This window comes from Cryptomeria japonica, chromosome 10 (assembly GCF_030272615.1).
Source record: "Cryptomeria japonica chromosome 10, Sugi_1.0, whole genome shotgun sequence".
Taxonomy (NCBI): Eukaryota; Viridiplantae; Streptophyta; class Pinopsida; order Cupressales; family Cupressaceae; genus Cryptomeria; species Cryptomeria japonica.
Window position 1 is genome coordinate 49,725,412 of NC_081414.1, and position 72,089 is coordinate 49,797,500.

Sequence of the window (72,089 nt, forward strand, 5' to 3'; positions counted from 1 at the left end):
CAGAAGAACCAATGTATTTTAACTTGTACATGAGTATTTAAACTTGTCTAATGCCTATTTGGGCTCTCAAATGGTACATGGGTATTTAAACTTGTCTAATTGCAGAAAACCCATTTTATTTATAATCAAATGGTGCAAATTTGGGCTCTCAAAATTTGCAAATCAGCCCCATGGGGACGTTTATATATAAAACTTGGCATCTAATATGAATGATCAAGCTCATTACTATTTATATACACAAAATTTTGCATCTAAATATGCACATTACAACTAATTATTGTTTTTATATACAATATTTAGCATCTAAATGTGCACATTACATCTCATTAATTTTTTTATATACAAAATTTGACATCTACATATGCACATTATAGCTCATATGCACATTACAACTCATATGCACATTACAACTCATATGCATATTACAACTCATATACATGTAGAGCACCTCCAAAAAAGAGAAGTTACAACATTTCACAAAATATATATATAAAATTATCAAAATTATTCTACCATATTGTAAAATTATTCTTCTAGATGGCCCAAAATCAATCAAGTGAGCCTTCTGGATCAACTCTAACCCTTAGTGTCTCAAGTAGTGCCTCGTGGTAAGATTCATGAACTTTCCACAAATTATTGTTATGAGGTCTACCATGATATTTAATCAATTGAATATTTGTTGCAACAAGAAGCTTTGAGTAATGAAGAATATGTCTATGTGTCTCAAAGTCCTCAAACAACCGGGCATTAGAATTTTTGACAGGGTACCTGCATTTTATAGAAGGATAAGTTAATGGAAAAATTAATACAACGACTGATAAATAAGTGAGTTTAAGAGGTCTCAATGTAACTCGACACAACAACGGTACCTTCTAAGCCATGTCCCTATCACAACAATGGATCCTATTGGGTACTCAATACCCTCTCCATCAATGACTGTTGAAGTCAATTTCTTTTTGGCCTCAATACAATGACACAAAAAGTAATATGTTCCTTCTTCATTGTTCTCATCCACAATAACTGCATAGACATGACTTGCATTTAATATAAGGATATAACTTGTTAATACCAAAATCAACATAAAGAACTAATAAATTGAGCTTAAAATTGATTTTACCCAAGTAATAAATTGCAACCCTTTACCTAGTTCAACTAGGTCTGATACATGGTCAAAATCTACTGATGCTTCAATCTGGTTCATTAGTAGTGCTCTAGGAATTTGATATATATCTAGGGTTTGCAAATGTCTACAAGACCATTGGTCAACCCACTCTTTTGATTCACATTCATCCCACACAAAATACATACACGAAGAGAAAAAGCATGCAATTTGTCTAGTATAAATAACTAGTGATGTTGCATTTGAACTTCTAAATGAATGCATGTCAGTTGATCCTATAAGTGTACAACAATCTAGATAGTTTTCAGTGTTATATTCATGTATTAACCAAAAATATCTAGAAACCATAGACTTACCTGCATTACCTGGCCCCATCGTAGAGTTACACCATTACACAATTGTTTCTGCATCTATTAACACTGCACCACCTTCATACTTCAATTCCTCTCTAGTAAAAGCTCTTTTCACACATGCTCTCGCACCATCATGTTCTCCCTTTACATGCCCTACCTCAGTGAAATTCCAAAAATGTTGCACACCACTTTTCACATGCATCCTAACACCACTTTTCACATGCATCCTAATCAACTAGTAGAACATCCTTGCATTCTTGAATTGTGTAGTGCAATTGTCCGACCATATTAAGTGTTGGTTGTATCTTATATTTCTTTCCCTTAAAATATCATAGAAGACTGTAAAGAATCCTTGCACAAACTCCGAGGAATGAGTATGATCATCGTTGATATAGAAGTGATATTCTCTTATAACCTTTTTATCCTCCTTGGTGCTATGATGTGCATGCATGAATGCTATGTGGAACCCCCTTCCAGAAGTTAGGGTTGGGAGCTCGGGTCAAAAATTGTAACTTTTGTAGAGTAGTAATACATAGGTTGTACTTCATTTTGCGACTTTCGTGTATAATTCTTAGCAAAATCAATGACAGAGACAATAGTGCCGAGGGGGAAAGTGTCCTTACACAACTTGAATTGCTCTGAATCTAACCACCTAGCTCTATGTGTGTGACCTATGTACTCATACACTAGTTTCTCTTGAAACATCTTCATAAAATCAGCTACGCATATATCCCTTTTCACTAACTCACACCTCTTTAATTATTTTCCATCTTTAACACCATATGTGACTGACTTGTATTTTCTAATACAAACTAGTTCCTTACCAATTTCATGTGTGCTATCCAGATGTAGGCATTAGTGCAAATATTGCAAACCACCACATGTAGGACAAAAACCTCTCAAACACATCATCTTATAGTAAATGCAACCGTCATCTCATCTACATAGTACATTTGAAATAAATTCTCTCGGTGACTTAGGAGGTTCTTGTAGACCACATTCCTGCAAAACATCATTAGTATGCAAAGTACAACATATATAGTGATAAACATCATAATGCATGAAAAATTCAACATGGACCCTACAACAACATGTAGTACGTGCATGACTAATCTTAACATAAAATGGTTTTGTCATCTCTAAAAATATGACTAGTTTTAATCCGAGGAAAGCTTTGAAGAAACCTTTCACAAAATTGTGTTTGAGTCATATCTAAATAGTGTTTTGGACGTGGCTCATGATTTATAATTCCAATTCACCTTCTAACAACATCTCTTTGGTTGGGTGAAACCCTTGTGTTGTCATGCCAATATTTCTCAATTAATATTCTTAGTGCATCAACAACAACTTTTTCCTCTTTCATTAACATCAAATTCAAATGGTATATCTATTGGCATTTGCATGAAGATTGCATTAATGATATGTTATGTTGTCATTGATATCAATTAACCGGTAATGATATTGTTGATATTGTTGTAATATTGTTTTGTAATCGGTAGGAAGAGCTAAGTGAAAGAAACTGTAATCGGTATGTAAGTTTGTGGAGTGAACCGATATTGCTATGCATTGGAGAGTTGAATTGATGAATACTAAGAGGGGGGGGGGTGAATTAGTATGCCAAAAATCTCTGTACTTAAACACTTACATAGTCTGAATATAAACCGGTAAAACAGTCTAACAGACAGACCGGTTATCACACATGCAAACCAAAATGCGAATAAAGCATTCACCCACAAAAGCAATACAACCATAACACAAGATATTTGATGTGGAAACCCAACTAGGAAAAACCACGGTGAGATGGAACTCACAAGTCACTATCTGCAGAATAGAAACCAGACCCATTAAGGTCTTACAATGTTCTTCACCAAAACAGATCTTGTTAGGAATCTCAATCTCTGTTAGGAGATAAGTCCGATTAAAGACTACCTTGTTAGAGGATTTTAGATTCACAGAAGTGAACCACCTTGTTAGAGGATTTTACAAAGGCTTTGAGGCCTACCCGGTTAAGGGCTACAGACTTGTCAAAGATGTGAGTAATCAACAAGTGTTTGATCTATCTTATAGCACAGACTGCTTGGTTAGATCCAGTATAGCTCACTGCTAATACATTCTAGCATTACTTCAGTCTTCTCTTTCTCTTTCTGTTTACACCTCGATCTTCTCAGATAAGATCGCTCTTACAACAACTCAACTACCACCTTAAACCCTAGCCACAACATAAACCCTTTCAACAACAGTTACAACAACTCAAAACCCTAGACATGATGTCCTTTTAAAGGAATCTGATTTCATGTCAGTCCAATAGGATTACATTACAATTTCCTAGGTTCAATGAATCTAGACATACTCAGTAACACGACACAAAAAGCACCGTCAGTGTGTCGGCACCGTCAATCAATCGGTGGGTTTGGTAACTCATCACAAAATGCTGGTTGGTAACTCATCACAGAGTATTACCGGTTCATACAAAATACTAGTTGCCGGTTTGGCAAAAATGAAGACCGGTAAGAATGTGTTATGCCGCTTTGCTCCCTTGTACCGGTTGAGATCTACGAACCGCTTGGGGTTGTTATGCCACTTCAGACCGAGAAACACATTCTGCAAAATCATTAGTCTAAAGACTAGAATACAACATACCGGTTGGAACAAATACCGGTTGAGCTCTATCTCATACATATAAAGGGGATCTTAATACAAGTGTGTGTCCATCAATGACAATCACAACATAAACATCAAAAATGCCAACAATCTCCCCCTTTGGCATTGATGGCAACACTTAGGAAAATAAAATTTTGACATCTAAGTGCTTTACAACAAAAACTTGCCATTAACAAAATTGCTCCCCCTAAGCATATACACTATCCCTTAATCAACACAATGTATAGCAATTTTGCGTGCATAGCATAATCATTGAGACATCAGAGCATATAGCATATATCAAAATTTCAAAAACAGATACATCTCCCTATTTGTCTTCAAAATAGATAGAGTACTTCTCCCCCTGTATCAGAAGATCAAAATTTTAAAACCAAAAATAGATACTTCTCCCCCTTTGCCAACAATGACAAAGTACCGCTGAACAACCCTATTTCCATTTGATATATATAAAAAAAGTTTATGACAACAATGCATAATATTTGTCAAAAACCGATTTATAGTCTTGCAAAAATTGTTTCATGGATAGAGACCAGGACTCAAGTAAGGAGGTGGCCACTTCTTTTTCTGTTTGCATCTGGTATACCTGTTCCTCCATGGCATCAACTGTGCTTAACTCCTGTGTGACTGTCAAGGCATCCAGGCTCAAATAACACTTCTAAAGAATTTGCAGACATGGAAGTAAAACTAGTTGTAGGTCCTGCAAATCTTTAGATCATGTACTGATCTCTTGCTCTATTTTGGCTGACTGGATCTGGAACCGGTGAACGATTTGCCCATATGTTGCAAAGGAATCATAAGGTGTCTTAAATGTGCCCAAGTAGGACTGTAAGTCCGTTTGTAGCTTTTTCTTCTTGGCTAGCACATCATCGCAGAACAGATGAGGTTGACAGATTTTGCTTAGTAGCAAGTTTCCCTCATCCAAGGCATTCCTTATGTCCTTTTGGTCTTTCAACAGTTCAGTCCTAAGCTCATTCATCCTTTTCACCAGAGCAATTTTAAGAGCCTTTTGGTGCTCTTTTTTGACGTTTGCCTCAGCTGCTTCTTCTAGACTCTGCACCTGATCATCCACTACAGTACATAGTAGTTTGAGTTGTGCTAGTGATGATTCAGTGTCAGGAAGATTGGTACTAGGGATTAAACTAGTAAGGGTGTCTACAACTGCCTGAATTATGTCCTGTTCCTTTTTCCTGCGAATGATCTCAAGGCACTCTTGAGCAACCTTGATGCTTTGCATAAGCTTCAACTCACTTGCAGATTGGAGATCGATAGGATTGGAGATATCAGCTGGTTTGGCTTGACTCCCGGTTGCCTTCAGAGTCTCCATCTGAGTGCTCTCCATTGCTTTTGCTGCCTTGTCTACTTCTGCCTTCTTCCTTTTCTCTGCTTCTTTCTTTTGTTCCTTATCTTGCTCTTCTTCTTTTTCCTGTCTTCTTCTTTCCTCTTCTCCTCTTCTTTCTCTTTTTCTTCCTTCTTCTTCTTTTCTTCCTCTTCCATTTTTTTCTTCTCTTCCTCTTCCTTATTCTTCTTTTCTTGCTCTTCCTTCTTCTTCTTTTCTTCCTCTTCCTTCTTCTTCTTTTCTTCTTCTTTTCTTCCTCTTCCTTCTTCTTCTTTTCTTCCTCTTCTTTCTTCCTCTTCTTTCTTCCTCTTCTTTCTTCCTCTTTTCTTCCCTATCCTTTTCTTCTTTCTTCTTCCTTTCCTCTTCTTGCTTCTTCTCCTCTTCATCTTTTCATTTCTCCTTTTCCTCTTTTCTCTTTCTCTCATCTTCATCCCTCTTCTTCTTCTTCGCTTCCTGTTCTTGAGCTACTTCCTGTGTGTCCTTAGCTTTCTCACCACCCTGTTTGGCTTGTTGCCCCTGTTCTGTTCCCTCAAAAGGTATGTCCTGAGTGATATCTTCTACATCTAGGGCATCAACATCAATAGTGTCATTGGTTCTTCAACCAGGTTTCCTTCCTCATCAAAAACTTCATCTAGTTTGGATACAGCCAGTTCTTTTTTCGCTTGGAGGTTGGCCATTTTTGCTTTGTTAGATTTGATAGCATAATCCATATGCTGATGAGTATCTTTTTCAACATCATCAATTCTCACCTCCAACAACCAGAGTCTTCTTCTCCTTGTGAAGAAGAGACCTTTATTTTGATCGAGGACATCAAATAATTTTGAATTTGAGAGGTCGGGAAAGTACCGTGCAAAGACTTTCTCCCTAATCTCATGTTCTTTTTTAATGGCAATGCCCCATTTATTATCTAATGCTTTAAATAAAGAATTCGGTGTTTGAGATTTAATCTCTGATGGTGACTGATCATTTTTACACAAATAAATGATGATTTCCTGTAATACTTCTTCCTTCTCCTCATCACTAAAATCATCACAATAATCTACTAAATCATGAAGTAATTTTCTCCTAATATTCTTAAATATCCTTTGAAAATGTGTCAAAGGTTTGTATGAGGAGATGTCAATATTTACCAGTGCGAATGCTGTCGATTCATTCTTCTTCATTTTCTTTGTCTGTCTAGCCTTCTTTGGCTTTTCATCAGACTCGGTCTCTTCAAAGTCCGGTTCATTTGTCTTCGTCTTCCTTTTTCTTTCAAAGACTTTTGCCGGTGTCTCCTCTAGTTTCTTATTTGCTGGTGACCGCTTGGTCACTCTTGGAGTTGTAGTGGTAGCTGGTGCCGATGCTGTAGGCACTGCTTTGGCTTTCTTTGCTGCCGGTTCTTTTCCTTTCTTAACCGATGGTTCTTCAGCCGGTGCAATCCTCTCCAAGTAGGTTCCGGTCCTTTTAGCCTTTGGATCAAGAGGTGAGGCAATAAGGGTTGAGGCATACCCTTCCAGCATATCATACATAACTTCATAGCCCATTGCCTCCACTTCCTCCATTGTGGGCTCAACAGTCTCCATTAAGCATTTGTCCACCTGAATGGTGAAACAGATGTCATCTTCATATTTCTTAACTATATCACCTGATATCCTTACCCTTTGACTAATCTTTCTTCTGAACTCATCAAAATATTTGTTCAGTACTTTAGGGTAACCAGCTCCAATGGCTTGTATACTTTCCTTGATCTGCTTGGTTACTGGTTGGTCAGGAGATCACTGGACATCTCCTACTCCAGGAAAGTAGCCTTGGAAATAGAAGAACAACCCTATCAGTAGTTGTCCAAACTTAAACCTTAGTGCATTGTCCTGTTTGATCACCTTTAGATTCAACAGGAGTTGCCTCTGCATACCGATGCATAAGTCAAAAGATGCATCCTCCTTAATCATCTAGTAAGCGACATTTACCACTGCAGCAGATACAAAATTAATCCTGCTGGCTGAAAATGTTTTGTAGCCTATCACCATGCAGGCGTATTTCACCAGATCATCCTTGATAGGATTAACTGTCATACCTCGTGAGTCACTTGTTGAACCGGTGAGCTTGGCCATTTCGGTTTTGCTTACCATTCTAAGGGCCGACACTTCCCCTGTGTTGCAAAAACCGGTGACTACATGAATTTCTTGAGGCGTGATATCATGCGTTCTCTCCAGGTACATCTTGTCACCATGGACTCTTCTCAAAATGATTTTGATGTGATCCTCCGTAAAATCTTCTAGAAAGTATACTGCATTATGGAGTTTCTTCTTCTCTAAGATACTAAACTCCGGTTTGATCTTTTTGTCCTTGCCACAAAATAAACCTAACTGGGTGTGAATAGCTAAAGACCCTAGGTCTTCTATTTTGCAATCAATAGAATCAGAAATTCCTTCTTCAACTATGACTCCAGCCGGAACTTGTGATAAGGCATTATATTTGGACTTCCTCTGAATAAAACCTTCTGACTCAATGGATGTATTGGAACTGGTATGAGATGTGGAAGCCATTGTTGAGTATTTTCAAGAACACAAAAAATACCTTTACAACGTGAATTTAGGGCTTCCTGATTCTGCTTCACTCCACTCTCCGTCAGTTGCTAAATCATTGCTTTATGTTCTTCACGACCACTTGCAAACTGGATTTGAATCTCCTTCAAGTTTTATCAATTTCTTGAAATCTTCGCTCAAATCGCCTTTTCTTTGCTCTGCACTTGAAAAAATTTCCTTCGCTCAAAAACAAATAGTGAGAAATGATTTGAAATATGCTTTTATACATGTCTCTCACCTACCGCCATTAATGCTCCTCTATTAGGGCGATAACCCTAATTTGCCTCCTTTACCATTTCCGGTCTTCTGCCAAGCGACAGGTATTACGTACTGGTTAAGGTCTTTTACCGGTGTAATTGGGGGTTCACAATCATTTCGCCATTAGCTCCCCCTAAGCCTCTTTGAAGCTTAGTTTACCAGTTCCGATATTTCCACACTAGGTGCAGAAACTGGTTCCTCTTCCAACATCGTTGGTTTCTTCCTCCAGGTTTTGTTCATGTTCGCTTGAACTTTTTCAACATCAACTTCTCCTTTCTGAGTGACCGGTATATCATCAGATATATTCTTTCTGCTTCTGCATAATCTTGCAATGTGACTCGGTTTGTTGCAGTGATAGCAAACCAATCTAGGTGCTCTCCAAGGTCCATTATTCATATTTCCATTCTTCCTTCTACGTGTAGCTGCAGTGTGTCCATGTCCATGAAAAATCCAACAATTTGCTCTCCATTCGGTTGCCGGTTGATAACCATTGTTACTTGACTAATAATTGTAGGCATTGAACTAGTTAGGGTTCCGGTTTACAAAAGATTCCGGACCAGCTCCTTGGATCATCTGAGGATATCTTCCGGTGTTGTTCATGACAGACCAGCATTCAGATGCTCTATGCCCAAACTTGTTGCATGCATAATAATGACCATTGAACTTATTGGATCTAGGTACATTGTTGATAAAATATGGAAAATTATTGTAGGCTTTGCTCCTACATACATTGGCAGTGTGTCCTTCTCTAAGATAGTTAAAGCAAATAGGTTTGAATTTTTGCTTACCTTTTCCTTTGAGTGTCGGTTGCTTCTTTGATGCTTCAGCGTTTGTTCCTGAGGATTCTCCTTCCTCATGTCCAGAGAAACCAAGACCATTGGTATTCTTTACCGGTGTAGATGACTCAAGATTTTGCTCTAGCTTGATAGTACTTTTGCTCAACTTAGCAAGTATTTCCTTTGACTCAGAGAGTTCTTTGGAAATAGTAGTATTTGTCTCCATTAGACTTTCATTTTCAGAGATGGCTATGTTCAGTTCACCTTGCATGTCTTCCTTTTCCATCCCGCTCTCATGAAGGCTAGCAGTCAGTGCACTAATCTCTTGTTTCAACTTGGAGATCTCATGATCTCTATCCTTTACCCGATCTTCAACTTTCCTACGGTTTTCAAGCTCTTGACTAAACTGGATAGTCAATCCTTCCAACTCCTTTCTCAGATTGGAGTTTGAATCGTTCAGCTTATTCACTTCTACAATCATGGCTTCCATATTAGCTTCATCTTTAGAACTACTTTCAGATAGCTCCATCAACTTTTTCTGCATGTTCTCTCCTTTTTGCTTGAGATGCCTTGTATTTGACCATAAGATCATCATAGGCTTGCTCAGACTTAGTGAGCCATTGAGTAAGTTCCCTCAAAGTGTATTCCCCCATATCTCTTTCCAAGTGGTTAAACTTATAGAAAGGTAGGCTCTGATACCAATTGATGAATACTAAGAGGGGGGGTGAATTAGTATTCCAAAAATCTCTGTACTTAAACACTTACACAGTCTGAATATAAACTGGTAAAACAATCTAATAGACAGACTGGTTATCACACATGCAAACCAAAATGTGAATAAAGCATTCACCCACAAAAGCAATACAACCATAATACAAGATATTTGATGTGGAAACCCAACTGGGAAAAACCACGGTGAGATGGAACTCACAAGTCACTATCTGCAGAATAGAAACCAGACCGGTTAAGGTCAGACCGGTTAAGGTCTTACAATTTTCTTCACCAGAATAGATCCTGTTAGGAATCTCAATCTCTGTTAGGAGATAAGTCCGATTAAAGACTACCTTGTTAGAGGATTTTAGATTCATAGAAGTGAACCACCTTGTTAGAGGATTTTACAAAGGCTTTGAGGCCTACCCGGTTAAGGGCTACAAACTTGTCAAAGATGTGAGTAATCAACAAGTGTTTGATCTATCTTATAGCACAGACTACTTGGTTAGATCCAGTATAGCTCACTGCTAATGCATTCCAGCAATACTTCAGTCTTCTCTTTCTCTTTCTGTTTACACCTCGATCTTCTCAGATAAGATCGCTCTTACAACAACTCAACTACCACCTTAAACCCTAGCCACAACATAAACCTTTTCAGCAACAGTTACAACAACTCAAAACCCTAGACATGATGTCCTTTTACAGGAATATGATTTCATGTCGGTCCAATAGGATTACATTACAATTTCCTAGGTTCAATGAATCTAGACATACTTAGTAACATGACACAAAAAGCACCGTCAGTGTGTCGGCACTGTCAATCAATCGATGGGTTTGGTAACTCATCACAGAGTATTACCGATTCATACAAAATACCAGTTGCCGATTTGGAAAAAATGAAGACCGATAAGAATGTGTTATGCCACTTTGCTCCCTTGTACCAGTTGAGATCTACAAACCGCTTGGGGTCGTTATGCCGCTTCAGACTGGGAAACACATTTTGCAAAATCATTAGTCTAAAGACTAGAATACAACATACCGGTTGGAAAAAATACTGGTTGAGCTCTAGCTCATACATATAAAGGGGATCTTAATACAAGTGTGTGTCCATTAATGACAATCACAACATAAACATAAAAAATGCCAACATGAACTGGTAACCGGTAAACCCTACCTGTTGTTTTGATAAACCCTAACCGATTAAGTTTGGTGAATTGGTTATATTGGTTTACAATTTTATGATGAGCGGTAATGATTATGACATTTATGATTATTGTATGAAGACAATTTCAAGTGATTTTGGCACATTGGTGTAACAGTTTTTGTCTAGGGAATGAGCAAGTATACTGCATATAATGAAAAGCGTGTGATGAGTTACTGAGATCAATGAAGCGGTGATCAAGGAGTGGTTGAGGTTTTCTTGATTGATGTGTAGAGATTTCCATGTAATCTAAGGGTCATACTTGAACCGACTTATTTGTAATCTCTATGATAATTATATTTTTGTTGTGTTACTGACCTAATTGATTTGTTTATAAGGTCGATCAGTTGTTTAGTTTCAGCGTTGGCAAAGATTAGTTGAGTGTGTGGTTGCCAAACTGGATGATGTATCTATAGTTTGAGTAAAGGAAGATAGGAGCATGAAAAGGATCTAATCAAGCAAGTGTAGTGCTATTCAAACAGATCAGCAAACTCTTGTTGTTTTCTAACAATTACAATAGAATTGAAATCCCCTAACCGGGTAAGCTCTAACAAGTTTGGTGTGGTTCAAATCCTCTAGCAAGGTAATCCATTAGCTTGGATTTTCAAATCCTCTACCGAGGTTACTCCTTATAGGGTATTGCTTCTAACAAGGCATTGTACTCAATCCCTTAACCAGGTGGTTAGTAACATGATCTGTTCTTAATAGGACTTTTGCAAATCTTTAACAAACTAGGTTCCTAATAGGGTGAACTTCAGAAGAGTTTAGATAGTTATCTTGTGAGTCTCATCTCACCGTGGTTTTTCCCATTTGGGTTTCCACGCCAAAAAATATTGTGTCAAGTGGTGAATGTTTTTGTGGTTATGTTCTTATGGTTGATTTGCTTAACTACTTAATACACTTTGATAAGTCATGATAACTAGAAGCATTGAGAAATTAAGTTTTACTGACATATGAAAAAACATTTGGATGTTTATGAGTTTGAAGTTGTTTATTGATAATTTGTTGTAATAGTCAACCAGTTTATCTTATGAGTTTTTATCTTGACAGTGATATTGCATTGATAGTTTACTTTGAGAGACTGATTTTGAGATTGGTGAAGTTAGTATCAATTTTTCTATCTACTGATTCACTCCCCCCTTCTCAATAGTTGACCGAATACTTATTCTTTCATCATACCATCAATTGGTATCAGAGCATCTCAGGTCCTCTAAGGTCTAAGCCTAACAACTTGAGGTAAAGATCTTGCAGATCATGATGAAGAAGGAAGATCTGAAGTTTAATAGAGAAAACTATAGGATATGGAGTGACATAATGAAAATTTATATCAAGAGTTTGGGAAGCCAGTACTGGGGCCATGTTAATACTCAATATGTTGCACCTAATAGGATTTTGACTGATGATCAGAAGAAAGAGCAAAAAGAAAACCATCAAGCATTAGAGGCATTATCAGTTCTGCCTGATGCAGAATATGTAGATGTTCATGGTCTAGAGACTGGATATGTGGTATGGGAAAAACTTGAAGAGATTTATAGTGGTGATGAAGATGTTAAGATTGCTAAAGAAGAGAGTCTAAGAGGAAAGTTTGATGACATGCAGATAGTTGAAGGTGAGAATATCCAGAAGTATGGTCAAAGGATAAAAGAGATAGTCGGTGAAATTAAGAGTGCAGGAGGTAAAGTGGAAGATGCCACAGTGATCAGTAAGGTACTGAGAACCCTACTACCGGTCTATGTTATCCGAGTTGCAGCCATTTAGGAGCTAAAGTCTATTGACAAAACTAAGGTAACCCTTGACTCCATCATTGGCAAGCTTACTGCTTTTGAATTAAATGGTTATGCTGGTAGTGTACAAAAATTTGAGTCTATATTTAGAAATTTTATTTCTAACCCATCTATGAGGAAAAGTAGAGATGCCAGTCACAATTATGAATCCAGATCTAGTAGAGAAATTGATGATGAAGAAATTTTAGTTGAGCTTGAAGCATTGTTGGCCAAGCGCTTGCCTAGAGGCACTGGAAAATTTAGAGGTAAATTACCTTTGAAATGTTTTGCATGCAACAAGATTGGACACATAGCTGCTAACTGTCCTAATGGTGATAATGAGGACAAATGAGAGAGATTCAAGAAGTATAAGGGTAAAGGCAAAATAGATTGTCTTATTGTTGTTGATGGTGGTATCACCGATGAAGAATCTGATGGTGATGCTAATGAAGATATTGTGTTTGTAGCCATTAAAGAAGAGATATCAAACTAGAAGGCATTAGTATCTAGGATGGATAACTCTGATGATTGGATCATTGATAGTGGTTGTTCACATCACATGACCGGTGATTGAAACAAATTTCTTTCTTTGAAGGAGTTTGATGGCGGAGTTGTAAGATTTGGAAATGACTCACCCTACATGGTTAAAGGTAAGGGAACTATTTCTCTTAATGGAAAGAACAGTGCAGATGATGTCTACTGGGTGGAAGGTTTAAAGCACAATCTTTTGAGTGTAGCACAAGTCAATGACAGAGGATACCCATTGGAGTTTAAAAATGGTATGTGCAAAATCTATGACAACAAAGGTGAACTGATTGCAACTAGGAAGAAAACTAAAGGTAACCTGTTTCACCTTAATCCTAAAGTCAACAACTGTTTAATTGCAAAAATAGATGATAGTTGGCTTTGGCTTGGGAGATTTTATCATATAAAATTTGATAGCATTGTTAAAGTGAGTAAGTCCAAGACAGTGAGAGGTTTGCCTCAGTTGGACAAACCGTTAATGCTCTATGTAAGGAATGTCAGTCAGGAAAGATGACATCCTCAACTTTCAAGAGCAAATCTTTTCCAGCAGAACATTTGTTAGATTTGGTTCATACAAATCTTTGTGGACTAATAAGGATAAAAAGTATTCAAGGTGATAAATATTTTATGATCTTCACTTATGATTGCTCAAGGATGATGTGGGTCACATTCTTGAAGGATAAGACTGAAGCATTTAGTAAGTTCAAGGCATTCAGGGCCTTAGCTGAGGAGGACAACGGTAAGAAGATAAAGTGTTTGAGGACATATCAAGGCGGTGAATTTACTTCTAGGAATTCACTAGGTATTGTGAAGAAAATGGTATCAAACGACAACTTTTTGCATCGAGGACACCGCAACAGAATGGTATCATAGAAAGAAACAACCGGTCAGTTGTTGAAGATGCTAGGATGATGTTGATACAAGGAGGTGTAGCGAAATTTTTTCGGAGAGAAGCTGTCAGCACAACTGTCTACACTATGAATCAGATTTTGGTAAAAAGAGGTAAGGACAAGACTCCTTATGAATACTGGTATGGAAGATCACCTGATGTTAGTTATTTCAAGATATTTGGTAGAAAATGTTTTATTAAGAGAGGTGATTATGTTAGCAAATTTGAGGCTAAAAGTGATGAAGTTATATTTCTTGGTTATTCCACCAAGAGTAAGGCCTACAAGTATTTTAAAAACCAGACACAAAGAATTATTGAGAGTGTTGATGTTCGAGTGGATGAATATCCTAAAGTCTCAGAGGAGACAAGTTTGGAGAAAAAGGATGAAGATCCTTGCATTTTGTTTTTTGAACTAGAAATTGTGAAATCTGAAACCGGTAAAGCAAATAGTGATGTACCAGTTCAATCAAAACAAATAAATTTAGAAGAAGATGATGATAATGAAGAAGCTGAACCTGAAGATAATGATCATGTTATTCCAAGATATGTGAAACTCAATCGCAATCCTGAATAGATTATTGGGGATAAGGATGATGGAGTACTAACCAGAAGAAGAATCAGAGAGAATTCCTACATGATCTCCACTATTTAACCAAGAATTGCTAAGGAAGCATTTGGTGATGATCATTGGTTTAAAACTATGGAGGAGGAATTAGATCAAATTGAGAAAAACACATGGACCCTAGTACCCCGACCAGTAAATAAAAATGTAATAGGTACTAAGTGGGTATTCAGGAACAAGTTGAATGAAGATGGTGTTGTAGTTCGCAACAAAGCTAGGTTGGTTTGCAAATATTATACACAAGAGGAAGGCAAAGACTATGGTGAGAATTTTGCACCAGTGGTAAGACTGGAAGGTGTCCGAACTTTACTTGCATTTGCAACACATAAGAAACTCAAGGTATACCAAATGGATGCTTAGTCAACATTGAGTAGCCAGATGGTTATGCTTTGACTGATGAGAAATACATGGTATGCAGATTGCATAAGGCTTTATATGGATTAAAGCAGGCACTAAGAGAATGGTATGAAAGGCTTCCTATACATCTAATGAAGATAGGCTTTTTGAGAACCAGTGAAGATAGCAACACATATCTCAAATTTGAAGGAGATAAAATACCAGTCAGTGAAGTATTTGTAGATGATATCATATTTGGAGGTAATGATGACATGAGCAATGATTTTGCAGATGAAATGAAAATTGAGTTTGAAATGTCTATGGTGGGAGAAATAAAAAATTTCATAGGCTTGCAAAAACAACAAATGAAGAATGGTATTTTCATCACACAGTCTAAGTATGTGAAAGAGATCTTGAAGACATTTGGCATGAGTGACTGTAAACCAGTTGGGACACTAATGGTTACAGGTTATAAGTTTCTAAGGAAGATGAATCCAGGTCTATTGATGAGAGGGAATACAGGTCAATGATTGGAAAATTGCACTACGTTGTTCACAACAGACCGGATATAGCTCATGCAGTTGGCATAGTTTCTAGATTCCAGAAGAATCCTAAGGAAACACATCTGATAGCAACCAAGAGGATCTTTAGATACTTGAAAGGTACTGTTGACTATGGATTATGGTATCCATATGGATGAAACTTTGACTTGAAGGTGTACACAGATGTAGATTGGGAAAGAAATGTTGATGACCGAAAAAGCACAACCGGTGGAGCATTTTTTCTTGGAGGAAGAATTGTTTCATGGAGTAGTAAGAAGCAGAGTTGTACTTCACAATCTACTACTGAAGCTGAGTATGTTGTAGATTACATGAATTTTACTCAAGCTATCTGGATGAGGCACATTTTGGAAGGTTTTAAGATGAAGATTTCAAAACCTATACAAATTTTATGTGATAATACAAGTGCCATAAATATTTCCAAGAACCCTATTTTGCATGCACAAACCAAGCATATTGAATTGAATTATCATTTCTTAAGGGAAAAAGTGTAGAGTAAAGATGTGATCTTGGAGCATGTTTTTTACCAAGGAGCAGCTTGCAGATATCTTTACTAAACCTTTGCCTAAGACTACTTTTGAGTATCTTAGAAGTCAGCTAGGGGTTGTACCCCTTCATGAGGTCAGTTGAGCATGATGTACATTACATCAATCCCGGAGCTACTTGCAGAATTTTACAGAAGGATTGGTGTAGAAGTGGAAGTTATTCCATAGGGGGAGCATCAAGTTGTAGGTTGTTGATGCTGCAAAGTGAAATTTGACATTACATGTTTTACTTTCAATTTGGCATTGCTGTCAAAGGGGGAGAAGAACTACGTGATTATGGGGAGAAGAACCAGCGACAAGATGAAGGCATGGAGAGCATGGTGAATACTTGGTAATGTAAACCCAGATTCCTATTAACAATCACAATAGCAATCAATGGTATTGATATTTCTATTGTCATCAATACCAAAGGGGTAGATTGTTGGCATTTGCATGAAGATTGCATTAATGATATATTATGTTGTCATTGATGTCAATTAACTGGTAATAATATTGTTGATATTGTTGTAATATTGTTTTGTAATTGGTAGGAAGAGCTAAGTGAAGGAAACTGTAACTGATATGTATGTTTGTGGAGTGAACCAGTATTGCTATGTATTGGAGAGTTGAATCGGTAACCGGTAAACCCTACTTGTTGTTTTGATAAACCCTAACCGTGTAAGTTTTGTGAATTGGTTATATTGGTTTACAATCTAATGACGAGCAGTAATGATTATGACATGTATGATTATTGTATGAAGACAATTTCAAGTGATTTTGGCACGTTGGTGTAACGGTTTTTGTCTAGGGAATGAGAAAGTATACTGCATATAATACAAAGCACGTGACTGAGATCGATGAAGTGGTGATCAAGGAGCGGTTGAGTTTTCCTTGATTGATGTGCAGAGATTGCTATGTAATCTAACGATCATACTTGAACTGACTTGTTTGTAATCTCTATGAGAATTATATTTTTGTTGTGTTATCGACCTAATTGATTTGTTTATAAGGCTGATGAGTTGAGGGTGTGGTTGCCGAACTAAATGATGTATCTATAGTTTGAGTAAAGGCAAATAGGAGCATGAAAAGGATCTGATCAAGCAAGTGTAGTGTTATTCAAACAGATCAACAAAATCCTATTGTTTCCTAACAATTACAGTGGAATTGAAATCCTCTAATCGAGTAAGCTCTAACAAGCTTGGTGTTATTCAAATCCTCTAACAAGGTGATCCATTAGCTTGTATTTTAAAATATTCTACCGAGGTTACTCCTTACAGGGTATTTCTTCTAACAAGGCATTGTAGTCAATCCCTTAACCAGATGGTCCCTAACAGGATCTGTTCTTAACAGGACTTTTGTAAAGCTTTAACAAGATAGGCTCCTAACAGGGCGAACTTTAGAAGAGTTCAGATAGTTATCTTGTGAGTCTCGTCTCACCGTGGTTTTTCCCATTTGGGTTTCCACGTCAAAAAATATTGTGTCAAGTGGTGAATTCTTTTGTGGTTATGTTCTTATGGTTGATTTCTTAACTACTTAATACACTTTGATAAGTCATGATAACTGGAAGCATTGAGAAATGAAGTTTAACTGACATATGAAAAAGCATTTGGATGTTTATGAGTTTGAAGTCATTTACTGATAATTTGTTGTAACAGTCAACTGGTTTATCTTATGAGTTTTTATCTTGGCAATGATATTGCATTGATAGTTTACTTTGAGAGATTGATTTTGAGATTCATGAAGTTAGTATCAGTTTTTCTATCTACTGATTCACCTCCCCCCTCTTAGTAGTTGACCGGATACTTATTCTTTCATCATACCATCAATATCTTCTTCAATTTCATTAACATGTGCATTCATCGCATCATTTTAAAATGGTGTATGTTCATTGCATTCATTAGGTGTATTCATCATATGCATTTGAATTGGTGTATGTTGATCATTTTGATTTGGTGCATTCATTATATCAATTTCAATTATTGAATGTTCATCACTTTCATTAGGTTCATTCGATGACGTACCTTCACGTATTCTCCTCATACGCTCCCTTTGTCTTTCCTTTGCTGCCTCTCTTGTTCTTTCCCATTGTTGATATTGATTGTCCTACACATGACATTATGATGACAATCCACAATCAAATAGTAAAAAACCAACAAATGATCATCATTTTGTTATAATCTAAAGTAAAATGTTAAAATAACTTTAAAAACAATCCAAAATACAAAACAAATCAATCATTTCAAAGCAAAATTGATAAAAATATATATACAAACCTAACTGTTATTGTCCCAGAAAATCATGTGCAACAACAATGGGGCCTTCAAACAACTTGCAATGTCATTGGGACTAAAATATGAATATTTTCTCATTAACCGTACGGGTTATGCATAACCCATATAGGTTATGTATAACTAAGAACCAAAGAGGAAGTGGGGAGAGAGAGAGAGAGAGAGAGAGAGAGAGAGAGAGAGAGAGAGAGAGAGAGAGAGAGAGAGAGATGGAGGGAGAGAGAGAGAGAGAGAGAGAGAGAGAGAGAGAGAGAGAGAGAGAGAGAGAGAGAGAGAGAGTAGGATAAGGAGAGGGGGTCAGAGAGAGTAGGGAGAGGGGGAGGGAGAGGGAGAGAGAGTTAGAGAGAGAGTAGGGGGTAGGAAGAGAGGGATAGAATATGATACCGAGAGGGGGAGGGAGAGAGAGCTAGAGATAGAGAGAAGGGGATAGGAATAGAGGGAGAGAGATAGGGAAATAAAGAGAAGGGAGAAGGGTTGAGAATAGGATTAGAGAGAGAGAGAGAGAGAGAGAGAGAGAGAGAGAGAGAGAGAGAGAGAGAGATGGAAAGAAAGAGAAGGGAGAGAGGGTGAGAATAGGATTAGAGAGAGAGGGGGGATAAGAAGAGGGAGAGAATAGGATAAGGAGAGGGGGTGAGAGAGAGTAGGGAGAGGGAGAGGGAGAGGGAGTTAGAGAGAGAGTATACGCTAGGAAGAGAGGGATATAATAGGATAAGGAGTTGGCGAGGGAAAGAGAGTTAGAGATAGAGAGAGAAGGGGATAGGAAGAGAGAGAGAGAGAGAGAGAGAGAGAGAGAGAGAGAGAGAGAGAGAGAGAGAGAGCGAGAGAGAGAGACATAAGGTAGAGAGAGAAAAAGAAGGAGAAGAGGGTGACAAACTCGATATAGAGAGAAGTGTGAGGGGGAGAGAGATGAGATATAACTCAAGGAGGATAATTAGGTGCTCAGAATAGACAGAGACGGTGATGAGGGAAGGAAGACGAGAGAGAGAAAAAGAAGAGAGACATGCATGTATACAAACATATATACATATATCTATATAAATATATGTATATATAAATATAGATATGCATACATAAACACATAATATATGTTTGTCTATACATTTGTACTAAATGCTAAGTTTACAAGCATACATTTTGATGTCTTCATAACCCGTGCGGGTTTTGTGAAACTCAAAATGATGGTTTTGGTTCTACTTAACCCGTACGGCTTATGTAGAACTATGAATGGTAATTTTTGTTTTTCAAAACCCGAGCGGGTTATATTGCACATCAAAACCTGTGCGGGTTTTGGCTTGGTAAGAGGGTTGGAAAACAACCCTAAGGCTTGCAAGCCCATTTTCCCTCCATTTTTATCCCTTTACATGTTTTTTCATCTTCCAACATGATTTCTTGACTTCTTCATCATCAGGTTTACAAATCATCAAGTGGGTATCTTTAAAATTACCACCATAATCTCACACGTCTTCTCAACTTTCTGACCATATAAATTTTTCTATTTTTGGACAACATTAGCATAGTAAACTTTAATTTTCTTTACCAATGCCTTGATAGTCCTCACAGACACATGTCTACCATTTTTTAAAAAACTTTTGATATACTTGACCAAATTCAAAATAAATTAGATATTATTGTTCTACACTAGATTCTATACACTTTTAAAAAAAGAAGTTTGCATTTTCGATTATTTTGGTGCAAGTTATGCCCAACGCATGAACAGGTACAAAATTTTCAGGATGCGGTCACTTCAAAAAAAATAAAATAATATTCAATGGATAATTACAAAAAATAATACAAATTCTATATCTCACTCTTACCTATCATCCTACCAAAGGGCTTTGCAAAATACTAAATATAACTATATTTTTTGTGCAACACACGAAAAACAGCTATGTTATGTTTTTCTGAAAAAATTAGGAACAATTTTTCATGCGCGAGAGGTTTGACCCTCTTAATATTATCCAATTTTAAAAAACATTAGTAGTTTAGAAACTATATTCATAGTAATACTATTATTATTCTTTTCTCAACTCCTAGTTTTGAGTGCATGACCTTCAAATATCTCTTTGAAATTCAAGTTTACCTGTTTTCAGAAAAAAAAAAAAGAAAAAAAAAGAAAAAGGAAAAGTGGCCACTTATACCCCCCTTTTTGTTCACCATCTTGGTGCACTTACCCTTACTCGAGGTTTACATCATGTGATGCATCTTCAATTTTTTTATGATACATTACTACTAGGGGAGGCTTCTCTTCGAGAAGCCAAAGTGATGAAGGAGACCATTGATAATTATAGTTCCTTGTCTAGCCAATGTATAAATTGGAGGAAATGTGATATCTATTTCTTCAACACTTAAAGTAAAACACAAAGGGATATTTTTTGAATTCCTAATATGAAGATGGGTGTCCTTCCTGGGATATATCTCGGTACCCCTTTGTTTGGTGTGGCTTATAGAGTGAAGCTTTGGAAAGAGTTGGTGGGTTGTTGTCTACAAAGAATGGATGGGTGGAAGAGCAGATGGCCTATTTTTGCGGGGAGGATTTTGATGCTTAAATCGGTGATTTTTGCTATTCCTATCTTCTCAATGATACATGTCTCAAAATCCCATAGAAAATCCTGAAAGTAATTGAGGAAAAGAAAGGAAATTCTTTTGGAATAGGGATAAGGATCAAGATAAGATCCGTCTATTGGCATGGGATAAAATATGTAGGGCAAAGAAGGATGGGGGAGATAGTCTTAAAAATCGGCAGATTATGAATTAAGCTATAGGTGCCAAGATAGTTTGGAGTATTTATTCCAATCCAAATCAACTTTGGGTCGGGATATTAAAAGCCAACTATTTAGATAGCCAAAAGAGGCACAATATTTTTACTATACAGAATCGTCCAAAGGGTTCGACTATTTGGAACTTTATTGTCTCATGTAGAATAATTGTTATTGAACATATTACATAGCAAGTGGGAATTGGACTATCTTCTATGTTTTGGGTGGATTCTTGGGAAGGATTTAGAGTATTGGAGGAGGATTGGAGACTTGACGAAGCTAAACATGTTTTGAGCTAAATGTGGGGAGGGAAATTAAGAGATTATATGGAACATTTAAATATGTTGATGGTAAATTGGAATGGGGATGGAAATCGTTGAACAATGTGGAGATAAATGAGGAGTGAAATAGGTTATTTTCAGAAATTTTTAAGCGAAGGAAAATTATTCTCACAAGGACAAATGACAAGATGGTTTTGTGTGGAGAAAAAGAGGGAAGTACTCGGTTAAGATTGGCTACCAAATTTTTGAAAGGGTTGAGGAAGAGACTAGGTAGCCTTCTCGCTTATGCTAGGGGAAAGATGGAAAAGAATGGGATTTATGGGTCGTTCGAAATGTATTATGTGTGATAAGGAGGAGGAGATTGTTGACCATCTTCTTCTGCATTGTGAGAGTGCAACTAAATGCTGGAGAATGGTCTCATAGAAATTTGGGTGGCACGAGCCCTTTTTCGAAGACGTTGAAATAGCTATTCATTGGATAGCCCCTTGATCGAAGGAAATCAATGTTCTCATGCATTTAGCTGATATTTCCATCAATTGTAATATGAAAAATATGGAAGGAAAGAAACATGTGAATCTTTCAAGATAACAAGATGATGATTGAAAGGCTTTGTGGTAGGATATATCATCTGATTGAGTAAATGGTTAGGGCTATTGCATATATGTGTAGCAAAGGAAATGTGCCTTTTTCTAAGGAGAATAGTCTTATTCAACAAAAGTGGTTGGGGATTAAGCTTCAACCCATTAATGGGCATTGTCGGGTTCATCTGGAAGATAAGTTGGCGTTGAGGGTAACATGGACCATACCTCAAGAAGGGTGGTATAAAATAAATTTAGATGGCGCTTCCAAGGGTAATCATGGGCCATTTGGGGTTGGGTATGTGGTTAGAGATTGGAAGGGGAATATTTTAGTGATGGGGGCCGAAAGAATTCCATATGGAACAAATAATGTTCATACGGTGCAAACTGCATTATTGGTAATCAATCTTGGTGCAAAGTTGGGGCTATCGAAAATACACTTTGAAGGTGATTCCTCTATCATTGTTAGTGCAATCAAAATAGGAGAGTTACAATCTTGGCATTTGAATAAATACATAGTGGAAATAAAATAGTATCTGATAGAGGTTAAAGATTGTCAAGTATCTCATGTGTGACATGAGGTTAATGAGGTGGTTGGCACCTTGCCCTTCAATGATGAGGACTAGGTATATCTACTTGTATATTTTGATGAGACATTACAAGTCAAAGTAGGAGTGTAAAATTAATTATTCTTTAATTACTGAAGATGGATGTGATTGTAAGGGTTCATGGCTAAGAGATATAAGGTGGCAGAGGACACCAATTTATGGTAGAAAGGTGACAGGTGGATGTGTGTGGAAAAAATGGAGATGACATTCACTCTCCAAATGATAAGGAAGCAAATTGCTTTTTTTGGGAATATTTCCTCGAAGAGAATTAGAGGGTTGTCTAAATTTGGTGAAGATGGATTTCCGCATGAAATTGAAACTCTATTGGATGTGGATTTTTTGTCTTCCACACATAGGTATCATGTGAATGTAGACATTGTTACTATGGTGACTACTTGGAGTCTGAACTTGGGTAAGAAGGAGGAGGTTGTTAATTGGTCCATGCATTCATTCTTTGAGGATGAACAACTTTTAGGGTTTCCATCGGTAATGGAATGCGTAGTGTCGAGAGGCAGGTTTCGACCTATAGGAAGGGGTTGTGGATGAGATGATGGATGAATTATGGGAACTCTTCACCTTTAATCACTAGCCTATTGGTTTCAACAAGGATGCAAGAAGGGTTGAAGAGGTGACTAGCTGGAATGCCTTGAAGTCCTTTCTACATGGAAAAGTGGTAGAGAGGACTGCAGGAAGTGAAGAATAGAGGCAACAGTTGGTAAAGATGAAGAGTCAATTAAAGTTGAAAGATGTGGTGAAGACATCCAAGCCTGCAAATGAGGGAGGTGGATGCAAAGGCAATGAGTGAGGTATTGTCCTGTAATTGTGGGAAGGTTTTTGTCTATATTTCTTACATCTTTGGCTTATGATACAATAGCTTATCTCCAAAAAAACATTGTTCTTTTCATGTATTTTTTGTCTGAACCGATGATATGGGTCTGGGTGGGGCTCATATATTCTAGTTGGCTTGTGTGTTGGGGTCTTGGTGTTGCCATTTTTATGGTATGATTGGGGGATCTTAGGCTTCCATTTTTTAACAAGGGCTATATTATATGCGGATTTGTACTTCTGTATAATGTTGGTGTTTTGGTGTTTGTGTATGGGCTTATCCGGGTTGGGGTTGTGATGGATCATAGTAGGGCATTGGGTCTTTTTTGGGGTGTTGCATACAGGTGAATTTATTTATTTTTTATAAAGTTATAGCTAATTACTATTCTCCCTTTCCTTATTTTTTTGTTTCAAAAAAAATGTTAATATGAGTGATTGTAATTATCAAGTATTTTGTTCCCATTCAATTTTTTATTGGCTTTCATTTTTTAAAATTTACATTCATTTTGAAATGTGTTTAAATAGCTAGTATTAGTGATCTATGATTGGTGATTTGTGGTCAAATATTTAGAGTTCAAATCAAATTAGTATTAGAGTATGTTTTAAAGTTTATTGATGGTTTAAAGTGTGCATTTAGTAGGATTATAGTGGTATATTTATCACAATTCTGGTGACAATAAAAAATTGAGAGAATTTGATTTTGAAAATTGTAGTTAGAATTAGTAACAAAGAAAGTTTCGAACATATGTTGATGGAAAAAATATGGATGATGAAAATGATATATTCAAGAAATTAGAGGTAGACACCGCTATAATTTCCTATCATATGAGAATTTGGTAATGTTTCCCTTTTAAAAGAAAGCGATTAGAATAATAATAAATTAAAATATAAATAAATGAAATATAAAATTAAATTTTAATTTAATTAAAAGTCAAGAGGCATGTGAAGAACCACAACCATTGAAAGAAAATATATATGTAAGAGACACCCAACAAGGAGAAGTAAACATCATTGGAAGAATACATTTTATATTTATTCATCACTCCTTGTGGAGTACATTTACATCATTGGAAGAATAAATTCTATATTTATTTATTGTTCCTTGTAGAGTACATATCAATATTCGAATAACATGAGGATTAAATTACTTGATTTTAGGCTAGTTGTAGGATTTTGCCAAGATCAAGGGCACAATGAAAAGCATAAAAAGAGACAATAGAATGACAAGAACAAACTGTATTCTCATCAATATGCAAATGATCAACTGGATTAACCAATACAATGAATATAGGCCTGCTTATCTAGGCAAGGCCATATGGATGTATGAGCACACAAATATGACATGTGGCTCAATGAGAAACAAGGGTAGGTAAGAAATACTAGGGGTAGGTAGGAGAAATAATATAATATTCCACAAGAGGTGGATGACCCACCGAATGTGGAGTGTAACAGCAAAATAAAACCACAAAAGGTGGAATTTCTCCTACAAGCTCTATCCCTATGTGCACACTTCCCTAAGTGTCTCAAATCCAAACTACGAAGAGATGCATTATTCTAAGTTAACTTAAGTGTAATAATATCCAAAATGAATATTTATTTACACCAACACCCCCCCTTAAGTGCAACTTAGGGGAATGAAGACTCAAGTCAACAATGCAAGATGGGTCCCGGCTACTAGGCCATGATAGGTACCCATGTACAATATGCAAATGCAAGCAAAACTATGCAATGCAATCTCTCACAAATGGAGAAAGGGAGAAAACCCTGTGGGAAAAAACTCCCCCCCAAAAGAGAGATGAATTTACACAAGACTCTCAAAGAAGAAGGACAAAACCTCAAAGAGGAAAAAGTCCCCCCCATAAGAGAGGAAGAAGAAGTTAGCTGACCCCTCCTAATGACACATCCCGCACCCCCAAGAGAGCTCACAACTGCTGGAACTTACCCTCGGTGAAAGGTTTGGTGAATATGTCAGCAACCTGCTCTGCTGTAGGATAATACTGCAAATCAATGACCTGCTCCTGAATGAGCTCTCGGATATAGTGCATATGAATCTCGAAGTGCTTGGTCCGCTGGTGCTGGACCGGGTTCTTCGAGATCGCAATAGCACTCTGATTGTCGCAATGTAGAACTGTCGGTCGTGGAGTGGTGAATCCAAACTCTGTGAGAATCTGCTGGAGCCAAATGGTCTCAGTCGTTGCGTTAATAGCACCTCGATACTCAGCCTCAGTCGAAGAGAGAGCAATAGCATGTTGCTTCTTGCTCTGCCAACAAATGGGGCCCGAACCAAGGTGAAAACTGTAACCAGAAATAGACTTACGATCATCAAGATCGCCAGCCCAATCGGAGTCTGTGTAACCAACCAAGCAAAGTCTTGTGCCTGCTGCATAGTGAATCCCATAGTGATGTGTACCCTGGATGTAATGAAGGATGCGCTTGGCAGCTTTCCAATGAAGCTCATGTGGTTCCTGCATGAAGTGAGAAACCATGCCAACTGCAAATGAAATATCAGGGCGTGTATGAGTCAAGTAGATGAGACTACCCACAAGTTGATGATACAAAGTGGCATCCACTAGTGGAGAAGAACACTAAGCCTCAAGCTTGACTCCTGAAAGAAAGGGAGTCGGGGTAGGCTTACAATCAGCCATATGAAAGCGTGCAAGTAGATCAAGAGCATACTTGGGCTGCGATAGTGTAATCCTGGAAGGTGACTGTGAAATCTCTATTCCGAGAAAGTAGTGCAAAAGACCCAAGTCAATCATAGCAAATCTATCATGCAAAGCAGATTTGACCCTGCTAATGATGGATGAAGTACTCCCTATAATGATCAAGTCATCAATATAGAGCACAAGTATCAAGTGAGAGTCATCCTATTGCAAAATGTAGACGTTCGGATCGGAATGACACCTGGTGAACCCTGCGAAGAGAAGAAAGGAATCCATCTTGGCATACCAAGGAAGTATCTTGGATGAAACCCTGTGGCTGCTCCATATAAATCTCCTCATCAAGATCACCATGAAGAAAAGATCTCTTCACATCCATCTGATGTACAACCCAACCATGAGCTGCAGCAATAGCAATTGTCAAACGAATGGAGTTCATCTTGGCTATGGGTGCAAAGGTCTCAGTATAGTCAACACCTGCAACCTATGAGAAACCCTTCGCAACAAGCCAAGCCTTATACTTATCCACACTGCCATCCGCTGCAAACTTGGTCTGATAGATCCACTTACATCGAACCATCTTTCTCCCCTTAGGGAGATGGACTAAATCCCATGTGTTGTTCCTCATCAAGGAACTATACTCTTCCTCCATAGCTTGGTCCCACTCAGGATGCTTCCCTAAATGTCTGTGGATCGGAAGCAGTAGCAATAAATGCATGTGGAAGATCTTGATGTTGTGATCGAGTTCTCCATGTATCTGAAGGATCCCCAACAAGAGAACCCGCGGACTCAAGTGTCTGTCGAGCCCAACAAGGTCTAGGTGGAGGTGGAGAACAAGGCTCCTCAACTGCAAGTGGACCCTGCGGAGGTGTAACCCAGCGAGTCGGAGTTGCAGGAGTCTCATCATCTGAATCACTAACATCACTATCCACAATGGAGGAAGGTGGAGGAGGTAGAGAGGCTAAGCTAGGAGAGCTTTTATCAAAGTGAACACTCCTCTCAATGAATACCTCATGTGTCTCTGGATCCATCAATCTGTATGCCTTAACACCCTCAGGATATCCAACAAATATGCAAGGCCGACTCTGAGGTTCCAATGCCTTGCGTTTCTGCAGAGGTATGCGAGCCCATGTTGGACACCCAAAGACTCTGAAATGTCTCATAATCGGTTTCCTACCAGCCCAAGCTTCAAAAGGAGTAATACCTTGCAAAGCTTTGTGAGGAACCTGATTCTGGATGTGTGTGGCACAACTGATAGCCTCTGCCCAAAAGGCAGGATCAAGAGAATGTGCGTGTATCATACAACTAGCCATTTCTTTGAGAGTTCTATTCTTGCGTTCTGCAACCCCGTTCTGCCATGGAGTGTATGCAATAGAATGCTGAAGATCAATCCCCTCAAATGTACAAAAATCCTCAAGTCTTTTGTTCACATATTCCCTTCCATTATCTGTGCGAAGAATCTTGACCACTTTCCCTAATTGCTTCTCCACATGAGTCTTGAAGTCCTGAAATCTGTCAAATACTTCACTCTTATGAATGAGAAAATGGACCCAAGTGAAGCGGGAGTAGTCATCAATGAAGGTAAGAACATAGCGGGCCTTACTAAATGAAGGTGCTGGAAATGGACCTCCTACATCGCTGTGAACAAGTTGAAGATCTTCCAAAGCTCTCCAAGTTTTCCCTTTATCAAACTTCTCTTTGGGATGCTTGCCCATGGAACAACCTGAACATACACCCTCTGAAAAACTGATTCGAGGTAGACCTGTGACCATGTCTTTAGTGCTTAGCTGCTGAAGATAGTGGTAGTTGAGGTGACCAAACCGCTCATGCCATAGCTTACTTTCTGAATTTGAATGAGTAAGCAAGGCCCCAGAAGGTGTTCTTGGCACAAAGTGGGAGAATGAATAAAGCCTTGAGTTGTCATTGACTTGTCCCACTGCTACCAAGGCATCATCGTCAAGTTCCTTTACCACAACTGAATCTGGTGTAAACTCAACCTTTTTCCCATTCCCATAGTGAGTGATTTGGTAGATGGAGAGAAGGTTGGTAGACAAGTTAGGAACATAGAGAACATTCTCAAAAGTTCCATCATCCATGTCAACTGAACCTTTCCCTTCAACCTCTACCTGTGTATCATCACCTATGTAAATGTGAGGTACCTTAGATGGCTCCAATGAAGAAAACTGCTCCTTTGTAGAACCCATGTGATATGAGGCACCTGAGTCAAGTATCCATTGCTGTGAAGAACCTGTTGTAGCCACAAATGCTTGCCCTTTTCCCTTAGACTTGGAGGAAGTGGAAGGAGATGAATCCTTCTTTGTGTAGGTGGATGGCAAGTTGATGTTGTTTTTCTTGAGAAGATTGGTTAACTCATCAACTTGCTTTGCGTGGCATCGATGCTCATCATGACCATACTTCTTGCAATATGCACAAGTTGGTTTATCCTTCTTAGGTGGTGTCCCCTTCTTGGAAGAGGATGAAAAATTGCCTTGTGATGGAGAGGATGATTGTCCTTTTTCCTGGTGTGGCTTAGACTTGGATTGCTTCTTCTTCTTGTTGGAATCTTTGCCTTGACTTCCTTGATTCCTTTGATTAGCCACCAAAGCCTTGGACTTTGAAGACTTGAGAAACCCCATGTTCAACAACTTAGATTGTTCCAATATCAACATTTCTGTGAAAGCATCAAATGAAGGCATAACATAAGAACTCCCCACTGTCAAACGATGAGTTTGGAAGCTAGATACAAATGTTGCATATTCTGGTGCAAGCTTGTCCAACAAGTTGAATATCAACTGAGCATCCTTTTTGTCAATTCCACAATCCTTAAGCTTTGCTCTTAGCTCATTTGCTTTGGTAACATAATCTTGGATTATATCAAAACTCTTGGGATCTAAGTTGGTGAGCTCATTGTCAATCTGATAGCCTCTGATTTCATCAACTTGTCCATATAATTTTTGAAACACATCCCAAGCCTCTTTGATTGTTTTACACTTCTCAATGTGAAAAATGAGGTCATCTGATACATACTTGCGTAAGGTTCCAAGAGCCATGCAATTCTTCGTGAGGCATTCTAATTGAGCAATTGGATCAGCCTTAGGATCAGGTGGTGCTGTTATTGTTCCATCTATGTAGTGTGTGAGACCCTTTTCCATTAATTTACTCCATACTTTAATTTTCCATGATGCATAATTATGTGGAATTAAAGGTGGAAACTTATTAGGACTCATTGCAACAAAAATGGAAAGAGCACAAAGAGAGGCACAATCACACAAGACACCCCCCCAAATTCACTCAATCAAAGAACCCCCCCCAAATGTGATGATTTTGGCACTTTATAAGTAGTGCGTATACAATGGGCCACTTGCAAAAAATGGCAAAGTGGACTTCTGATTACAATTTTACAACTGCCTCAATAAGGCCAAAAGAGTCTTAAACTGATAATGCAAGAGATCTAACTAAGATCCAAGCAATTTACAAGTACCTAATAGGCCAAATAAGACCAATATCTGAAAGTACAATTTCCACTCAAAATCTCTGAAATCTAATCATAGATTCTGAAAGTAGACAAAAAAAAAGCACTTTAAAAAAAAACAGCACCTGAAAAAGAGGTCGTATGAGCTCAAACAAGGCCTTTGAAGTTGCAGAATTGAGGATTGGACAGGTACAGCTGAGAGAATCCAAAAATTCTAAAAAACCTATGCACCAAAATTAGAAAATAACCACACCACTGCGAAGATCATGAAATGTTAGCCCATTTCAAAAAAAATTGCACCAAAAAAGGAGCAAAAATGAGCAAGATATGACCTTTCAAAGTTGGACTGCAAAACTGAAAAGCCCAATGGAGAGGGGTTAAATTTTTTTCAAAAACTACTGATGTGGCGCTGATGTCAGCAAGTCACTATGTTAAATTTGACGGCTGTATGACCGTCACAAAAACTTTGCCTCCCTGCTGACTGGGCATCCGTACTATACGGACTACTGACTGGGCAGGTGACTGTGCAGGCCGTACGGATGACGTGGAAATCTGATAGTGCGTATGGAGGGCCTGCGTGGCGCGGGTGACGTGGCATATAGATGACTATTTGAGAGCCACGTGGCGGGGTCCTGGAAGCCGACTGGGCTCCTGCGTGGCGGCCGGATTTGACTAGACGATCGCCGGAGGTCTTTGGCTGGCGGTGGCGCTGGGTAGATGAGCGCGGCGGGCCAAGAACTGAGGCGGTCGGTGGGAGGGGGCTACGGTCACCGGAGGAGACACAGCAGCAGCAGCGAGACTCGGCGGTCTACAGCTGCGTCGGGCTCCAGAGTGTACACTGCAGCGGCGGTGGCACGGATCTCGGTAGGTACCGGCGCGGGTGGCAACAGACAGGTACGCTTCGATAGCAAGTACCTGCAACACTCGTACAATGGGGGGGGTGTCAAAATAGGTTGACTTTATAGTCAAAATTCAGGGAAATGACCTCCCGGATTCAATGGTGATGTCCAAATCGCTGTATGACGCCCCCAAAAAATGAAGATTCCCAAATCCGAAAATAGAAGCCTTCCACGATGTCTCCAAAAACTGATCAATGAAACCCCAAAAGCTCTGATACCATGTAGGATTTTTCCAAGATCAAGGGCACAATGAAAAGCATAAAAAGAGACAATAGAATGACGAGAACAAACTGTATTCTCATCAATATGCAAATGATCAATTGGATTAACCAATACAATGAATAGAGGCCTGCTTATATAGGCAAGGCCATATGGATGTATGAGCACACAAATATGACATGTGGCTCAATGAGAAACAAGGGTAGGCAAGAAATACTAGGGGTAGGTAGGAGAAATAATATAATATTCCACAAGAAGTGGATGACCCACCGAATGTGGAGTGTAACAGCAAAACAAGACCACAAAAGGTGGAATTTCTCCTACAAGCTCTATCCCTAAGTGCACACTTCCCTAAGTGTCTCAAATCCAAACTACGAAGAGATGCATTATCCTAAGTTAACTTAAGTAAGTGTAATAATATCCAAAATGAATATTTATTTACACCAACACTAGTACATTCTTATATTTATTTTGTTAAATGGTTGCAAAGAGACCCAAAATGTCCGCTTTTAAAATTATTGTAAGCACATTTTTTGGGTTTAACAAGGAAGCTCTAAAATGCACTAAAATTTAAAGTAGACTATAATATATTATATGAAAGTGACTTAAAATTGAATCTAATTAATGTTATATGGATGTGAACATTTTGGGTAGAGACCCAAAATGTTCACTTTCAAAATTATCATAGTTACATTTTTAGTGGTTTACCGAGGAACCTCTAATTAAATTTTTATTGCATTTTGTTCAACTTTATTTTAGATTTATACTCAGGCTTCAGAAAAAAGGTTAAAAACACAACTTAGTCAGAAGTTTTCTTTTTCCACACCCCTACATGAAATGAACAAGAAACTTTGAGAATCGTGAACTTCAGGAAAGGTTTGTTGTCATGCACTTATTTGGGGGCTTCTGTTGGCAAAGGGGCTTTGATTAGGGAAACTCTAAACTCTCCATGTGGAAGGGGAAATGGCTTTCATGGGTAGGTAGGATCACAATTACTAAAGCAGTGCATTCGAGCATCCCCATTTATTTGTTGTCTTGCTTGGCTCTACAATTGGTGTTAACCAAAATTTACACCAACACATGAGAATTCTTTTGGCAAGGGTCAAAGGAGAAGACTAAAATAGCCCTTACATCCTAAGATATAATATGCAAAACTAAAGGAGGTGGGTGGCCTAAGGATCAAGAATCTAACTCTTTAGAACCAAGCATTGTGGGAAAAGTTGGTTTGGTGTATTTTCAAACATAGTTGTGCATGGATATGCATGTTTTGACCAAATGAAGAATTTAAATAAAACCACATAAATTTCTAATGGATTGCTTTAGATGTTTTGGAAAACAATGATCAGCAGCATGCAAATCATTCTTGTTTGATTTGTGATCTTCTTTTGAGTTTAAATGTGGCAGCAAAGATTTGTCTTGAAAATGACGATCTTTCGATCTCATCGATTTTCCTTCATACTAGTCTGATCTCCTTAGATATTTTTGCAACTTCAATGATTTAACCCAAACCATTTCTCAAAGATGGCTCTAATACCAAATGAATAATATAAAAAAGACATTGGAAGAAATTTTTGAACAACAATTAAAACTTTATATTCACTCATATAGAGATTACAAACATCTTGAGCACAGGATCAAGAATCAGCTCACCATAGAGATAAGCGACCAAAAAACATTACAATTCTACCTCAATAAATAGAGGTCTTTAGCACATTGAATGCCAACTAGAAATAGAAAAACAAACATGCATATTCATGTACAACTACAATTAGCTTTTTTTATATGCAAATTATACTTTTAGAAAAACATATCCTTAATTGAAGTTCTTCCCATGCGAGAGGGACAAATTAATATTGCAACTCTAGATTTAGAAACACTAATTTGTATCTCCATATGAGATTGCACAAACAGTTCTCCTTATACAACTATTCATGCAAATTATTGAAATTCACATATGTACCAATAGTTTTTGCAAAACTTGGGGTTGGTATCCCTTGGCCAAGGGACCAACCGAAACTCCTTCAACCAGGGGCTATTATGGCAAAGTAGTCATTCATACTTAACTTGGATGTGCAAGGGTTGGAGAGGCATAGAAATTGGGATACGGCTAGGAGAGATTTCTTCACCAAGTTGTGGGCATTGATACAAATCTGAATTTGGAGTGGATTGCTTAATTTGTGCAATTGGTGTCTTCAGATGAGTTCTATTGGGAGGTTGATTGAGGTCTTGCAGTGGATTCCATTTTTTGGTGTTTTCCTCTACTTCTATGGTAATGCAACATTTGTAAAGTTATAGTTACGAAATCCATTAAATTTGTATTTTTGTTCATAAATTTTTAGGTTGACTGTCAAATGATTTTTTAAAGTTGAAAAGAGTTATATTAATCATATAAATTATTACTTTTTAAATAACAATCAAACATCTTGAAATAAAATAATGTCATAATAATTTTGAGACTAAGTAGGTTTTTATTTTGTTTTGTTTAGAGTACAAAATGATTATTACAACAATTATTTAAAATGTGAATAGATCCCATGAGTTGATTATGGCAGGCAATTTTGGTTCATTATTATTTTTCAACTATGATATTCATTCCGCCTTGATATTTAAGTCGAAGAGACGTACAAACGTCTTTTGAAATTTATATGCAAGGAGCGCGCCATAAGTTTCAGTTGGATTGTAACAACAATAAAATAAAAATCTTATTAAAAAAAATTAATCTTACTTTATAAACTATTTTTTCTTCTAAAAGATAAACAATAATTTTCTTCGGGAAAAAAATTAGTTTTTTAAGTTTCATTTTTTATATTGAATAAAGATAATTCACAAAGAATAGATGCTATCATTAGATAGTTGAAAAAAATAAAAATAATACAACAATGTTCACACAAATAAACAAGATATGAATAAAGCACTTTACATGGCACAAAGTTCATACAATTGCACATATTTTGAACTAAAACACTTTACATAAGCCAGGATTTCTATTGCTTCAAGAAACTATTTGATTTGATCTTGAATTTGTAACAGTGATCCATGACCATTACATTCTTTAAGATAACTTGTGCAACTACGAAAAGGAAAAAAAAAGCTAAAAATATATGTGAAATTAAAGCTTTAGAGAGCCAATTTCTTGAAAATAGTTGCTAGAAATTAGCTTATTAAGTTTGATTGTAACTATTTTGTAACAAAATATATATCTTTGTAGCCTTTGGAAGACATATATATATATTTTTATAATAATAGTAGCTAAATGAAAATTCTAATTATTCCTTTGAGAAATAAGAATATCATTGACTTATCATTAAAGTTTTACCACATAAACTTGTTTCTTGTTAACTTTCATTCTATTTAATATAAAATCTATATAAAAAGAAGGTGGAATTGAATCACACCAAGAGAGAAATCCATGTTGAAGCCAAAAAAAGGAAAAGCAGAAAAAATACTAATTCCTCGTGTTTATATTAACAAAGAGAGGATAAGGACCATGATAAGGTGGATGAACGCAAACATCTAGGCTTGGTCTCAATCATCAGCAATAGGCTCCCAACTTGTGAAGATATCATCTTGATTTTTATCTTTAGTTTGTTGTGAAGAAGAAAACACAACAAAAGATGGAAAGATCCAATCAAGGTAATTTCTTACTATTTGCCTAGCCAAAGTGTCCATGCTAAGAGGCAAAGAAATGTCCATGTGGTTGAGGGGTTCACCCATGGTATTAGGTAGTTGTGGATTCCTATGAGCCATAGTGGCCTTATATTGAAATATGACTACAATATTATAAACACCCGTTGGTAGAGAGGCATGCCCTCATGGTAAAGAAGCATCCCTGCTACAAGGAAGAAAATCCTGTAATAATAATTCCAAATGCTAAATCTAACATGAGAGAAAGTACAATTCTTTTTTATAATCCTTAAACTATTATAGATTAGATATACATGCAAAATTTGAATTTAAAGAAATAAACATATAACACCATATTTATGTGGAAAACCATTTTGGAAAAAAAAACACACTCCAAAACACAAAGCTCAATTGTATTACCAGTCACAAAAATTATAATACAAGTGTAGAATCTTCTATTCTAGGAGTAGCTACAACAATATAGAATTCTAGAGCAAATATAACAACATAATGGTGTCTTAGAAAATAAAGAACCTATCTCATACCAAAAACCAAGGCATCAACATATATAGATCTCAACACAAAGAGGTAGGCTCCCATGGTTTCCAAAAATCACATTCAATGCCAAAGAGTTAAGTTGTGTCATAAACAACATCTTGAGATAATCACATGACACATTGCATGTAGAAACTTCCAAAGAAAAAATACCTATCTCATCCATAACGATCATCTTGCCAAATACAATATAAAAATAACATAAAAATTACTATGACCAAGAATAGGCACTTGTCTTACATCACAACACTTATCAAAAGTGAACTCAAAACATAGATGCCAACTGCTAAATAATAACTAGACTCACGACTCTTCCATTGTACTAGAAACTATCATAGTCATAATGAAAACTTGTCATGGTCGCAATGTAGAATCTTATGACACTAGTCCCCTAAAAAATCAGAATTACAAAAGTGGGCACCAAATTCCTATAGATTAGGAATTCATGTCATACACTCACCTTCCATGTAGGATGCCACCCCATGAAAAGGTCCCAAAAAGATGACATAACATTAGAAAGTTAGAAAGTTAGGATATTGCAATATATGCAACAAAAAATAAATTATTCAACATGATAGGATTCTAAGGTTGAGAAACCTTAATCTCAACATTCTCCCACTTATCTAAGACCCTATCAAGATTTAAAAATCTATCATTTTCTCACAACCCCAAATCCCAAAGAACCAAAACACCATCTAAACTTTTTGGTGCTCACTGGCTTTCTCAATGCATTTTTAACCTTTGCTAAAGTATTAAATTTTCTATCTTCCACAATATCTCGAACAAAAGTGAAATTATACATCTATGTGCTTTGTTTGAGCATGAAAAGTAGGATTCTTCACTAAGAAAAAATACTCTAGCCATCACAATAGATATTAAGTTGTCCTCCATCAGAACCAATATGATAACACAATCTCTTAAACCAAATGGCATTTTTACAAGCATGAGTAGATGTCACTGCTTTTGTAGTAGACAAAGAAATTACATCCTGCCACATACCCACCCAACTGATAGCACCACCAAACATTATGAAAGCATATCCACTAGTAGACCTTCTACTATCAATGTCACTTGCCTAATCCAAATCCATATATCCATGAATGCAAATTTAATGTCAAGGTCCAAAAGGATAACCATGAGAGAAAAAAGAATACTTGGAATTACCCCTCAAATATCTGAACACTCTCTTAACTGCATCCTATTCCACCCTACCAGGATTAACCATAAATCAACTAAGGACTCCCACTTATTGGTCAGTATTTCACGTAGTACAAAACATAGCATACATCAAAATACAAACAACACTCATGTAAGAAACATTAGCCATGTCTTTTGTCTTAATAAGAGATTTTGGTTAGTCCTCCACAAAATGATTTATCTCTTGTAATACTACAACAACTAAATATCTACAAGCTCTCATGCTAAATCTCTCCAACACAAAGAACATAATTACTCTGACTCGTTCAAATATTTCCACTAGATATTTCTTTGATGATCTCAATCCTAAGAATATATCTTGCTACACCTAGATTTTTCATTACAAATTGTGCATCTTACTAAGGCTTCAAATCTGAAACCATTATTTTAACATTCTCAATGAACAACATATCATCCACATACAAGACTATGATAAGAATGTGACCATTTCAAATTTATGATGCACACAATGGTCAAATTTAGATCTCAAAAATCCCAAATATAACACATAGGTGTCAAAATTTTGATACCACATTCTAGGAGACTATTTCAAGCCATAAAGGCATCTCTTCAACTTACAAACAAGGTTTTATTTGCATGATATTTCAATGAAATATTCTAGTTGTGATATATATATATATATATATATATATATTTCTTCCTCCAAATCATCATGAAGGAGTGTTGTCTTCACATCCATATGCTCAAATTCCAAGTCATAAATTGTTGCAAGTTATAAAAGGAATTGAATGGATGTCATCTTGTCTTTAAAAAAGAATATTTTACCAGTATCAATTCTTTGCACCTAAGAATATTCCTTTGTGACCAACTCTATATTATGATTCTCAAAATTGTCATATGGACCCAACTTCTTCTTAAATACCCATTTACAACCAACACGTTTTTGTCCTTTAGGAGAATGCTTCATATCCCATGTAGCATTTTTCTTGAATGCAGTCATTTCTTCATTCATGGATTCCATCTAGGAATATGCATCATGCATATCATAGCTTCTCCAACAATCGTAGTCTCATCAGTGTTAGCAATAAAAAAAAATGCAACTAGAATCCAACAAATAATAACCATACCTTTCTATTTTTCGCCTAACATGTGTAGACCTCCTCAATAAATGAGGTTGATGTTCTTTATCTTCTTCAAGACTTTCAAATGTGCTTGATCTCTCCTCATTATCAGGTCCAACATGAGTGCATAGTTCATTTTTTATTGGAGTAGGTAGTACCTGAACTACCTCCTTTTTCTGTTTTTATTCTTTCTCTAGTTTCAAATCAATAGTGGAATATTTGAACTCATGTAAGATCACACTTCTACTATAGATAAATTTCTCTATAAATGGATCCCAAATCCTATAACCTTTCACACTGACACCATAGATGATGAAGATACACTTAACCACCATATTCTCCAATTTTGTTATTTTCTAACTTGTCACGAGCCAAGTTGCACCACTTTTTTGGTCTAAGTTGGACTTGTCACTTCAAATATTGTTCACTCAAAAACACCTAAAAATTCAACTGCATAGATTTTCATGAAATGATAATCAATCTATAGGTTTTTGGATGCTACAAACATAATTGTGAAGTTATTTTGTCTCCATACTGCTTAGAAAAATATCCACTTTTAGATCTGCAAAAAGAGAGCTAAAAAAGCTATATCTAGTGATCTTGTAACATTTTTTGAGAAAAAACCCACAAACATTTTGAAGAAGATAGTGTTGGCATTGCATGAAGATTGCATTGAAGAATTATATTAGGAAGTGTTGTCATTGATATCAATAGCAACCAGTAATGAAGCAGTAAAGTAACTGGTAATGAAGCAGTGAAGATCAACCGGTAACCCTATCCAGTTGAGAAGCAGAACCCTAACCGATGAAGTTTGGAGATCAGTTGTGATGATTTATGATCGAATGATGATGAAGATTCCATGAAAGCATGTTGCACATGATAAATTTTTAGAAGGTTTTGACGTGTAAAAGATAACTGTTTATTTTGGGAATGATCAAATTCATAGTATGAAGTGACAAACGTGTGATGTGTTACAAGATTCAAAGTGCGATGATCTAGGAGCGGTTGTAGATGCCTAGAATAATGTGAAGTTGTTGCAATGTAATCTAACGGTCTAGATTGAATTGATGTGTTTGTAATCTCTATGAGAATTTTAGTGTTTGTGTTGTGTTACCGACCTAATGTATTTGTTTTTCAGGTCGATGGATTGAGTGAATGAGTCGTGGGAAAAAATTGGTTAAGTGTGAAAGTGATTGTTGTTGAACCAGGAGGTGTGTTTGCAAAATGATAAGGATATGATTCAGTAAGGAAGTGTTATTTCTAGATCAGTCAAAGAACCTGTTGTTCTCTAACCATTACAACAGAGATTTTGCCAAGATGAAGGGCTCAATGAAAAATACAACAGAGAGACAAAATATTGATAGGAATAAACTGTAATCTATCATGAGAAAATATTGATCAACTGGATCATTAATCGTTGTTACATACAATAAATATGAGCCTTCTTATATAGGCAAGGCTATATGGATATGTGAGCACACAAACATGGCATGTGGCTCAATAAGAAACAAGGGTAGGAAGGAAATAGGTGTGGGTAGGTAGGAGAAACAATATAATATTCCACATGAGGTGGATCACCCACTGAATGTGGAATGTAACAACAAGATAAGTCCACAAAAGGTGGAAATTTTCCTACGCACACTATCCCAATATGGCACAAACACCCAAGTGTCTCATACCCAAAATACTATGAAATGTATTTCCTAAGTAAACTTAAGTAAGGTGTAATAATATCTAAGATATATAATTAATTACACCAACACCCCCCCTTAAGTGAAACTTAGGGGAATGCACTTAAGTCTACAATGCAACTAAGCAATGCAAGATGGGTCCCAACTACTAGGCCATGTTAGGTACCCATGTACAAATGCAAATGCATGCAAACCAATGCAATGAAATCTCTCACAAAGTGGGGAAAGAGAGAAAAACCCAATGGGAAAAAACCCTCCCCCAAAAGAGAGATGAAAGCCACACAAGAAACTCTCATAGAAGTATGTGAAGAAAAAAACCCCATGTGAGGAAAAAGTCCCCCCTATATGAGAGGAGAAGAAGAAGAGAAGCTAGGTAGCCCCCCCTCAATGTGGAATCTGCACCATTGATAGAAGCTCGATGATGTATGAAGAAACTGGTCCATGAACATCGAACAACATTCCTCCCCTTAGGAAGAAACAAAACCAAAGGTGTATCCATGAAGTCTCCCCAAGCATGAAGGGAAGATGTAGGAAAAATATTCATGATGAAAAGAATCTCTGAAAACTACTTGTGTCCCCATATCTATGCTAAAAGTTACCCCCTCCAACTATGCCACACTGCTGAAAAAGGCACTCTAAGATCTAGTGGAGAAAAATGTAGAACAATATCCAAAGACTCACATGTCTCCTCAAAAAATAAAGAGACCTCCTCCAACTGTTGGACAAAAGTATCCACAATCATGTCAACCTCTAAAGATTGATCATGTAGAGAATGCACAAGAGGGTTAGAGTGATCCCTTGCAATAATCGAAGAAGGATCATCTTCATCAAAGAGAAGATGAATGTCATCAATGACGTCTCCCAAATCTTCAATGTAGGACTCCACAAACAAACCTGCAATGTCTGTCAAGTAGGCATCCCATGAAACTAGAGCTAAAAGACATGGAATATCCTACTGCACTGAATCACAAGAAGGCAAAATTGTCGCACTAGCTGCATCATCAGGTGCAATAGGTGGTGTGATGTCAAGAGAAGGAGATGAAATTCAAGGCTCAATAATGGGGTCACATGTGAGAATCCCCAAGTTCAAGCGCCCAAAGTTCTCCTCAAAATCTGAATCATCAACATAGGAAGAATCAACCTCATCAATAGGACCAAAATGTGAAAAAGAGTACAATCGAGATACATGATCAACCACCCCACTCACAATGATAGCTCCACTCTCCAAGTCTCTAATGATAACTGAATCAGGTGTGAACTCCACAACTTTTCTAGTTGCCCCATGTGTGATTTGATAGATGGAAAGAAGATTGTTTGTCAAGTGGGGTACACACAACACATCATTGAAGGAGTTATCCCCAATGGAAATATATCCTTTCCCAATCACATCCATGTATGTATGATTGCCCATCAAAATCTGCGGCATGTGGCAAGGCTCAAATGTAGAAAACATAGACTGCAAAGATGCCATATGATGAGAAGCCCCCGAATCTAGAAGCCATCTCCCTGAATCATGACTTGTAGTAGCACAAAGAGCTTGTCCCTTTCCTTTATTTGTCCCAAAAGAGTGACCCTTTCCTTTATCCTTATCCTTGGAAGAAGCCGATGTAGACATTCTAGAAGGTAGGTTGATTTTGTTCTTCTCAAGAAGATTCTTCAACTCATCAATATCCTTCTTATAACAATGATGTTCATCATGTCTTGAATTCTTGCAATATCCACAAAAAAGATTGCCCTTATATGATTTCCTCTTAGGTAAGAATGGTGAATCACCTTGTTGTGGTTTTGACTTAGGCTGCTTTTGATTCTTGCCTTTTCCTTGATTGCTTTGATTCCCTTTGTTAGCCACCAAAGCTTGTGACTTTGTAGATTTGAGAATCCCCATCATGGTCAACTTAGATTGCTCAAGTATCAACATCTCCATGAATGAATCAAATGAGGGAGAAGTGTATGAGGAACCTTGAGCTAACCTATGGGTGTGAAAGCTAGATACAAAGGCTGCATACTCTGAAGGAAGCTTGTCCAACAAGTTATAAACCAATTGAGCATCCTTTTTGTCAATTCCACAATCCTTTAGCTTTGCTCTTAGCTCATTTGCTTTTGTGACATAATCTTGGATTGTATCAAAATCCTTGGGATCCAAAGTTGCGAGTTCACTACCAAGCTTGTAGCCCTTAATCTCATCAACTTGACCATACAATTTCTAAAAAAATATCCCAAGCCTCTTTAATTGTAGTACACTTATCAATGTGAAAAATGAGGTCATTTGATACATACTTTCTAAGAGTTCCAATTGCCATAGCATTTTTAGTGAGCCATTCAAGTTGAGCATTAGGATCAGCCTTAAGATTAGGTGGTACTGTAATAGTTCCAGTTACATAATGAATGAGCCCTTTTTCCATTAGTTTACTTCATGCCTTAATCTTCCATGATGCATAATTATGAGGAGTGAAAAGTGAAAATTTAGGAGAACCCACAGCACCAAAATGAAAAAAACACAAGATAGAGAGAGGCACAATCACACAAGACACCCCCCCAAAATACTCAATCAAGAAACCCCCGCCCCCCCCCCCCCCCCCCAAAAAAAAAAAAAGGTGATTTGGCACTTTATACTTAGTGCGTATACAATGGGCCACTTGCAAAACAAGGAAAAGTGGACTTCTGATTTCAATTTATAACTTCTCAAAATGATATATAAGAGACTTCAACAAATACTGCTAGTGATCTAAATTAAGATCCAAGAAAAATGCAAGTACCAAATATGCCAAGAATGGCCAAATACTGAAAGTAAAATTTATACTCAAAATCACTGCAAAAAAAATGAAATATTATGAAAGTAGACAAAAAAAATGCACTTTCAAAAAAAAATGGCACCTGAAAAGGAGGTCGTATGACCCCAAACGAAGCCTCTGAAGTTGCAAAAATGAGGATTAGATAGGTATAGTCATGAAGATCTGCAATTTCTAAAAATTCCATTCATCAAAATCAGAAACTTCTTCCACCACTGCGAAGAGCACAAAATTTTAGCCCATTTCAAAAAAAATTGCACCAAAAAAGGAGCTAAAATGAGCAAGATATGGCCTTCCAAAGTTGAACTGCAAAATTGAAAAGCTCAATAAGAGGGAGTTAAAAAAATTTCAAAATACTATTGATGTGGTGCTGATGTCAGAAAATGATAGGCTTAAACTTGATGCCCGTCTGTTCGTCAAAAAATATTCACCTCTTTGCCCATTCGGCATGTACAGTACGCACTAGGTGACGTGGCGATCTGTGACTAGTAAAAAAAGATGATGTGGCAAAGTTTGACAGGTGATGTTGATGTGGCCGGTCCATGTGGCAGAGGGGCCCAACAAGTGGCGAAGGATGGCGGGCCCAGCTACTGAGGTGACGGTCGGGTGGTCGACGAGAGCACTGTCGGTGATAGAGGACCGACAGGGGGTTGGCTGGAGGGCCTGAGTAGCTGCGGGTATCGGTCGGTGGCAAGGTCCCTTGCTGAAGAGCCGATGGTGGCGGCCGGAGTAGCAGGGCCGGGTTTGGAGGGCTTCTGTCTCCCAGGCCAGAGGAAGTCGAAGAAAAGGTGTCGTCGAGGTTAGAGACTGTCTGCCGGGGAAAAGGTGCTGCCGAGAGTACGTGCAGGTACGGTGGCCGCCGGGAGTATGTGCAAAGCCGCGAAGACCTGCAAAACCTACAGGTACGAAGATCCCCGAGGGGGGGGGGGGTCTGCGTACCGCCCCCCAATTTTTTTTTTTTTAATTTCGAAATCCTTATGACTATAGTCAAAATAGGCCAAAAAAAAAATTCTCACCAAATATAGTCGACTTTATAGTCAAAATTTATGGAAACGGCTGAATTTTTTTATTTTTTTTAAGAAAATAATTTTTTTTTTTAAATTTCAAAATTTGTATGACTATAGTCAAAATAGGCCAAAAAATAATTCTCACCAAATATAGTCAGCTTTATAGTCAAAATTTATGGAAATGGCCTCTCGGACTCAACCATGATGTCCAAATCGTTGTATGACACCCCCCAAAAATGAAGAACCCCAAATCCAAAAATTGAAGCCTCTAAAATGTCTCCAAAAGACTAATCAATGAAGCCCTATAGGCTTTGATACCATGTGATATTTTGCCAAGATCAAGGGCTCAATGAAAAATACAATAGAGAGACAAAATATTGATAGGAATAAACTATATTCTATCAAGAGAAAATATTGATCAACTGGATCATCAATCGTTGTTACATACAATGAATATGAGTCTGCTTATATAGGCAAGGCTATATGGATATGTGAGCACACAAACATGACAAGTGGCTAAATAAGAAACAAGGGTAGGTAGGAAATAGGTGTGGGTAGGTAGGAGAAACAATATAATATTCCACATGATGTGGATTGCCCACTGAATGTGGAATGTAACAACAAGATAAGTCCACAAAAGGTGGAAATTCTCCTACGCACACTATCCCAATATGGTACAAACACCCAAGTGTCTCATACCCAAACTACTATGAAATGCATTTCCTAAGTAAACTTAAGTAAGGTCTAATAATATCCAAGATGAATAATTAATTACACCAACAGTTTGAAATCCCCACATAGGGTAAGCTCTAACAAACTTGTTGTTGAAATCCTCTAACTAGGTGATCCATTAGATTGGATTTGAAATCCTCCACCAAGGTTACATTTAACAAGGTATTACCTTTAACAGGGTATTTGTAGTCAATCCCTTAACTAGGTGGTCCTTAACCGGATATGTTCCTATCAAAATATTCTTGTATAAGCTTCTAACCAAGCTTGGCTCCTAATAGGGCGAACTTCAGAAGATTTCAAATAATACTTGTGGGTATTCATCCCCACAATGATTTTTCCAATTTGGGTTTTCACATGAAAAATCATTGTGTCAAGTGGTGAATGATATTGTGGATGTGTTTTTGGTATGGTTGATATGAATGACTGGAAATGATCTGAAATATGTTATTATTAGTATTAGTTAAGTGGTTTAAGGTTTTGGTCAAATGATATTAAGTTTTAGATCTGTTGCATTATATCACTAAAGTATTAGGTCAATTGGTAAGGTTTAACAGAGAAGCTGCAAATTTATTAAAGTGACTAAACCAGTAAAATTTGTGAGTTTATTCTAAGTTGAAAGTAAGTTTGGTGAAAAATCAGTTAATTTTCTATCTACTGATTCACCCCCCCTCTCAGTAGTTGACCAGATCTTTATAGTTTCATCATATTATCAATTGGTATCAGAGCATTCCAAGTCCTCTTGTGTATAAGCCTAATAGCTTGAGGAAAAGATCTAGGAGAAAATGATGAAGAGAGAGGGTTTGAAGTTCAATAGAGATAACTACAGAATCTGGAGTAACAGGATGAAGATTTACATCAAGAGCTTAGGAAGTCAGTATTGGGATCATGTTGTTACTATGTAAAACTTACCTAGTGGAACTCTGACAGATGATCAAAAGAAGGAGCAACATGAGAACAACCAAGCATTAGAAGCCATCATCAGTACCTTGTCAGATTCAGAATATGTTGATGTTCATGGATTGGATACTGCACATGAAGTTTGGAAGAAATTGGAAGAAATCTATGGTGGTGATGAGCATGTAAAGATAGCCAAGGAAGAGAGTCTCAGAGGAAAATTTGATGATATGAGAATGGTTGAAGGAGAAAACATTCAATAGTATGGTTAGAGAAACAAGGAGATAATTGGAGAAATCAAAAGTGTTGGAGGTACAATGGATGATGCCACTGTGGTTAGCAAGGTATTGAGAACCCTTCTACCGGTCTATGCTATCAGAGTTGCAGCCATTCAAGAACTCAAATTTATTGACAAGACAAAGGTAACTTTTGACTTTATCATTGGTAAATTAATTGCATTCGCATTAAATGGTTTTGATGGAAGCGTTCAGAGGTCAGAATCTGCATTTCAAGCCTCAGTATCAACCCCACCAGTAAGGAAAAGCAGAGAAGTAAGTTATAGTAATGAATCTAGATCCAGTAGAGAGGTAGATGATGAAGATATCCTGATGGAACTTCAAGCATTGTTGGTCAAGTGGTTACCCAGAGGTACTGGTAAGTATAGAGGTAAATTACCACTTGAATGGTTTTCTTGTAACCAGATAGGACATATTGTTGCTAACTATCCTAATGGAGATAACAAGGAAAAATGAGAGAAATATAGGAAGTTTAAAGGAAAAGGAAAAAGAAATTGTCTCATTATAGTGGATGAAGGTATTACAAATGAAGAATCTGAGGAAGATACAAATGTGGACATTGTCTTTGTTTCTATCAAAGAAGACATATCAAATCAGAAGGCATTGGTCTCTCACTTGGATAATTTAGATGACTGGATTATAGATAGTGGTTGTTCACACCACATGATTGGTGACCGGAGAAAGTTTCTAACATTGAACGAATTCGATAGAGGTGTTGTTAGATTTGGGAATAACTCTCCATGCATGGTGAAAGGCAAAGGATCCATTTTCCTAAATGGTAAGAGTAGTGCAGATGATGTCTACTGGGTTGAAGGTCTGAAACACAATATTTTGAGTGTTGTTCAACTCAATGACAAAGGTTACCCGTTACAATTGAAGAATGGATTTTGCAAGATCTTTGGAAGCAAAGGTGAACTGATTGCAATAGGCAAACAAACCAATGGTAACTTATTTCACTTCAACTCTAAAATCAACAGTTGTTTGATTGCAAAAGTAGAAGATAGTTGGCTTTGGCATCAAAGGTTTTGCCATGTGAATTTTGATAACATTGTAAGAGTCAACAAGTCAAAATTAGTAAGAGGACTACCACAGTTGGAAAAACCAGTGAGTGATTTGTGCAAGGAATGTTAGTTAGGGAAAATGACATCCTCAACCTTCAAGAGAAAATCTTTCTCAGCTAAACATTTGCTAGATTTGGTTCATATTGACCTATGTGGACCAATGAAGACTAGGAGTATTCAAGGAGATCGGTACTTCATGATATTTACCGATGACTGCTCAAGGATGATGTGGGTCACATTTTTGAAAGACAAGACAAAAGCATTCAACAAATTTAAAACATTCAGAGCCTTGGTTGAGAATGAAAGTGGAAGGAAGCTAAAATGTTTAAGAATTGATCAAGGTGGTGAATTTACTTCAGATTAATTCACTAGATAATGTGAAAACTATGGGATCAAGAGGCAATTATCTACACCAAGGACACCATAGCATAACAATATTGCAAAAAGAAATAACCGGTTAGTGGTTGAAGCTGCTAGGACTATGTTAATTCAAGGAGGTGTAGCTAAGACATTTTGGAGAGAAGCTATCAGCACAACTGTTTATACAATGAACCGTATACTGGTCAAAAGAGGTAAGGACAAAGCACCCTATGAATATTGGTATGGTAGATCACTGAATGTCAATTACTTCAAAAATTTTGGTAGAAGATATTTTATTAAAAGAAGTGATTATATTGGAAAGTTTGATATCAAAAGTGATGAAGACATATTTCTTGGTTATTCCAGCAAGAGAAAAGTTTACAAGTTCTACAACAACTGGACTAGGAAGATCATTGAAAGTGTCAATGTCCGAGTAGATGAATTTCCTGAAAAATCTGAAGAAACCAGCAAGAAGAAGGAAGAAGAAGAAGAACCAAACACACTATTTTTGGAACCGGAACCAGTAAAGCCAGAAGTTGGAAGAATGAACATAGAGGTCCCAGTTCAACCGGAACAAGAAGTTCCAACAAAAGATGAAGAAAGTGAAGAAGAAGAAGAAGAACTTGAAAACCAAGATCATGTTATTCCAATGTATGTCAAACTCAATCACAACCCCAATCAGATTATTGGAGAGAAGAATGCGGGTGTGTTAACTAGAAGAGGGATAAGAGAAAACTCTTGCATGATCTCCACCTTTGAGCCTAGAACAACAAAAGAAACATTTATAGATGAACACTAGATCAAGGCAATGGAAGAAGAACCTGATCAGATAGAGAAGAATAACACATGGTCATTGGTACCCAAACCAGAAAACAAGAATGTAATAGGCATAGAGTGGGTATTCAGAAACAAATTGAATGAAGACGTAGTAGTGGTGAGGAATAAAACTAGATTGGTATGCAAAGGATATGGACAAGAGGAAGGTGAAGATTATGGTGATACATTTGCAGTAGTAGCAAGATTGGAAGGAGTAAGGACTCTACTTGCATTTGCAAAATACATAGGATTTACGGTATATCAGATGGATACTAAATCAACATTCTTAAATGGAATATTGGAAGAAGAAGTTTACATAGAACACCCAGATGGTTATGCATTAACTGAAGAAAAGGATATGGTGTGCAAGCTACATAAGGCACTATATGGATTGAAACAAGCACCAAGAGCATGGTATGAAATATTGCACTCTCACTTGGTAAAGATGGGTTTTCAAATAACCAGTGAAGATAGTAACATATATCTCAAGACAGAAGGAGATAAAATACTGGTGAGGTATTTGTTGATGATATCATTTTTGGAGGTAATGATGATATGTGTCATGATTTTGCTAATGAAATGAAGAATGAATTTGAGATGTCATTGGTAGGTGAGATAAAAAAATTCATAGGTTTGCAAATCCAATAGATGAAGGAAGGAATTTTTATTACACAATCCAAGTATGTGAAGGAAGTGTTGAAAACTTTTGGAATAGGATATTGTAAACCAGTTGGAACACCAATAGTTACAGGTTGTAAATTGTCAAAGAAAGATTTTGCACTAGTTGATGAAAAGGAATATAGATCCATGATAGGTAAGCTACATTATGTTGTCCACAATAGACCAGACATTGCTCATGCAATAGGATTGGTTGCCAGATTTCAGAAAAATCCGAAGGAGTCACACATGACAACAATTAAAAGAAATTTTAGATACTTGAAAGGCACAATAGATTATGGATTATGGTATTCATATGCAGGAGACTTTGACTTGAAAGTATATACCGATGCAGATTGGGTAGGCAATGTTGATGACAAGAAAAGTACAATCAGAGGAGCATTTTTTCTTGGAGGCAGATTTGTGTCTTGGAACAACAAGAAACAAATTTTGAATCTCTTAATCAACAGCAAAAGCTGAGTATGTTGCAGCTTACATGAATTGTACCCAAGCAATTTGGATGAAACACATATTGGAAGGTTTCAAGCTAAAGATATCATAATTGGTAAGAATTATCTCTGATAACAGAAGTGCTATAAATATTTCTAAGAACCCGGTGTTGCATGCTAGGACAAAGCATATAGAGTTGAAGTATCATTTCCTAAGAGAGAAAGTTCAAAGCAAAGATGTATCACTGGAGCATGTTTCCACTAAAGAACAACTAGTAGATATTTTTACTAAACCTCTACCTAAGGCTACATTTGAATATCTTAGAGGCGAGTTAGGGTTATACCCCTACATGAAGTCAATTAAGTAGATATGGAAGACATCAATCTCGGAGCCTATTGAAAATCTTGAAGAAAGATCAGTGAAGCATGGATAAGAAACATAATGGTTTACCTTCAATTCAGTATTATTGTCAAAGGGGGAGAAAAGTATATGTTTGATAGCCTTATATGTTAAGGAGAGAAGATAGATTGCAGACCAAATACCAGCCGAAGATATGAAGATACAGTTGGAGGATAGTATATGTTGAAAAATGTAAACTGGGATTCCTATACATGTGTATATGATTTACTCTCAATCGTGACAATCAATTGGTATTGATATTTGTATTGCCATAAATGCCAAAGGGGGAGAATGTTGGCATTGCATGAAGATTGTATTGAAGAAGTATATTAGGAAGTGTTGCCATTGATGTCAATAGCAACCGATAATGAAGCAGTAAAGAAATTGGTAATGAAGTAGTGAAGATCAATTGGTAACCCTATCCAGTTGAGAAGCAGAACCCTAACTGATGAAGTTTGGAGATTGATTGTGATGATTTATGATCGGATGATGATCAATGATGAAGATTCCATGAAAGAATGTTGCATGTGATGAGTTTCTAGAAGGTTTTGGCACGTAAAAGATAACCATTTATCTTGAGAATGATCAAATTCATAGTATAAAGTGACAAACGCGTGATGTGTTACAAGATTCAAAGTATGATGATCCAGGAGTAGTTGTAGATGCCTAGAAGAATGTGAAGTTGTTGCAATGTAATCTAATGGTCTAGATTGAACCGATGTGTTTATAATCTCTATGAGAATCTTAGTGTTTGTGTTGTGTTACCAACCTAATATATTTGTTTTTAAGATCGATGGGTTGATTGAATGAGTGGTTGGCAAAATTTGGTTGTGTGTGAAAGTGATTGTTGCTGAACTAGGAGGTGTATCTGCAGAATGATGTGAAGATAGATAGGAGTGGTAAAGGATCTGATTCAGTAAGGAAGTGTTATTTCCAGATTGGTCAAAGAGCTTGTTATTCTCTAACCATTACAACAGTTTGAAATCCCCTCACTGGGTAAGCTCTAACAGGCTTGTTGTTGAAATCCTCTAACCAGGTGATCTATTAGCTTGGATTTGAAATCCTCCACTGAGGTTACCTTTAACATGGTATTACCTTTAACAAGGTATTTGTAGTCAATCCCTTAACCAGGTGGTCCTTAACCGGATCTATTCCTAACAAAACATTCTTGTAAAACCTTCTAACCAGGATTGGCTCCTAATAGGGCGAACTTCATAAGAGTTCAAAGAATACTTTTGAGTATTCATCCCCACCATGGTTTTTCCCATTTGGGTTTCCACGTGAAAAATCATTGTGTCAAGTGGTGAATGATTTTGTGGACGTGTTTTTGGTATGGTTGATATGAATGATTGGAAATGATCTGAAATGTGTTATTATTAGTATTAGTGAAGTGGTTTAAGGTTTCGGTCAAAGGATATTTAAGTTTCAAATCTTTTGCATTATATCATTGAGGTATTAGGTCAACCGGTAAAGTTTAACATAACAGTTGTAGATTTGTTAAAGTGACTAAACCAGTAAACTTTGTGAGTTGATTCTAAGTCTAAAATAAGTTTGGTGAAAATTCAGTTAATTTTCTATCTACTAATTCACTCCCCCTCTCAGTACTTGACTGGATCTTTATAGTTTCATCATATTATCAACTTGTTGAATCTATACTCTAATTCTATATTCATGTTTGTAACACAAGCACTCACAAGTTCAAACACCAAACAAAACACCTTCTAAAAATGATAGCAGTAAGAAAATATTTTCTATATTCCTCAAAAGCAAAGAGTACAAAATGAATGAAAATAAGAATATGGGATTTCTTTGTAGAAAAATAAAATAAACCTAATCTATAATTAGGGATCTAAAATTAGCTCAAATAAGCCCTAAGTGAGCTTAACCAAGATATAACATGCCTCCTAATTATAGAATGCACTAACATCTTTGTGTAGGAGCATATTGAAAGTAAGGTTTAAGGGAGATGGGAAAGGAATTTAATCAACCCAAGAGTGGAAGCAATAACAAACGAAAAAATTCATAGAGAAGATGTTAGGTGAATATTTTGTAATCAAATGACTATCAATTACAAAATGGTTGATTAAGCCATAGTTATAGTGAGATTGCATCTCTCATCACAAAGGGGAGGTTGCCTTCTTATTTCCACCTTAACAACTAGTATCTAAACTATATCTATATACACTAATTTACTCATTGGGTATTACACTCATCATATTCTCTTCTTTATGAATAGACACATTCTTTTCTTTTACAATTCTTAAATCATAAAATTGTAACAATTACAACATGTATACTATCGCAAGACACTAATTAAAGTAATAATGACCGATATATAATCAAGTTACATGGAAGAATAACTAAAATATTTTAGCAAATTCTAAATAACCAAGAAACATATGTAAGCTCAAAGTCTTCTGTTGCTTCTAAAAATTGATCAAAGGAACAAGATTATGGCATACGAATAGCTCAAAGTCTCTCACATATACCACAATTTAAACTACTCTATGTAGATAATATAAAACAACACAAAGTATCCAAACTATTACCAAATTGCACATAACTGTTATGCCTAGCATATCTATTTCCCCATTAGTCTCCTTGAGTCGAGACGTGGGCCCCCCTTTTTCTTTTTTCCCTTTTTGGTTTTGACCTCAGAACTCCAGAGTCCCGGAGTCCCAAGGTCCCTTTTGTTGTTGACCTCGGAACCTCGGAGTCTCGAGGTCGTCTTTGCGGCCTACTTCGGAACCCCGGACCCCCAGAGTTTAGGGGTCGGGTGTTCTTTTTATTTTGTCTAGCTTGGAAGCCCGGGACACTGGAGTCTCGAAGTTGTGTTAAACGCTTTTGTACGGACGGGTTCGGGGACCTATAAATAGAGATCATGGACTTTTAAAATTCATTTTGTGCATTCAGAGCTCCTCCTCCCTAGCTCCAAGTCGCGAACTTCTGGACCTTCAAGCTTTCCTTGGTGTTTTCAGGCATTTTGATTCACCAGGTTGGTGAATTTTCTTGCCCTCGTTGTGTTTTCTATGCTAGTTTTCCTTTCCTTTCCCTTTCATTTGTTTTTCTTTTTGTTTTCGCGTGGTTTTTTTTGTTGTGTGTGCCCTAGTTTTCACCCTGGATCCTCAGACTTTCGGGCGGTTCCACTTCCACACCCCGGAACCCTGGATCCTCGGAGTTCCAAGTGGTTTCATTTTCACCCCAGAGTTCCGGGTGGTTTCATTTTCACCACCTCGAAACCCCGGAGCCCCGGAGTTCCGAGCCTTCTCCCTTTGTGCCTAGCCCGGGACCCCAGGACCCCGAAGTCCCGAAGCAAATTAAAGTTTATGCCTAATTTTGGAGACTGAAGATTTGTGTTTCACTTGTAGGTTCGAGTGGTTAGATGGACTCATCTACTAGCAAACGAGGCAAAGAAATTGATAGACTCCCAGCCACCATGAAGTATCATTACCAAAGACAGATCCATGTCTCAAAGCTTGAGGATCAAATCAGATGGGTTACAGAAACTAAAGTTGGCCACATAGAAATAGAAGATATCAGAACTCAATTGAATAAACCTAGCTTGGAGGCCCTCCACCAAAGAATCAAGAGATCTAGCCTAGTAGAGGCCACTGTATTCACGCAATCATTTCAGGCACCAGAACTAATAATGGCCATTGCCTCATTTTTTAATCCAGAGACTAGAAAGTGCACAGACACATAGGGAAAAAGAGTTATAGACTTATCCCTAGATATGCTTGGGTTCATCTTTGGTATCCCCACCAGGGAATAAGTGTTTTTGCTAACCGAAGAAGAGGCCTTAAAGGCATGGAATGACAAAATATCAACCAATAAGAGGCACATGAATGCCAATTGGCTAGAAGAAGAAAGAAAGACAGGGCTTAAGGCAATAGAGGTCCTTAGAACGGATTTCAAAAAACCCCAAAAGGACCCGATCATTATGCTCAGCAGGGCCTTTGGCAAGCCAGACTGTAAGCACTTCCATCCCTGGATGTTCCAATTCATGAGCACTATCTTAATAGGGACACAATACTTTAATTGGCCACAGATTCTCTCCGATAATATCTGTAAGCAGATGAAAGAGGTGCAGCATACACAAAAATTCTTCTTCACATCATATGTCATCTGGGTAGCTGCTAGAGCTGGAAAATTCCCAGGCCTACACATGGAAGGATAATTGGGAGAGAAGGAAGGATAGAAGAAGATATGGGAGTATTATTCCCAACTCACTCTAGCCAATGCTAAGTTGCATTTCAAGAAAGTTTATGATGCCTATGTTTTCCCAATAATCATCAAATTGACAAGGGATGCAGGATATCGGATTATCCCAGAGGCTATGGCTATCATGCGAGAGTGGGCATGGTGGTTCATACAAAACTCATGCTCCACTTACATCAGGGTTAGTGGATTCACAGGGAACCCGATGTTGTTGCCTCGTTATTGCAATGATAGGGTGATTCTGCTAGAATATGTAAGGCAACTTGTAGGCCTCTAGTCAATTCTATCATCGAAGCATAAAACATGAATTGATTTCTCGGTGTCTATTGGATACTTTGCCTATTCCAAGATACAAGTGGCAAAGTTGGTGGAACAAGAGCTTCAGGATTTAAACTTGAAGGAATACGATCATGCTAGGGAGTTTTATGATCCCTACGGGAAAATCAAACAAGCTATGCCTAAGGCATATGAGGGGCACACGCCCAGCTTGGAAGACTTTTGGGCCAGCTTACAAGATAGTTTTGAGGTCAGGGAAAATAACTATAATAGGTTATCTATCTCATAGGTAAGAGATTTTGGTATTGAGACTAACCTCCCTAAAGACCCGAGGGATAATGGAGAGTTACTCGATCCAATTCATAGAGACTTAGGGATAGATAAGAGATCCCTCTCCCCAATAAAGTGGTTTGCAACTAAACATACAAATATGGAGAAGGTCTCCTAGGTGGTCATCAATAGGGATAAACAATGGTTAAGCTAGAGGGTAAGTCCCAACATATCAAAAATGAAACAAAAGGAATCCACCTCAAGGGTACCTCAGTCAAGAGGCCATAAGGAGTACGCTCGAAAGACAAGGTCAGCCTCAAGGCAGAATACCTCCACTGACCCAGGTGAGGAAGACAAGCCTCAAGAAAGCACTGAGGACTTGTTGAAGAGACTCCAAGAAAAGATGAGGGAGTCTGAACTGTTGAAGAAGGCTGCAGACCTATGGGTGACCAATGGATCGGGCGCGGTGCCACTCGCCAAAGTTCTCCCACCAAGGATGGCTATAGGCCACACCAATGGAGAGGGTACCCAGGAACAAGAAGAGAATGTAGAAGCTACTGAGGAGATACCCGCTTAACCACCTTCAATAGGTACAAAAAGTGCTTCGAGCACCACTGCTCCTACACCACCAATAGTCAATATATCTACAGGGCAGCCTAGAGTGCAAGGCTTCACTTCCACCACAGAAGGGGTGAAAGTTAGAAACGTTGAGTCTGACTCCGATCAAGAAGAAGAGGATCCTGAGCAACAACGGTTGCTAGAAGGTGAAGGGGGTGAGGCAGAAGACATATTGAATGAAAGGTTGATCCTAACACCCCAAGATCAAGAAGACCTTCTTAAGAATATAGCAGTCGAGCAAGCAGAGACGGAGCTAGGTGATGAAGAAATGGCATTCAATGAAGAGGTCAGTGGAAAGCTAGGAGAATTACACAAACAACAAGCTCTCCAAGCTAACCTAGCCCACCAGATTTCCTCGCTCCAATATCCTGGGCAAACGGGTGCCGAAGTGGGAGATGAAGCAAAGAAGCAGGTAGAGGTTCATGTCATAACTGCGGGTATTGTATCACATCAAGGTGATAAAGATCAAGATATACCACAATGGCTGGATTTTACCTTCGGCAAGAAAAAGAGAAAAGCAGAACTCCCAGACGTCACTCTACAACAAGTAATCACTGAGGAACCTCCAAAGGTTAAAAAGCTGAAAACCATCCATCATTTGTCAAAAATAGATTCTGGTGAGGTGATTACAGACGTGGCAGTACCACATGAAGTTGAAGGATAGGTTTCTCCCAAGTATCAAATATCCCAGGTAAATTTGGGTAAGCAAACCAAGTGGGGAGAGCTAGATACCTTGGAGCTAACCAGAAGTGTTGTCAGAGGGCGCATTGAAAAGGAGCACACCTCAAATATGGAGCTGAAAGCGTAACTTGGGCAATATAAAAATCTCCTAATTGAAATGAGTAAGCCTCTGGACTCTTGTAGAATTGATGACCTGCCTTCAACCTCATCACTACCAGAGGGAGAAGTAAAGGCACTAGTAGAGGTGAGATGAGTGGCTACTACTGCCAAATCTTGGACCTAGGTAAATGCAGCCAAGATTAGGTTGTTCTTGCATAATACAGTAGAAATATACCGTAAGGCGGTATAGGCAAGTGGAGCTTTGACAACCTACTCCACACAATGGGAGCGGAAGGAGAACACTTTTAATAAACAACTCTGAGTTTTGAAAAGGATACTACGGCTAGGAGAAGAGGTGGTAGTAGAAGAGGATCTCTTATGAGGGGATAGCTATGATAACTTATAGTCCTATGTATATATTTTTGAGCTAAAGATAGAGATGTATCAGCAGTATATCAAGGATATGACTGACATTCGACACCCTCTCCTTAGGGAAATTTTGTCATATGAGAATTTTGTGACGAACATACTGGGACCTTTTGCCCTCAAAATAACTGATACGAGAATTATGGACCAGCAACAAGTTTTGAATCAGTGGGATGCATATGAGGCACAACACCTAGGACTTGTTGCCCAGTTTGATGTCGCCCTTATGGATAGATACACACAGCTGATTACTTAGTGTCAAGAGTTGGCGGATACGGTGAAGGAGTTAGAGGAACAAGGAGCACATGCGAATGAGGTTTTGAAGAAATATAGATTTAGAATTAAGCATGTAGCTAATCCTCCAGTCCAGGAATTTGCATGTATAATTGAAAATTATAAGGCTTTTACCAAGAAATAAAAAGATAAGCATACAATTGCTAAAGATAGCGAAGCTTTTTCTTGTATTTTAAAAACTGCTGCTCCTAGTCCAGTTCCAATTTTTAGAGAGATTCTACATGATTACGAAAACATGGCTCACCAAGCAGGGTCTTCGTAGTGCTCATGCAATCCCCATTTTGTAGTTAAGTGGAGTATCAAGGCAGAAACTTGCAAGTTAACCGCGACTCCTAGGATCAGTTCTTAATTTAGAATAGGGTTATGTCCTAGATATTAGGGTGGAAAAATTCTATAAATTGAGAAGTTGAATTCATTTGTAAGGGTCCCAAATTGATGATTTGTGGCCTACTTAGAGATTTTAGAGTATTTTGCAGATTGTTAAGAAGTTTGAGTTATTTTTGTTTTACATTCATGGAGATATATGAAAAGCGGCTTGTAGATTGCCTGATCTATGTTTATATTCTACCAAATTGTTTTGGGTAATCCGGTAACGTCTATTATTTTGAGTTAGCAGTGTGGTTTAATCTTTTTGTCTATCACTTTATGAATCATATTACGCACGTCAGTGGTGTATGAGAATTATTGGGATAGGCCATATTGTTGATGTTTTTATGTTAATAGATTTGTGAAATTGATAACTTTGCAGTTTTCTGGAGGTCCGTTGTTGAATGCTAACTTGGAAAATATTTGATAATTGCTTGGATTGCAAGGGACTAATTAAGTAGTTCATTAAGTTGTCATTATATTGATCTTTATTGTTATTTACTTGTTTCCCTTTACACTTCGCATTTTATTTCCCAGAGATCTTAAACCATAAAAATACAAAAGGAGAGGAATTGCAGTTACCCATAACCAGCGAGGTTTAGTCCTAACCAGCAGGCCCCTTTACAGGTATAAACCACATCAACCATTGAGCTATCCATCACCGTCGAGACCCGACTACACAGACCTTGGAGTAGTGATTTCTTCCAAACTTGTTACTTTTTAGGAGAGGTGGTGAGTGTTTGCATAGACTACCTGACTATTGGTGAGTGTGTCAAAACACCCGTCAACAGAAATTGCCACTAGAAGGAGGGCCAAGACTAATCCCCTCATAGGTGAACCACAAATGGTACTTATAAGAGATGTATTGATGCCCTTTACCCAACCTAACCTCAACAATGAGCAAGACAATATTCTTACTCAACTATACAACTTTGCTTGGGACAATACTAGAAATTACAGCCATTGGTTACAAGTACGACAAGTCTTAGACAATGAGAGAGAAAAGGCTATACATATAGAAGTAGAGGCACAAAGACAACTCAATCCTTAGGTGAACTCACAAGAAAATCCGCAACCACCTCCTCAACCAGAAAATTGAGGTACTAAGTTGGATCGTATATCATCTTTCTCTCTAGAGAGATTCCACTGAGTCCTTAGGAGTGGTTCTTCACCATCTGACTACTTGAATTAGGGCCTGCCACTAGGAGGAGGAAGAACAAAGCTAAGAAACAACCCTCAACATCCTCACTAGTACAGTCATCCATACCCAACGTAAGAGATCAATTGATCCCTAGTCCTCAGCCTATCATTGCACCTTTTGCGGCTCAACGTCCACCATCACTACCTTCGATGGCCTACTTCAACCAAGACACCACACCACTAGGAACCATACCAGGGGGTATACATGACCTACCTAGAAACCCGAAGAAATTTTGTAGCAAATTTTACTATTTAGGGGGTTGAACCGCCGATGAACATATTGAAGCATTCAAAGATGCGGTTGTTCGTAATCATATTGAACACCAAGATGTAGTATGTAGACTCTTCCCATATTCACTTGGGGAGAATGAATATAATTGGTAATTAACCTTACCTGCAAAATCCATCATAGGTTGGGACCTCTTGGAGAAGGCCTTCATTGATCAATTCGGAGTGTACGTATACCCTGGGACACTATACCATCAATTTGCTTCTCTTAAGAAATTGCCAAATGAGCCATTAATGACTTTTAATACCAACTTCCAAAGGGCGTTCAAGAGGCTACAAGCCCCTTACCAGGTAGCGCCTAATGTAGCCATTGACTCATATCTAAGAGCTATTGACCCTTGGACTGCTATGTTTATTAAGAAGAGTGTTCCTCAAGATCAGAGGGACACCTTGGCAAAAGTCTTCACATTAGCAATTAGTATGAATTATGAGTTGAATCAAACCCTGGGAGGAATCAGATATAATTTACCCACAGGGGTAAATCAAGGAAATTACAATCAACTCTCAGGTGTACCCTCGTCTCTACCTATAGGTGCCCCAACGATGAACCCTGTGCCAATCTATGCACCCCAACCTCAGGCAAACCAGCAGTTCGCTGCTCAAGCATCGACTTGGCAAAATGGTACCAATACCACCCCCATTCAAGCATAATACGCTGGTCAACCACAAGTTGGAAATCAACAATTTGACAATATGAATTCAGCGAACCAACTTCCAACTATGGCACCTGAGAATCAAGGATCCCATATATCCCCTGAAGTAGAAGCCTTGAAGAAAATGATCTCACAGGTTACTTCAGACTTGAGCCAGCTAAAGATGAATCTTCCAGAAGGGTATAATCAATCCCAACCATATAATAATCAGTGGAACTACAATAATCAGAACCAAAATCAAAGGTACAATAACAAACCTTATAATAGGCAGTGGAATACAGGTCCGAATAATGGTGGAGTGAACCATGATCACCCAGATGCACGGGATAACCCAAACGACACACAAAGTGTTTACCTTGCTGATATGAATCTACTAACAAATTGGTGTAGGTTGCATGACATAGCTGCCCATTCTGAGGTTAATTGTGCTTAGTTTGAGAAAATCATAAGAATTGCTCAAGCTGACTCTCAGCCCAAAGATTGTTCCAATGATGAACCTGATAAAGTTAATACTGCCATGCTGGTTGATACTTTCCTGTGTAAATAATTTTAGGTTGAATCTGATGGTGAACCATGCATATACGATGCCCAGGATTTTCAGACCAGGAACAATTACAATCTTAGGAGTCAAGGCAAGGCTCCATTAATAGAGCCACCTCCCCGACGGGCGGGTTTGTACCTCCAGACGCTAATGCAGGCAACAATCCTCATCCTCCTCAAGCTCTGCAAGGAACACATCCTAGACAAGCTCAGGGGAAAGATTATGTTATGAAAGGATCATTCGATGTTACTAAGGAGATGGAAAGGACTGCCACTACTATGTCCTTAATGGAGGTATTGAGATATTGCCCCGAACAGAAGAGGGCTCTCCTTAGAAAGTTGGAAATATTAGAATCTCAGAGCAATGAGGTTAAGATGGTAGACTTTAATGAAGTCAACGCTAATGTCAGTAGTGATGCAATAGAAAATCCACCATTTTTACTGAGTTTGAAGAAATGTGGGAAGAATTTACATAACTGGTTGGTAGATTCAGAAGCTTCAGGAAATGTAACGCCCGACTCTATATGCCAGCAACTCGGACTTCAACCAATACGTGTAAATAGTAAGGTAGTGCAATTAGACAAAACAAAAGTTAACGTAATTGGAGAATTGAAAGATGTATACATCCAGTTAGGCGTTGATCCTCGAATCTCGCTACATTGACATTCAAGTGGTGGATATTCCAGAAGTATATGGGATGCTCCTCAGTAGGGATTGGTCCAAGACATTGGGAGGATATTTCTCAACTTGTTTTACGTACTTGTGGCTTCCGTGGAAGGGGGTGAGCAACTGGATCCGAATTGATAGTGAGCCTAAATTGAAGAAATTAGTCATGGATTATGGTGCTCTCAATTAAGTGGCATTTGCTGAGGTAAGCCCAGGGGTTTACAGGGTCAATGAGATTCTTACTTTCTCTACACCAGCCCCTCTTCAACTATATCAAGCCGACAAGACCACATATAGAAGGTGGGTCAAATAGTTCGCTACAACAGTACAACAAGGAATGTGCTTATTGGGAAACACTATGAAGATACAAGAGTTGCTGCTTCTGAAGTGGTGTCGGATACACCATGAGGAGCACTCGAAAGTTTCATGTATCCCATGTCAGAATGATATTACAAAGTTGATGAGTCCAATTCCATACAAAGAAGAGGATCATACCACCAATATGGAGGAAGTTCAAGGTTTAACTTGTGAAAAATTAGAGCCCCAGACAGTTGACCCTACAGATAAGACTACCTTACTTAAGGGATACAACCAGGAGATTCTTGCAGTCAGGATTGTTAAAAATGGGGAGGAAGATATTCCTCAGAAGCCTAAGAAGGAAGAAACACAATCTAAACTTCAACCTCAATCGAAACAGGTTGTTCCGAATACTACTGAAGTATTTATGCAACCAAAAGTTTAACAACCTCAATTATCACAAGGTCTCGAGCTTGAGAAACAACAATCCTCCCCGAGAACTAACCTCATCATTGACCCAAAGGTGACAAATACAAAGAGACCAAAAGATGAAATATGTTTTTTAAAGTTTGATGGGTCAAGATCCAAACAAGGCAGTGGAGCAGGCGTAGAGTTAACCAACCCAAAAGGGAAAACCCTTTTAGCTTCTTACCGACTTCAATTCCCTTGTACTAATAACATGATGGAGTACGAAGCCTTAATTAGAGGATTACTTTTCGCTCATAAGAAAGGGGCAAAGTATTTGAAGGTGCAACAAGATTCTGAGTTAGTGGTTAAACAAGTGCGAAGCCAATATGTGTGTCACGACAAAAGGTTAGAAACATATCGGAATAGAGTGTGGGATATGATTGAAGATTTTGAGGCTTTCGATATTCAACTAGTACCTAGGAAAGTAAACAGAATACCTGACGCGCTGGCCATAGCTGCCAATACACTAGAACCAGTAAGCCAATCCCCTTTAAAGAAGTTCTCGGTGGAATTAATCTCTACACCTGTTGTACCTAATAATATCAAACATTTCCAAGTCTTCCGGGATGATGCCCACATCTTAGCCTTTCTTGCCAATTTAGAGGCTTTTGAAGATCAAATTATTGATGAGGAAGACAAATCTGATGATCTTAATAACGAAGGTGATGTGGATATTTTGGATTTACTGACTAATGTTATTCCTAAAGGGATGGTCACCTTGGAGAGACTTTTTGATTTGGACCCTAGAGTAAAAGAGAGATTAATAACAGATTTAGATGCCGGAAAATACGAGCCCCATAATATTGGTCCGAAAGGGCAAGAGAGAATTGTCTATATTGGGAAGATTTGCACTCAAAATGAAAGAGAAAAACTGATACAGATCTTGAAAGAGTTCATTGATGTAATAGCATTGGGGTATGAAGATTTAAAGACATTCGATACAATGATTATCACCCATGTGATTCCCCTAAAACCTAACATAAAGCCATTTCGACAAAAGCAACGTCCGGTCAATGCACTAATAGAACCCTTGATCTTCAAGGAAGTACAAAAGTTACTTTCTACTAAGATAATTTTTCGGGTACGACATTCTACTTGGGTTGCTAATTTGATACCAGTGCAGAAGAAAAATGGAGAAATACGGCTTTGCGTGGATTTTCGCAAGCTCAACAAAGCCTCTGAGAAAGATAATTACCCACTCCCTTCTTTGGATGAAGTACTACAAATAATGAATGGTTCACAAATGATGTCATTTTTAGATGGTTATTCAGGATATAACCAAGTGTTGGTAAATTATGAAGATCGTATGAAGGCATTTACAACAAAGTGGGGAACATATGCGTATAAAAGAATGCCATTCAGATTGATTAATGCTAGGACAACCTTCCAGCGAGTGATGGATACAACCTTCAAAGAATTGATTGGAAATGTATTATTATTTATATGGATGATTTGATGATATTTTCCAAGGTTAGAGAAGACCACCCAGACCACCTTATAAAGGTATTGGAGAGATGTCAGAGATATGGGATTTCCCTTAACCCCAAGAAATGTGTGTTTGGAGTGGCTGAAGGAAAGCTACTTGGCCACATAATCTCTGAGAAGGGGATATCTATAGACCCAGATCGAGTAGAAGCTTTATTAAAATTATAGATGCCCGACAGTAAAAAGGAGATGAGATCTTTCTTTGGGAAGATCAATTTTGTTAGAAAGTTCATTATTGGGTTTGCAGAAATAGTCAAGCCCTTGAATGAAATGATGAAGAAGGATGCTAAGGTCGAATGGACAATTGAAGCAAAAGAGGCTTTTGCCCATATCAAGAAATCCATTATCAAAGCTCCTGTACTAACTAGCCCTGATTACACACTGTCGTTTTACATATATTCTTTTGCTTCGCTACACTTAGGAGCAGTTGTTTTGATGCAGAGGTAGGCAGGAGATGAGAAGCCTATTGCATTTATGAGCTCTCCTTTCAAAAGTGATGAGGTTAGATATTTTTCTCTTGAAAAGTAGGCCTTTGCATTAGTAAGAGAAGTCAAGAAGTTTAGACATTACATCCTGAGGAGTAAAATTTATGCCATCGTTCCTAACCAAGCAGTGAAGTCACTACTCATGCAGTTTGAACTGGGAGAATGATGAGTGAAATGGATGGCAATATTGCAAGAATTTGACTTAGAGATGCATCCAATGAAGTTGGTCTGAGGCCAAGGATTGTCTCAGGCCATGGAGACTGACATCCCTCAAATCCAGTGCCAACAGTATACATTGAAGTCATTCACTTAAGACCCTTGGTACACGGATTTGGTATTTGTATTGTCGAATAATACGTGTACTGAGGGATTGACAATAATGCAAAGATTAGCATTAATGCTCAAGAGTGCTAATTATATGATCAAGGATTTGACACTCTATAGAAAAAATTATGAGGGTATCTACCTTCGGTGCCTTGATCATCAAGAAGCCCATAATATGATTGAGGAATTTCACGAGAAATATGGTACAGGTCATGGGCCAACAGATGCCACTACACATCAAATCTTGAAGGCTGGATATTATTGGCCTAGCATATTTAGGGATACTCATGAGAATGTTTGACATTGCCATACGTGCCAAACTGTAGCCTCCAGAGAAAGAAATCCCGCTATGCCCCTCCAACCAGTGTTAGAGGTAAGACCTTTTGCTCAATGGGCACTGGATTTCATAGGTGTTATTAACCCAAACTCATCTATAGGATATTAGTTTATTCTTACAACAACAAATTATTGTACCCGGTGGACAGAAGCCACTGCATGCCGAAATGATACTGTTGAGGTAGTCCTGAAATTTATTGAAGAGCATATCGTCACCAGGTTTGGTATGCCATTCACTCTGGTATGTGATAATGGTCCTGCTTTTACTTCTGTGTAGTTGATGCAATGGTCATACCAATATAAAGTGATATTGAAATTTTCATCCAACTATTACCCACAAGGTAATGGGGTAGCTGAATCCACGAACAAGAACATCCTAGATGTCATCAAGAAGCTACTCGATAAAAACCCCAGGGATTGGCATAATCAATTGAAATACACCTTATGGGTTGATCGAAACAGAGTAAAAGCTGCCTTGGGAACTTCTCCATATTACCTTGTCTATGGCTAGACCCCTGTTTTCCATGTTAACTTGCAAATACCGGTCCTCCAATTAATGAAAGAACTTGACATTGAGGATCAGGTAGAGGTTCGCCTCTTAAACTTATTAAGACTTGATGAAAAAAGGATTAATACGCTACAACACTTTGTCAAGCATCAAGCCGTTGTTAAGTGATGGCTTGATAAAAGGGCCAAGGTGAAAGCTTTCCGGATCTCTGACCTAGTCCTGTTATGGGACAAGGCCAAGGAAAAGAAAGGTGATCATCACAAGTTTGAAAGGTTGTGGCTAGGTCCTTACCAAATAGCTGAAATTCTAGGCGATAACACTTTTAGGTTGAGCTCATTGACTGGAGAATTGGTACCATTTCCCATCAATGGTCAGTTCCTCAAGCACTACTTTGGTTAAATCCTCAATAAAGCTTAACCTGTTGTATATAGTAGTTAGTTGTTTTCTTTTTGGTTGTGCTTCGTGTGTTTCTGGGCCTTGTTGTGTGTTTTCCCTTTTTGTTTTGTTTTCTTTGTTTGTTTGTTCTTTTGTTTGTTGAGTCGGGGTATACATGTTTTGTTCTTAAAGATTCTAAAAGGAAGTAGGTATCCTTTGTATAACATATTGCCAAATTCTGAGAGACTTCGACTCTCTGCTATTTATGATTTCATTGTCATTTGGTTAAGTTTGAAACCTTTGTCTATACTCGTTCAAAGTGGTATATAATCATTTAAATATGATGCGAGTTTTGACTTTCAATTTGGAAAAGGCTAGCTTGATAAATTCAGCACTAACGTCACATTAAGATACATCAGAAAGGTTTTGTGAGATAATAGATAAACTGGTTGTCAAGTGAAAAATCCTAAGTCAAGGCGTTTCATGTTATCCACCGTGACTCCCAACCCAGTTATCGAACTTCAATGTTTGAAAGTTGCTTAAGAGGTTATTGAAGAAAGAAGTCATTCTCTATATCCTCTAATGTTTAAAAAAAGAAAAGAAAAGAAAAAGAAAGGAGAAATGATTCTCTTAAGCGACTCTAATGGGTGTTTCAAGTAACCTCCATCGGGGCTATGGACGCCTGGCTGGCAGTGGAGCATTGTTTGATGGGAACCAAAAGTATCTCTGTCGGGGCTATAGACACCTGACTGGCAGCAGAGTTATGCCCAGGATAACCTTGCACGAAACACGCTTAATGACTTCACCTATGTAGCTTGTGCCTAGGTTCCTCTGATTATCTATATTATTGAAATGATGGAGTAATAGATCATACGCAAACACTTAAGAGTTAATCATGTTTATTCCTTGTCTTGGTTGTTTGTTCATCACTTCACTCATCTTTTACTCTTATACATCCTTTTGAATGATAATAGCCTTAAGTGTCAGGTTAACCAGAGATTCTAAAATTCTAAATTGCCTATAGTCATTTTTCTCAGACAATCGCCATTTGTTATGCCTAGCATATCTATTTCCCCACTAGTCTCCTTGAGTTGAGAAGTGGGCCCCCTTTTTCTTTTTTCCCTTTTTGGTTTTGACCTCGGAACCCCGGAGTCCCGGAGTCCCAAGGTCTTTTTTTTGGTTTTTACCTTGGAACTCCGGAGTCCCGAGGTCCCTTTTATTGTTGACCTTGGAACCCCGGAGTCCTAGAGTCCCGAGGTCGTCTTTGCTTCCTGCTTCAGAACCCCAGACCCTCAGAGTTCCAGGGTGGGGTGTTCTTTTTCTTTTGTCGAGCTCGGAAGCCCGGGACCCCAGAGTCCCAGGGTTGTGTTAAACGCTTTCATACGAACGGGTTCAGGGACCTATAAATAGAGATCATGGACTTTTAAAATTCATTTTGTGCATTCAGAGCTCCTCCTCTCTAGCTCCAAGTCACGAACTTTCGGACCTTCGAGCTTTCCTTGGCATTTTCAGGAATTTCGATTCACCAGGTTGGTGAATTTTCTTGCCCTCGTGTTTTCTAAACTAGTTTTCCTTTCCTTTCCTTTCCCTTTCGTTTGTTTTTCTTTTTGTTTTCGCGTGGTTTTTTTGTTGTCCGTGCCCTAGTTTTCACCCTAGATCCCTGGAGTTCCGAGCGGTTCCACTTCCACACCCCGGATCCCTGGAGTTCCGGCTGGTTTCATTTTCACCACCCTAAAACCTCGGAACCCTGGAGTTCAGGATGGTTTTTGTATAGACCTAACCTCGGAACCCCGAAGCCCCGGAGTTCCGAGCCTTCTCCCTTTGTGCCTAGCTCGGGACCCTGAGACCCCGAAGTCCTGAAGCAAATTAAAGTTTATGCCTAATTTTGGAGACTGAAAATTTGTGTTTCACTTGCAGGTTCGAGTGGTTAGATGGACTCATCTGCCAGCAAAAGAGGTAAATAAATTGATAGACTCCTAGCCACAATGAAGTACCATTACCAAGGACAGGTCCATGTCTCAAAGCTTGAGGATCAAATCAGATGGGTTACAGACATTGAAGTCGGCCACATAGAAATAGAAGATATCAGAACTCAATTGAATAAACCTAGCTTGGAGGCCCTCCACCAAAGAATCAAGAGATCCAGCCTAGTAGAGGCCACTGTATTCCCACAATCATTGCAGGCACCAGAATTAATAATGGCCATTGCCCCATTTTTTAATTCAGAGACTAGAAAGTGCACAGAAGCATAGGGAAAAACAATTATAGACTTATCCCAAGATATGCTTGGGTTCGTCTTTGGTATCCCCACCAGGGAATAAGTGTTTTTGCTAATTGAAGAAGAGGCCTTAAAGGCATGGAATGACAAAATATCAGCCAATAAGAGGCACATGAATGCCAATTGGATAGAAGAAGAAAGAAAGACAGGGCTTAAGGCAACAAAGGTCCTAAGAGAGGATTTCAAAGAACCCCAAAAGGACCTGATAATTATGCTCAGCAAGGCCTTTGGCAAGGTAGACTGCAAGCACTTCCATCCCTGGATGTTCCAGTTCATGAGCACTATCTTAATAGGGAAACAATACTTTGATTTGCACAGATCCTCTCCGATAATATCTGTAAGCAGATGAAAGAGGTCCAACATACACAAAAAATCTTCTTCACATCATATGTCATCTGGGTAGCTGCTAGAGCTGGAAAATTCCCAGGTCTACAGGTGGAAGGACAATTGGGAGAGAAGGAAGGACAGAAGAAGATATGGGAGTATTATTCCCAACTCACTCTAGCCAATGCTAAGATACATTTCAAGAGAGTTAATGATGCCTTTGTTTTCCCAATAATCATCAAATTGACAACGGATGCAGGATATCGGATTAGCCCAGAGGCTATGGCTATCATTTGAGAGTGGGCATGTTGGTTCATACAAAACTCACGCTCCACTTACATCAGGGTTACTGGATTCATAGGGAACCCAATGTTGTTGCCTCGTTATTGCAACGATAGGGTGATTCTGCTGGAATATGTAAGGCAACTTGTAGGCCTCTAGTCACTGCTATCATCGAAGCATAAAACAAAAATTGATTTCTCAATGTCTATTGGATACTTTGTCTGTTCCAAGATACAAGTGGCAAAGTTGGTTGAACAAGAGCTTTAGGATTTAAACTTCAAGGAATACGATCATGCTAGGGAGTTTTATGATCCCTACGGGAAAATCAAACAAGCTATGCCTAAGGCATATGAGGGGCACAGGCCCAGCTTGGAAGACTTTTGGGCCAACTTACAACATAGTTTTGAGGTCAGGGAAATGAACTATAATAATTTATATGTCCCATAGGTAAGAGATTTTGGTATTGAGACTAACCTCCCTAAAGATCCGAGGGATGATGGAGAGTTACTCGATCCAATTTATAGAGAATCAGGGATAGATAAGAGACCCCTCTCCCCAGTAAAGTGGTCTGCAACTGAAGATACAAATATGGAGAAGGTCTCTCAAGCGGTCATTAATAGGACTAAACAATGGTTAAGCTAGAGGATAATGCCTAGCGTATCAAAAATGAAACAAAAGGAATCCACCTCAAGGGTACCTCAGTCAAGAGGCCATAAGGAGTATGCTCCAAAGACAAGGTCAGCCTTTAGGCAGAATACCTCCACCAACCCAGGTGAGGAAGACAAGCCTCAGGAAAGCACTGAGGACTTGTTGAAGAAACTCCAAGAAAAGATGAGGGAGTCTGAACTGTTGAAGAAGACTGCAGACCTAGGGGTGACCGATGGACTGGGCATGGTGCCACTCGCCAAAGTTCTCCCACCAAGGACAGCTATAAGCCACACCGAAGGAGAGGGTACCCAGGAACAAGAAGAGAATGTAGAAGCTATTGAGGAGATACCTGCTTAGCCACCTTCAACGGGTACAACAAGTGCTCTAGGGACCACTGCTCCTACACCACCAGTAGTCAATATATCTGCAGGGCAGCCCAGGGTGCAAGGCTTCACTTCCACCACTGAAGGGGTGAAAGTTAGAAATGTTGAGTCTGACTCTAATAAAGAAGAAGAGGATCCTGAGCAACAACAACTGCTAGAAGGTGAAGGGGGTTAGGCAGAAGACATATTGAATGAAAGGTTGATCCTAACTCCCCAAGATCAAGAAGACCTTCTTAAGGATATAGCAGTCGGGCAAGCAGAGATGGAGCCAGGTGATGAAGAAATGGCATTCAATGAAGAGGTCAGTGGCAATCTAGGAGAATTACACAAACAACAAGCTCTCCAAGCTAACCTAGCCCGCCATATTTCCTCGCTCCAAGATCATTGGCAAACGAGAGCCGAAGTGGGAGATGAAGCAAAGGAGCAGGCAGAGGTTCATGTCATAACTATGGATATTGTATCACATCAAGGTGATAAAGATGAAGATATACCACAATGGCTAGACTTTACCTTTGGGAAGAAAAAGAGAAAAGCAGAACTCCCAGAGGTCACTCTACAACAAGTAATCACTGAGGAACCTCCAAAGGTTAAAAAGCTAAAAACCATCCATCATTTGTCAAAAATAGATTCTGGTGAGGTGATTACAGATGTGGCAGTACCACATGAAGTTGAAGGATAGGTTTCTCCGAAGTATCAAATATCCCAGGTAAATTTGGGTAAGCAAACCAAGTGGGGAGAGCTAGATACCTTGGAGCTAGCCAGAAGTGTTGTTATAGGGCGCATTGAAAAGGAGCACACCTCAAATATGGAGCTTAAAGCGTAACTTGGGCAATATAAAAATCTCCTAATTGAAATGAGTAAGCCTCTGGACTCTTGTAGAACTAATGACCTGCCTTCAACCTCATCACTGCCAGAGGGAGAAGTAAAGGCACTAGTAGAGGTGAGACGAGTGGCTACTGCCACCAAATCTTGGACCCTGGTAAATGCAGCCAAGATTAGGTTGTTCTTGCATAATATAGTAGAAATATACCGTAAGGCGGTACAGGCAAGTGGAGCTTTGGCAACCTGCTCCACACAATGGGAGCAGAAGGAGAACACTTTTAATAAACAACTCCGAGTTTTGAAAAGGATACTACGGCTAGGAGAAGAGGTGGTAGTAGAAGAGGATCTCTTATGAGGGGATAGCTATGATAACTTACAGTCCTATGTATATATTTTTGAGCTAAAGATAGAGATGTATCAGCAGTATATCAAGGATATGACTGACATTCGACACCCTCTCCTTAGGGAAATTTTGTCATATGAGAATTTTGTGACGAACATACTGGGACCTTTTGGCCTCAAAATAACTGATACGAGAATTATGGACCAGCAACAAGTTTTGAATCAGTGGGATGCATATGAGGCACAACACCTAGGACTTGTTGCCCAGTTTGATGTCACCCTTATGTATAGATACACACAGCTGATTACTTAGTGTCAAGAGGTGGCGGATACGGTGAAGGAGTTAGAGGAACAAGGAGCACATGCAAATGAGGTTTTGAAGAAATATAAATTTAGAATTAAGCATGTAGCTAATCCTCCAGTCCAGGCAGTTGCATGTATAATTGAAAATTATAAGGCTTTTACCAAATTGTTCTGGGTAATCTGGTAATACCTATTATTTTGAGTTAGCAGTGTGGTTTAATCTTTTTGTCTTTCACTTTATGAATCATATTACGCATGTCAGTGGTGTATGAGAATTATTGGGATAGGCCATATTGTTGATGATTTTATTTCCATAGATTTGTGAAATTGATGATTTTGCAGGTTTTCTGGAGGTCCGTTGTTGAATGCTAACTTGGAAAATATTTGATAATTGCTTGGATTGCAAGGGACTAATTAAGTAGTTCATTAAGATGTCATTATATTGATCTTTATTGTTATTTACTTGTTTCCCTTTACGCTTCACATTTTATTTCTCAGAGATCTTAAACCATAAAAATACAAAAAGAGAGGAAGTGCAGTTACCCATAACCAACGAGGTTTAGTCCTAACCAGCAGGCCCCTTTATAGGTATAAACCACATTAACCATTTAACTATCCATCACCGTCGAGACCCGACTACAGAGACCTTGGAGTAGTGAGTTCTTCCAAACTTGTTACTTTTCAGGAGTGGTGGTGAGTGTTTGCATAGACTACTTGACTGTTGGTGAGTGTGTCAAAACACCCGTCAACAATAACAAAAACTCCAAATAAAGCAATGTAGCACAAAGTCTACAAAATTAGATTTGATCACCTTTTAAAAAAATGATATGCCTCTCTGCACTATTCAGCCACTTGAAGATAAGGCAATATGAAAGAAATAAGAACAATCTCACCACATATCACATTGAATCAAAGACAAAGATTGGATGCCAATTTACTTCTTTATTGATTGAATATTGATCTTCACTTTAAACATAGAGTTTTAAAATGCTTTTCAAACTAGCAAAGTTTCAATGCATAGGATAAAATATGGATATTTACAATGAGGCTTCGCCCTTTCTATAGAGGAAAGACTTGAGCAAAAATAGGAAATCTAGAACTACTTTGACTTATTCAACAATACAATCTAATTTGACTTAGGACTTGTATAGTGTATACATGGAAGTTCAAATATACAAAAAGACATAATTTTTTTATGACCAACTACAAACTACATAACATAAAAACATAAAAAATGGTTGTGTCTAAAGACACATCTTCATCATCCTCATTCTTCTTCAATAACTCTTCAAAATTTTGAAGGGAAACTTGCATCTATGATTCATCATGTCTCAGGATGTGACTTGAAATGGATTGAACCCATGTGATAGAATTATCAATGTTGATATATCCTTTATTAGGCTTCTTTAGAATGATTTTTAGGTTATCCAAGATTAGGTCTAAAAAATCCACTAATTTTTCAATGGAAGATATTGTGAATTCTTCCACTTCAATCTCAACTTGAATTAATTAACTAAATTCTTGAATAATTGTGTCACTAGGAAGTATCTTTTGATTGTCATCAAGCAACTTAGGAATTTTATAGGCTTTGGAAGAGTTGTCAAGCATTTTATCTATACTAACTTCATGCTCTTCTTGTAAATCCTCTATTAATTGCTCAAGAGTACCATTGTGATGTTTCATCGCTTCTCATTGTTGGAAATACATTTTCTTGATGGGAATCACTCCATTTTCCACCAAAACTTTGATTTTAAATCCTTGATCTTTGACCAAGCATCAAGCTCCTTTGCTTGTATCTACAACTCCTATGAGAGAAGATCAAGTGTTTATTCTAATTCAAACTTAACACTATTTAGATTTCTCAACAACTTAACAAAATAACTCAATAGGTGTATGCCCTGTGAAAGCATCTTGTCCATCCACACACTTACTATCCTTGTGCTCCAATGCACTCGGCTCTCTTGATAACTTCTTCATCTATTAATGATCCTAATAGTTAAAGTACCTTTGATGACTAAGTTATCTTTATTAGCACAATGGTAAGCTATTCTACTTGAATCTTGAGATATCCTTTATTGCATTGTCTCTATCGTACATGTCAATAAGAGCATCTATGGCTACATGCAAGGAATCCTTGGCACTCTCATGTGTCTTCTTTCTAAGTTTAATTCTTGTCACCACATAATCAAAAGGCTGGATTGCTTCAAATATTTTGTTTGGTGGTGGTACAACCAATTTTGTATTTTTGTTTACCAGCTTGATCTATCTTCACCCTACAAAGTGTTTTGGACCTATTAGCAACCTTTGGCTTAGTAAAAACAAGTTGGCAAAAATCAAAGTCATTTGAGAGATGGCTTGCTTCTTCCTCTTAGGTGTCACTAACTACAACTAGGGAGGAAGAGTAAGATCTATTTTGACACTTGTGACCGTTACTTGTATAGATGTAGTTTGTTGTTGAGAAGCGATGATTACCATGGGTGTGGTATGTTCCATCACTAAAGATGAGGTTCCTAAAGTTGAGACATTGGGAATTCAGACACAAAGTTATCAAACTCAATCATGGTAGCATCAAGCATGATCGTAGAGACTTCATATAATCTTGGAAAAGAAGATAGTGAGCCAAAAAAAATCAATACTATCATGAGGTGTGTCAAGGATGGACTCACTTATGGTGGAGGAATGGACAGGTTGGACAAGAAATGTGTATGCAAAGTAGATACAATAGAGGCAATAGACAAAGATGGAAAGACAAGAATAGAAGACAAAGATTTCTCAATAGAAACAATAAAAAATTGAGGAATAGATGGCAAAATAGTAACATGAGGAGATATTCTGATAGAAACATGAGCATAAACACTCAAAAAATCCTTTGGTGTAGGCCCTTTTTCTAATGTGGTTGGGATCTCTTGTAGATCCTCCTCTTGAAATTCTTTCTCTTGTTCCTCTTCTTCTTGTTCACTCTGGTATTGAGCTAACTCTTTAATTTGTTTCTCAGCTTGTGTATAATTTTCTTGTTGTTTTTAACCTTTGTCCTTACCCACTGTAAATTTTTACTTTAATGTCTTCTTGGGAGTAGGGACATCTTCCTCATTCTTGGTGCTAATTAGTTAAACTTTCTTTTTGGCAAGTCTTGTTGTGTCTTCTTTTGAACCTGTTTTGAAAGGTTGCAACCTAATTACCCTCTCTTGTAGCCAAATATTTGTATTTGTGAGAATTAGTTGAAATATTTCCTTTATTGAAATAGACACCTTTTAGGACCATTGAATTGAAGGAAGAGTGTCAACAATCTTCTTTTTCTCATAAGAAATATCTAGGACATCTTCATCATCTTCCATACCTTGTGGGATATCTACAAGATCTAGATTTTCAATATGCTCTAGAGTTAGCCAACTATAGTCTAGCTTTCTCACATCTTCCTCAAATCTATAATCAACCCATA